Source organism: Rhinolophus hipposideros, assembly GCF_964194185.1.
Source record: "Rhinolophus hipposideros genome assembly, chromosome: 7".
NCBI classification, from domain to species: Eukaryota; Metazoa; Chordata; class Mammalia; order Chiroptera; family Rhinolophidae; genus Rhinolophus; species Rhinolophus hipposideros.
In genome coordinates, this window is record NC_138053.1 from 10,361,114 (window position 1) to 10,422,061 (window position 60,948).

Sequence of the window (60,948 nt, forward strand, 5' to 3'; positions counted from 1 at the left end):
GATGGTCCCCACTGCTGGGATAGCAATTAAAAATAAAATTATTCACTAGGGAAGGAATGAGCAGAAACCAAAAATCACAATTAAGGAGAACTCTCAGGAATCTGGCATTACATCTCTCCTGGAGACCTGAATTCTCCTGAATTCATGCCCTTTGCACTTGTGCTGGTGCAGAGTTCTCTCTGGTAGGACAAAGGTTTAGCTCCTTGACCACAAACTCACATGTAGGGGCACCCAAGTCATAGCAGCCCTACCATCCTCACATATTCATGCTGACACCATGGTCTGTGATTCTCCCAATGTCTCACATGTATTTTATATTTATTGATGTTCCTTCCGTCTATGATCCACTTCTTTGTGCCTAACAAACTTGAATAAGAAAAAACAGGAAATAATAAGTGTTGGTGAGAATGTGAAGAAATTGGAACCCTGTGCACTGTTGGTGGGAATGTAAAATGGTGCGTCTGCTATGGAGAACACTACGGTGGTTCCTCAAAAAACTAAAAATAGAGCAACCACAGGATCCAGAAATTCCACTTCTGGGTATATACCCAAAAGAATTGAAAGTGGGGACTTGAACAGATGTTTGTACACCCATATTCATAGCAGCATTGTTCACAATAGCCAAAGATGGGAGTAAGCCTAGCGTCTATCAACAGATGAATAAACAAAATGTGCTATACCTATGTAATGGAATATTCAGCCTTTAAAAGGGAAGGAAATCCTGGCATGTGCAGCAAAATTGATGGACCTTGAGGACATTATACTAAGCAAAAATAATCCAGTTACAAAAGGACAAATACTGTATAAATCTGCTTACATGCAGTAACTAAGAGGAGTCACATTCATAGAGACAGAAAGTAGAATGGTAGTTGTCAGGGGCTGAGGGAAATGAGGAAGGGGGACTTATTTAATAGGTACAGGGTTTCAGTTTGGGAAGATAAAAAGAGTTCTGGAGATTAGTTACACACAGTATGAATGTACGTAACTAAACTGTACACTTTAAAATGGTTAAGATGGAAAAAAAAAAATAAAAAAAAAAATAAAATGGTTAAGATGGTAAATTTGATGGTATGTGCATTTTATCACATTTTTTAAATGATTATCAAGATAAACATTGGAGTTCTGATCGATTGAATAAACAAGATAAATTCCCTGGAATGAAAATTAAAAGTAGGAAAATATTAAGATCTCCCCTGTAGACAAAAATAACAAATTAATCCACTGAAAGCAATAACTTTCCAGTAGGAAAACCCTAAGGAAATTATGTGTCTGTCTGGAGCCCTAGAGAATTGGACCCAGCCAGACCCAAGGCAATTACTGCATGTTTGTTTTTAATAATGCCCATTGGGTATTACTCCCTAGAGGCCAAGAGTGGCCCTGTGAATAATCGAAGTGCGAGGTCCACACACCTCTGCTTGGCCCACCAATCAGGGAATGGAGCCCTGCTCTCTCAGCTTTCTTGCTTACCCTGCCTTCCACCCACAGACTTGCTTCACATTTTACTTTCCATGGGGCCTGGGGTTGTGTCTCTGGCTCTAGGCTGCTTGTGAATCATATGCCTCCTCCTTAGCAAAAAGAAGCAACTCAGGAGGAGGCAGTTTCTTCGGGCAGGGTTGTCAGAAATCAGACCACCTGGACAGGTCAGTGCCAACGTGGGTGCAGGAGGAGACAGTCCTCTCTCGATAAGCCTAAAGACATCTCCTCCTCCTCCACTTCTCAAAGACAAACAGAGCCAGAGACGTGTAGGGGACCTTGGAAATCATGCAGGGATCCAACCCCATCACTTTACAGACGAGAAAGCAGAGTACACACACTTCCTAAAATCACACAGGATTCGATTCCTAAACAACCTCTGCCCTCATTCCTGGCTATGGAGGCCTAGTCAGTAATTTCAACCTTTTCTACTTCTTATTCTTGGCAGAGACATCTGAAAATATTTGCTGGTGCTAAGACAGGCTCGGAAGCAGAGCAGGTGAATGCCTACAATGGCCTAATTTTTACATTATATTGAATGTAAGCAATTTAAGGGGGGGGAACTAGTGAAATGAAACCTCAAACTGTTCCCATTAGCTTCCAAGTTAATATTTTTGTTAGCAGATGTACAACCATTTTGGCAGATGTGTTATCTGTATGCACACACTATCTTATGTTCTGCTTTTAAAGTCTATATCATAGACAGATATCCAGAAATTGAAATATTCTTTCATTTTTAATATCTGTATCGTATTCCATTGCATTGATATATCAGTTGCAAATCTATTATTTTTGGACATTTGGATGCTTTAAATCTTTTTTTTCTTTTTTTTATTAGTTTCAGGTGTACAAAGCAACATAATAGTTAGACATTTACATCCCTCACAAAGTGATAACCCCCCTCCCCAAGCTACTACCCCTCTGATATCTTGTATGGCTGTTACATTATCATTGACTATCTTCCTTATCCTATACTCCACCTCCCGTGACTATTTTTTTCCTTATAGTTGCCATACAATATTATTCTCCTTAAATCTTTTTCTTCAATTTAGAAATAATGTTTCAGTAAATATCTTTGAACAAATTATCTTCTTTTCCCATCGGATTTGTTTCCTGCTCTAGGGTCCCAAAAATAAAATTCCTACATTTATATATATTTACATAATCTCTATAAAGCTTTGTAAGTTAGATAACAGTACCTACCTATAGGGTTTTGAGTAGAATTTAAAAGCTAATATGTAAGTACTTAGTACAGTGCCCACTATAAAGTATATTCTTATTAATTTATTATAAATAATAGCATATCTATACACTTACTTGGAATGCATGATCATCTGAATACAGTTAAACCTTTCAATTAGAATCTATTTATATCTTACATATTCCTTTACTTTATACATTATACATTTCCAAGCTTAATTAAAATTCAAATATTTAATTTCATCATTAAGGGCAACGAAATCACCCTTTCCATTCCTTTTTTTTTGTTGATATATCAGTAAGCAATTTACTGATTTTTGTGTGATATGATAGCCTACAACCTTGCTCACCTAACTTTATTTTTAGCAATGATTTCATTTCTTTTAACAGCTTAGTCATAATATAAATATTTTACAAAATGTTTTTTTTATTTCGTATTTCTTTTTTCTTTTCAGGTAGCCATCACCAGCATTTCTAGTGAAATATTAAATAAGGAATGATAACAGAGAACACCCATATCTTGTTCTGCTTTGTAGGAATAAAGTTTAAATCATCAATAAACATGATGTTGACTGTTGTTTTTGAAAACACAGTTTATCATAGTAAGAAAAAACACTCCTAAAGTCTTCAGAGTTTAATTTATAATGTGGTGATAAATTTATCTGGATCTAATCACATTATTTTGATATTTTGTTTGTAATATAGTAGGTTAATAGATTCCTTTGATTTTAACAGCTAATTCTTTGAATGTGTTCTTTTCTTAGTTTGCAGGTATTTTATTTGGGGCATTTGCATCTATGTTTATAAATGAAATTGGTCTAAAAATTCCTTTTATTGTCTTTGTTTTGGGTTTCAAATCATATTTCCCTCCAAAAATGAATTGAATAATATTTACAGTAATAATCATAGTCTAGGTATCTGGATGCTTACTATGTACGATGCACTGTTCTACGTACGTGATGGGCATCTTCTCATTTAATCTGCACAACAACCCCTTTAAGCAGCTATTATTACTCTATCCATTTTACAGAGTATTAATATATCTTACTTTTCTATGTTTTTAAGTTTTTTATTACCGAATTAATTATTGGTTCTTGGAAAGTCAGATTTTCTTCATTGGTGTCAGATGCCCTTTTAGATGTCTTTCCCTATTAGCATTATATTCATATTCTCTGATTCTTTTTGCACCTTTGGGGGTATTTTATATATTCGTAAGTAGCCCTCTATTTTATTTGATAAAATATATTAGCTTATAATTGAAAATAATATTAAACTTAAATGTCAATCTCTTGTACTGGCTATTAAATGTATTTTCCAAATCCTGACTTCATTTTAATTTTCATTCTCATTTGTTTATCAAAATTAATATTGTTCATCAATTCTTTTTCAAAGAATCAATTATTAGATTTCTGCTTAAACTAATTATTTTTCTTTTCCTACATCATTTGTTCTATTTTTAGTTATATTATCTATATTTTAATTTGTTGTTTCCCCTTCTAAATTATTTAAACAGAGGTAATTATGACTCAATCGTTTATATAATAATACAGGAGAAAATTAAACATGAGGAGCCCAAAGTCAAAGACAAGCATTTTCTCCACCTCTTGGGCTTTTATGAAATAGGTCTAATGTTTAAGCCAACACAACCCCAGAGCTGTGGTGGTCATCAGAGAGAGATGCAGGACTGCCGTCACTGAAGCAGGAAAATAAGGTCAATCCGTATGCTGGCTGTCCAAGGATCAGGAACAGAATTCAGACCTAAACAAATGGGGGTCTGAGTCCAGGTATGTATGGGTTACGCAGCGTTTCCCATGGTGTGGAGCCTGTCTTACAGGAGTCTACAAGTTGGCTTTAGGTGCGTTACAGAGATGGAAGCAAACAGCATCAAATCTTGTGGTGAGAAAGTGATTCCCTTTTGAGTTCTCTCTCAACCCTCTGGACTACTTCAGAGAAATACTCAGGTTGGTGCTATTTCCCTCACTCCTCTCTACAACTTTACGTTCTCCTTCACCTGGTATTAGCCTAGTGTCTCCCACACATCCATCATATTTACTTATCACCAGGAATTGTTTCCTTAATACTGTTATTTAATTTACTAACTTTGTTCATTGAAATTCATGTATTAAAAAATTTTGTACACCACGATACATAAGAAAGCAGTATCACTTATTGAATTTTAGCTAGATACTGTTACCTGTAGAGAGTTCTGAGTCTGACACCTACTTTTTCTTGGTTCAAGGTCTCTCAGCTCGAGGAAACGATGAGGTATCCCAACAGGTAATGATCAGAAGAATGAGGATGAGCAAAGAACACTGAGAGTGAGCACCCAGTGAGGTAGGAGAGGTGCCAACATAAAACTGTGCTGTGAAACCGAGTGAAGAATGTATTTGAAGAGACAGGGAGTGCCCAACTGTGCCAACTCTGGCTCGTTGGTTTTTGTAAAATGGAGCCTGAGAATGAACGTCAAGTGTAGCCTTAAAAAGGGAAGTTTTATGACTTGGTGGGGAAGCCTTGTGGGGGGAGCTTCAAAAGAGAATGGGGAAAACGGGGCTGGAGAATGAGACCTGACCACATTCTGAGGACTTCTGTGGAAAGGGGAAGTAGAGAAATGAGCTGACAGCTAGAGGGGAATTTGGGTGAAGGGTAGAATTTTTAAACTGGGAGATATCTGCGTGCTGGCAGGAATGATCCAGAAGCTAGGGGGAATATCCTTTCGGTTTTAAGTTAGACTCTTTTAGCTTAAAATAGAAGGACTTGGGAAGAGTATTTTCCTAACAAGTGGGAAGTAATAATAAGAAAATTTTCTTCTCCCGCATCTCAGGGAGAGGATTGGAAGGAACAGAGAGGACGGAGTCACCCTGGTTTTAAAGGAATATAATCAAGGAAGGGACAGAGCTTTTGTCACCACACTCACTGCCGCTCTTGTTCACATGTTTTTGTCAGTCTAGGAATCTATGTGCAGCCACACAAACAAATCCTCTCTCCTCAGACAAGACGGTCCTCTTCCATCATGTCCCTGCTCCACCTACATTCCCTTTCTTCTCTTCAAACATTGGCCACTCTAGGAATCCCTGGTCCATTTACTCAGATGCCCCAGGTTCAAGTTTATCCAGATATACTTCTTCAGTCAAAACAGTGCTGCTTTGAAATCAGACTGGCCTGGAATCAAATCCTGATGTCTTCAGAGAAATTATGTAAACCCTCCCAGTCTCAGTCTACTCATCTATAAAATAAGAATAATAATGCCTATCATATGTAGGTTATTGTGAGGGTTAAATACATGCACTTGCCTAGCCCTGTATATGACACACAGTAGGTGCTCAATAAATGTCATCTGCCTAGTCTAAGGGCTGTTTCCTATGTGAAAGTTTTACATTTGATTAGAAACTTCTTGGGAATGAGAACAATGTCCTTTATTGTTTTCTTATCTTTCACATCACCCAGTAAAGAGCTCTTTTAATCAGAACTACTGATCAAATGAAGATCTCAGCCATATTAAATATGTTTCCCTTCATTTTTACTTCTCACCAAATAGATTTCCCTCCCGTTAGGCCCCTGCATTTCTATTTTATGGTTGTTTATTACCCAAATTTCTACCTCTGAATTGCCAAACGCTTGCTTGAATCCTTAAAAAAAATCAAATCAGTAAAACATTAAAGCAAAATAAGCCATTTACCTTCCATACTAAGGAATAGCCTTCAACACAGGCAAGGACCTCAACGGGGACCTGCTGAGTAGCCAAACTCTCCATCCTCCTATAACCCAAAGTTTCTTTGCTCCAAGCAGTCACTACCTCAGCACAGTGGTGTCATGGGCAAGGTCAGCCTTCCAAGGCAGTGTCCCCCTGTGGCTTCCTGCCCAGTTTTCAGGTGAGTTATCACCCCACCCCCATAGCTTTTCCAGGCTGATTTTGCCCATCAGCTATTCCCCCATCCCTAGTCAGCACACTAACTCCAGTTCTTTCTTTCTCTCCTCCCTCTTTGTGATTTATATTCTCCTAGGACCCAAACCTCAACTATGTCTTATGAAGCACAGGAAAATAATTAATATTATATCTAATGACACTTCAACTAAGCGTGCATTGAACTATTTTGAAATTCAATTTACTAGAGTCTCTGGGTTGCCCTCCTGCTGACTGTTACTTTGGGCAGTGTTAGACCTGTGGTTTCTCTCTGTTATCTGCAGGGGTAACTCTTACCCTCCAGAGGCGAGTCCCTCCCTGGGTAAGCCCAGACAGAAGGGCTGGCTGAGCCGTCCCAGTGCGTAGGAGACTCTTCTGTCCAGGTTTGCCCTGGCCTCTGCAACCCCAGTTTCAGCACCAAGGTGGCCCAGAGTCGCTGTGTGGCAGCCGGAGCCCCCAGAGCCCTGAGCTCTATGAGGTGGGGGAAAAAGGGGGAACAAAATATTCAAGGGGAAGTAGGGTAGATAAAAATAATGCCCTCTGGTTCTACCTATGTGCCACTGTGGTTTCAGAATTCTGTAGAGTAAGGGCCTTCAGGTGGCAATCTTATCAGGAGTAGAAACAAACTATATTACTATAGATCTTTACTTAATATTGAGACAACATCAATTGCTTATATCAAGGAATGAGAGTATGATGGAAATTTGGGGGGATTAAAACACCCTAAGTACTCCCCCATTGTTGCCTCCACTGAATCCCTGGCCATATGTCACAAGGATTCTCTTTGGAAGGATGCAAGATGGGGTTTTGTGGGGTTCAGGAGCAGCAGCATTTTGGTGGTGAAATAATTAAAACCCTGCCTTTGGGGTGTGTTGGAGCCATAGGACTTTCCTCTGATAGATTGAGAGCATCCTTTGGGATTTGTACACGGAGATGTGGCCAGATGTGATTGAAGGACCGCATGAGGGAAGGTGGGAGGCATGGACACCTCCACCCTCTCGATAGCCTGAGCCTGGTCTTGATCTCCCAACAGGACCAGTTGACCATGGAGAGAGGAAACCACACGAGCGCCTCTGAGTTCCTTCTTCTTGGACTCTCCAGCCAGCCCGAGAGGCAGGAACTGATCTTTGGGCTCTTCCTGGTCATGTACCTGACCGGGGCAGCAGGGAACTGGCTCATCATCCTGGCCGTGGGCTCAGACTCACACCTCCACGGGCCCATGTACTTCTTCCTCAGCAACCTCTCCCTGGTGGACTTCTGCTTCATCTCCGCCACAGTCCCGAAGATGCTTGTGAACATCCAGACGCAGACTCAGTCCATCTCCTACGGTGGCTGCCTAGCCCAGATATACTTCTGCATTTTGCTTGCCAACATGGACAACTTCCTCCTGACAGCAATGGCTTATGACAGATACGTGGCCATCTGCCACCCTCTGCACTACTCTACTACGATGAGTCTGCAAACCTGCGTCCTGGTGCTGGGGAGCTCCTGGCTCATCGCCAGCTCCCACTCCCTGCTACACACCCTCCTCATGGCACGGCTGGAGTTCTGTGCCAGCAACATGATCCCTTACTTCTTTTGTGACCTTGTCCCTCTGCTCCAGCTCTCCTGTTCCAACACCCAACTCAACCAGCTCATGATTCTGCTGGTGGGGGGCTTGATCGTCCTCGTCCCCTTCCTTGGCATTCTCGTCTCCTACATCCACATTGTATCTGCTGTACTCAAGGTCCCATCTGCCCGGGGCAAACAGAAGGCCTTTTCCACCTGTGGTTCCCACCTCACTGTGGTCATTCTCTTCTACGGGACCATCACAGGGGTCTACCTGAATCCTTCACCCTCCCACTCGGCTGACAAGGATTCGCTGGCTTCAGTGATGTATATGGTGGTCACCCCCACGCTGAACCCCTTCATCTACTGCCTGAGAAATAAGGATATGAAAGGAGCTCTAAGAAAACTCTTCGATATAAAAGCTTTATCCTGTGGGCTGTGACAGCAGAGTTGCCCCTCATGGCCTTTGTGCTGGGAAGAGGATGAACCCAGGGGCAGGTTGCACATACAGAGGGCAGGAGAGACACAGACCTCATTATCCTGGGTTGTCACTGTGGCCATGGCCCCATAAGTAATTTGAAAGTCCAAAATTTCTCAGCGCCTAAACAGACTGCCCAGATTACCGAGAGGGGGATAAATTCTCCTCTAAAGACACAACCACATTAACAGATGCAAATTAGCTTTATCTGCAGATTTCTGGAGAGGGTTGAAAAGGCTTTGAAAAAGGTGAACTTATAGAGTCTGTGACCTCTGCTGATCCCTTTGCCAAAGGGATGCCTTCTGAAAGCTCCTATTCACCTCCACGTTCCTCAAACACTGAATTAACCCTTCTCCTTCCCAATCTCCAAACTCCTCCAGTTCATCCCGTCTTCCTCAATCCCCATCTCCATATTTTGGGTTGAACCTAGCTCTGGGGACAGGTTGATCATCGTCCCTGGAGCTGTCCCACTCTTTGCCTTGGACCCTGCTGGGTGGCGTCCCAGAGCTCTAGACACTTGTATCAGGAATGTCTGTAGTGATTGTCTCATCAAGCCTGTAAGCAAACCCCACACTGTTCCACTTATGTGTTCTCTTTTTTCTTAGGGAAGAAAGGTCTGCCATCCGTATGGTAAAGAGAGAAGAAAGACTTAGGGTTGCTTCTCTGGGTAAGAAGACCATGAAGGGAATGGGCCATCATAATTCTTATGAATGTGTTTTTTTACAAGTTGACCCGGAGATGGAGACAAAGAGAAAAGGCCTCATAAAAATGAGTTTATGGCTAGAGAAGTTGTGTGTGGCTTCCTCTCCAACAGAGTAATATTCTGCAAGTGTAATAGAGCTGAAAAAGCATTACACAGAAAGTTGTAACAACTGGCTTCTAGTCCTAGTCCAATTACTAGCCATTTGACTCTAGGCCATTTGAAATTCACCATTCCACCCAACACACCATGCTTTTTTAGTCTCTATTCATGCTGTTCCAGCAGGCTCATCTTGCTTATCTCTATCAAAATTCTAGTTGTCCTTCAAGGCTCAGATAAAATAGCATGCTCTTCATAAAGCCACCTCAAGTCTTCCTAGCCAAAATAATTTCTCTCCTCTGGAACTCCATATAACTCAAATTCCATTACAACCCTTTTCATACTCTGCTTTGCATGATTCACGTTCATCCCAACCCTATGCCAAACAGAACTGCTGAGTCCATTTCAAAATTTTATAGAAGGTCCTGTTCATCTTAATGAACTCATCCTCAGAAGACCCCATCACAGTGCCTGGCTTAAAATGATGACTCAATAAAAATATCCTGCAATAGATCATGATAACAACAATGCAAACACTGGAGAAAGAACACGGATGGCCTTTCTCCCCATGATTTTGCCTCAACCAATACCTTTTATATCTAGAAAGAAGTTACAAAGTTGGTTGGTCAGAGCCCAAAAGGTTCACTGGCCCATGTCTTACAAAGGGCAGTGTGCCCTGAAGGGTCAGCATCCAGGGGCGAAGCTCCCTTCCTTCCAGCCTGGCCCTGATTAGTCCTCTTCTACTCGTGTCTGGTTGGAGTCCTCACTTGGTGTCCGGTCACCCCCACCTCCACACCATGCCTGGACACTCAGGTCCTCAATTCAGATCTAGGGCTGAGAGAGGGAAGTAAGATAGGCTTAGACTGTTTTCCAGCCCACTTTTTACCAGTGAGCTCATGATGTAGGTTATTGTGTGTAACTCAGACTAACAAAGTGGTACTTTGGCTCAGAGTTTGCTATTGTTCCTTGAGCACATGGTTTCCTGAGGAGCTCTCAGGATTTGGGATGATTGGCAAGGCAGGATTTAGGCTTCCCTTGGTCTCTGACATAAAACCATAATAAAAGGAACAAAATCTCACCCCAAACATGTAAAAATGATGTGAAGAAAAGATGAAAGCAATGTGGAGAAGAGGTCTTCCTTTAATATGCATTTGCTACAATGGTGAATAATACAATGGTTTCACTCCAAGGTAAAAAACAAAAACATTCAACAAGGAAAAAAAGGGGCAGCAATAAATAAATATGAAAGACCTTCAACTGACCTTGCTCATCAGTGGGTGTTGAGAAGGCTTTCTGGCTCTGAGGACTCTCCTCCAAGGAAGGGTATAGGGTAAGGAAATTCTTCTTGTATGGCAAACACCTTTACAGACTGGCTCTCATCCTGGCCTGGAAGCTATTTGCTGATGGGTAAATGAATAGAAATGTTTTCTTCCTCACCCTACAAATAGGTCAACTGTAAAAAGTTCAGAAGCTCAACCACCCTTACAGACTTGGCAATATAAACCCTTCCTTTTCCTTTAACAAATCAGCACATTCCTTTAGTCAAGCCCAAAAGAGTTACATCTTAAGCTATTTCACTAAGAAGCTACAGTCATATAAGAGAAAATAACACCTCATGTCAAAGCGAGCAAAAGGGAAGTTTTTTTCTTGAATAAAGATTCTGAACTTTCTAGAACACAGTCCAGTCTTCCGTTGAATCTGGCTTCTGGATTGGGACTGATTCTCAAAGAGTTTGTGCTCTTCCCCAAACTTTTATTTCAGTGGTCTCCCCATCCATGCCCTCAACACCCTCTGAGTCCCTCTCTATGGTCATACAGGACAAAGAGTTATCAGCTTACTTAAAAGAATATTGTTAAAGATAAATTTTACTGACACAGATGTCAGAACAACTTATAGACATGGGTCCATTAAAGAGCTCCTATTGAACCCTCTGCAACACTTGACTCTCCCAGTTCCATCAGGCCTGCTTTGCTGTGCTCTCCACACCCAGCTCAGCACCAAGTCATAAATAAGCGCAAATTCATCATATCAGAATTCAAGCATTTTCCATAGAGCTGCACTTCTGGGATGCCCAACGGAAAGTGCTTCATCTGCCTCCACCATAGGGGCACATGAAAGTGGAGTAGAGCACTGACAACCAGGAAAATTAGAGGGCATCAGACAGAGTGGGAGATATTAGGTAACTACTGTAAAAGGCACTGATTGAAGAACTCTTTATTAAGCTGGGCATTGCACTGAGTACTGAGACATAGCAGTGAATGGATTTCTGACCAGATAAAACCAAATCAAAGTCTTTTCCTAGTGAGAGATCGAGATGGAACTACCCTGTTTTGTTAAGTTCCTGTGTTACGGCTACCAGCTGAAAGTCATGAATAGCACTTTGCTGTGAAGATGGTGCCTTGCCAGTCATGTGTAGGGCCATCTCATATCTGCTGTGGGCTGGTGAGGGGAACTTCAGGATCTGTTCAAATGTTTGAATGAGTGCTCTGGGGAAGCCACAGTGTTCCACACAACAGAGCAATCATTCTCGAAATGTATGTGCGTTATTAGCACTTGAAGAGTTGGGTAAAAGGAAGATTCCTGGGTCCCGTAGAAAACTGCTCCAATCCCAAGTACATTTTAAACCAGTTCCTCAAGTGATTTTCATGTAAATGGTCCTCGGGTAACACTTTAAGAATCTCTGTTGAAAAGCATTGTTGTTAAAAGATTCAACTGAAGCATATTAGACAATGTTAAAAACTTATTTGAGCAAAAATTGATTCCAATCAGGCAGCACCAAACCAGAAATGGTTCACAGTGCTCCACTCACAGGAGGTAGGGGCAAGACATTTATAGAGAAGACATGGAAGCAAAGTGGGGAAATTATTTGATTAGCTATCGCTTAAGTTTACCTTATATAGGAAAGCTTACTTGGCTGTTTGTGACTGTTTGTCCTTAGGTTTCCATTTCTTACCCTTGAGGCATTTACAGGCTTAGGTTTTGGTTTGCCTATGTAGGCTGTGTAGGTATTAGAACCACCTCAAGCTAATGGCTTCCCTACTTAAATTAACTTAATAGTATGAAGGACAAAACCTTGATCTAAAATATCCTAAGGATAGTTTTTACTTGAGCATTAAGTGTGACAGGGACTCTACATTGAGTCCTTTGAGTCAGATGCCGTTATTCTATGAGAAAATGATCTTCTGGGGTGAAACCCCACACAATCTATTACAGTTACCTGCCCTGCTGCTCCTTTTGGTATCCTGAAGTATGAAGTACTTCAAAGTAGAGGTGTGATCAGAGCCAGGTGGGATTGACCAGAGGGATTTGTCCCATGTGGAGTAGGGGAGGGCAGAGAAGCTAAGAATGGTGAGGACATTGAAATGTTGTGGGTTTCTAGGTGTAACCGCTCATGCTGATCTAACAGTACATGAAAATATTACCATGTTTCCCCGAAAATAAGACCTAGCTAGACCATCAGCTCTAATGTGTCTTTTGGAGCAACAATTAATATAAGACCCGGTCTTATTTTAATATAACATAAGACAGCGTCTTATATAATATAGTATAAGACCAGGTCTTATATTAATTTTTGCTCCAAAAGATGCATTAGACCTGATAAATCCATCTAGGTCTTATTTTGGGGGAAACACGGTAGATGTGGGCTGGAACTGAGTTCCTGCAAGGTTTCTTAGGGCCTGGTGTTGGGGGAGCCTCCAGATGTACACCTGCAGTCCCTGGGCGGTACATAGCTCTATTGGTACTAGCGTGTCAAGCTGATGTTTTCTGGGTGCCTATTTCCCAGCATACCAGTTGAATTAAACATACACACAAAACTGGTCTTTCAACCCTAACCTGCCTTATGAAGCCCAATTCCCAACATCTAATAACACTTCTGTTATTTCATGTTCAACAATTTTAAAATTAAACTTTTCCCTTTTAACTCACTGCTGCTCAAACCAGTTACCCCTCCATATTTCATTTATTTAACCAATAGTTTTGCCCTGTTGTAGAGGTCTGTCTTGAGTGTCAAGTAAGTCACAAATTGTAAAATAAATCATTCTAGAGAACATTGTGAGATTGAAAGTCCACAGGGATATTTGCATACATGTATTAACCAGAACATAAATTAATTACCAAAGATGCTCACTGAAGCAATGGCCTACAACAAGCAGTTTTGGGGAAAATGGTGTCTAATTTGGGACAGGAGGCAGAACATGGCCAAAAGCACCCATAGAAGCCATGAAGCCTTAAGCAAACAACCTTTAGACTTAAAGCTTGGTGAGTTGAAAGGATTCAGTGAGGACACCAACACAAAACTAAGACCAGGGATAAAGAAAGACAATGAAAGGGGACTTTCCATAAAGAAAGGAAGTTATCGGCCAGAGGTCCTCCTTCAGTCACCATGTCAACCCCGCACATGGTGAAAACATCATGGGAATGAATCCGCAGCTCTTGTGCGAGATGAGATGTGATTAAACCATCTTATTAGTTACATGCTGCATCACTCTCCTGCTCCCACCTCAGTGCAATTATCACTGACAAGGGCTTGGAACACTTTTCCTCCCAGTGAAAAGATACTCAACTTCATATATTCATATATACCTTTATATGAATATAATTTCAACTTTGCAGAAAAGTTGCAATAAGAATAGTGCAAAATACCCATATATCCTTTACTCAGATTCATTTATCATTAATATTTTTACCCCATTTCTTCTCTTCCCTCCTTCTCTTCTTCCTCCTCCCCCTTCTCCCTTCTCTCTATAAGTAGGTAGATAAGTAGGTAGCTAAGTAAGTAGGTAGGTAGGTAGGTAGGTAGGTAGGTAGGTATACACATATGTATACACACACACACACACACACAAATGCTCCTTTATCCCTAAATACTTCAGTGTGTATTTCCTTAGGAATAATCTCTTACATAACCACAGCGTAGTCACCAATGTTTATACGTTTAACATTGATACAACAATTTTCGTAATCTAGATCCATATTTCAGTTTTGTCAACTGACTCAATTTTTTTTTTAAGCTGCATGATACTCCATTGAGTGGATGAATGTGCCATAGTTTTTCAATCAACTATCTTGGATATTTATGCAGTTTCCAATATTTTTGCACATAATGCTGTAATGAATAACTTTGTGCATGTATATTTTCACATTGTTAGAGGTATATTTTCAGAGTAAATTCATACATAATTTTGTTAGCTATTGCTAAATTCCCCTCCACATGAGGTTGTACCATTTCGTGTTCCATCAGCAATGAGTAAGAATTCCCATTTCCCCACAAACTCATCAACACCGTGTATTGTCAAACTTTTAAATTTGGGCCAATCTAATAAGTAAGAAATAATATCTCAATGTAGCTTTAACTGGCATTTATTTTCAATGAAGTTGAGTATCTTTTCATATGATTAAGAGCCATTTTTATATATTTTTTTATGAGTTCAAGTTTGTCCATTTTTCTGTGAGACTTGGGGTCTTTTATTTTGGCTCATTTTTTAAAGTTTTCGGTATATTAGGAGTAAATATTTTTCTCCTAATCTGTCATTTGTCTTTGCTAAATTATTTTGCCATTCATAACTTCCTAAGTTTTTAGAAAAGTTTTATGTAGGAATCATTTCTTTAACTGCATCTGGATTTTGAGTCATGGTTTAAAAGTTTTTCTCTAAACCCACGTTTAGAGGCATTCATTCACATTGTCTTCTAGTACTTGTGTAAGTTTCATTTTTTACATTGATTTTTTACATTGATTCATTTGGAGTTTATTCTCGAATATAGTGTGAGAAATTAATCTATTTTTAATTTTTCCAAATGGCTGTCAATTATCCCAATACCATTTTTTAAAAAGTCAATCTCTCCCAGTGACCTGAGACATTACCTTTATTATATACTAGATTTCTATATAGAGCCAGGTCTATTTCTGAATATTTTATTCTAGTCCATTGGTTTATGTACATGCTAGTACATAATACACTGTTTTAAATGTATTTTTTTCATCATTTAGTTTCCCTTCATTCCGTTAGCACCTTAGTCGAGGCAGCAGGAACCCTTATAATGGAGACTGGAAAAACCTCATGCAGACTATCAATAATAAACTACTTATTGCTCATTCTGCTTTCCCTGTTCATATGACATTCTGGGCCCTTCTGCAGGAGCCAATGAAATTTCTAGGATGATGTAAATTCTAGGTGAATTTTTCAGAGATGGAAATAGCATAATATTCAAATAGCTCCCAGGCGGGAGTCAAGAAGGCAAACGAACTTCTACAACCTTTCTTTTCTCAGTGTCTATCTGAAAGCTATTCTACCACCTCTAAAGTGACTGTAGTTTTTACTAGGAAAGGAAAAACATGTGAAGTGAGCTCTTGGATTTGTTGCCATTTTCTGGCCTCTGGCCACTTGGATGATGAAGCTATGACTAGTCCATGCGGCCATCACAGCAGCCCTTTTGCCGGAACCTAGCTGCTCTTCCAGAACACCACAACTGCTTCGCCTAAGTCCCTCTACGTGCCAAGGCACACCTGCACTACCCAATCCTTTCCATCCTCTCTCCTAGCAGTGTAAATTCCCAGTGACAAACACAAGGAATGTCGCCTCCTCTCCTCCCATCCTCATAAGCTTTTAGTGAAAATTTTTATTCAAACATGTCGATACTGGGGATGGGTTGAACACAATGAACCTCCAGAAGTATGTCCTGCACTGAGATAATAAAAAAAAACCCGGCAAGATAGGAATACAAAACTGTAGGAAGCCCAAGTGAATTTCTTTGGCTTATGGAATTTCTAAGTGACGTCAGTGTAACTGCAGCTGGTGGCACAACAGCTCGAGATGACTGCCAGACTGGGAGCCACTAGGGGGCAACTTACTGCGGTGTCCCTTCCTCCTGAGGCACCTGCATGAGTGCTGTCTAGCTATTAAAATGGCAGAAATCCCGGCCTTTCATTCATCTATTTACTGTCTACTGTGTACCTTGAAAACCGTATGATGGGGGGGAAAGACTGTAACTGGCTGCCCCGAGCTTAAGCGGCCCCTACTACACACATGCATGTACTGGGGAAGGCGAATCTAGGCACCAAGCAAAAGCTTTGTGATATAGAGACTCTGTGGCGGGTGTTCACCCAAAACCCAAAACGAGCCAGGTAGCCCGCATAGGAACCATTTAGGGTGTTACAGATTTCCAGGCCCCTATCCTGGGATTCTACTTTAATAGCTCTTGGCTCTCCTTGGCAATACTACATTTAAAACAAGTGATCTCTATATAAAACTCTGTTTTCTAGAAAATTAGGCTGGGGCATTAAGCTTAGCATGAAATTGCTCATCCTTGGTACGCCAGTCCTTTCTTTCAACAGAAAAGCATCTAATTTACTTTAGCTATTATCCTGAATGCTAAAAGCGGTAATTCTCAGCTGGGTCCATTTTGCCCTCTATGGGATGTTTGGCAATGTCTAGAAACCTCTTTAGTTGTAACAATTGGGGGGTGCTACTGGCATCTGGCAGGCTGAGGCCAGGGAAGCTGCTGAACATCCTACAATGCACAAAACAGCCAGGACTGCCTCCAAAACAAAGAACCATCTGGCCCAGAATGACAGCAGTGCCGAGGTTGAGAAACTCTGGAAATTTCAAAGAGCAAGTAGACACTAGAGAAACATGTTCTGCCAGTTACTTTCCCTGCCACAGACGTGGAGAAAGTCAACTTGTGTTGCACGTGGGGCTTGTGTTGGGCTGGGGTGGGTTGGGGTGGGGCTTGAAAACCAGCTTCTTTTTTTAAAAAACAAAGGTTCTACTTGTCCCTAGTTTGGGAAAACACAGGTCCTGAAAGTATTTAAGCATAATCAGCCTGCGGAAAACATTCATGGCATACATTTTGAGAAAGAAAAATGTTTCAATGCAACAGTTACCCAGGAGAGACTTCGGGCAGAAAGTTACCTGGTTCTGTCACCACCCAGGGGATAAAAAGAGGTTTCTCTTACAAAGGTCACACCCCCGGAAGTGCCCCCTTCCTCGGCATCAACGCACACGCAGGCAGGCCCCACAAGTGCACAGGCATCACTCCCAGGTGAGAGAACTGCAGACCCGATCGTCCACAGTGTAAGGTGACCAATGTCCATCGGCCCAGTTTACACCACTGTCCTGACATAAACAGCACTTCCCTTCACTGTTAAAAAGGCAGAAAATGTACAAGATGACCCTGTGACATCTTGTCCCACCAGAAAGCAAAGAAGCTATCAAAGATGATTAGAGGTGTGTCAAAAGGAATCAGGAGCCAAGCTGAAGAGGCTCCCACAAGGCAAAGGTGAAATGATTTAAGCATCACAAAGAATAATTGTAGTAGACTGGTTTAAATCCATGAAAACATTTTGATTTTTAAAAAGTGATTGATCACTTTTACAGGAAGCAAAGAAGCCAGATCGTTATCGTGAAAACAGGCAAATAAAGGGAAGAACCAAGCATTTCCTTTCCTCCATGAACTGTACCTAAGAGTAACCTAATAGTTAACGAGAGGAAATTTCTTACAGGAGCATTCCAGCTAATAAATAATCATTCACAGAATTAATGAAATAAATGGATAGGCTCCTAACATTATATAATGAGAAAAAACCACACTTGCCGCCATCTATATGTTCTTGCCAAAATGTGAAATATGAATCTGGTTACACGTCTAGACCTGTAACTTTTTAGTTAATACAGAGGGCAGAGAACCATATTAAATAATGCCATGGGTATGCAAAGCACAAAATTCAGAATATAAGAAACTCTACAGGATAATAATCCAGTTGTTTCAATGAATGAATTCCAAGGGAAAAAAAACATAGGCAGTATAGATTATTAGACTTAGAAGACAAAGCAACAAATTACAATTATTTATCTTACTTGAATCTTAAAGAAGCTTCTAAAAAGTATGTGGGTTTTTTAAAACATATTAATTGGGAATTAAGGAACAGTTCATTTTTTAGGTATAATAGTAGTGTGGTTATTTTTTTAGAGTTCTTACATTTCAGAGGTACACACTGAAATATTTATAAGTAACATTTGGGATTTGCTTCAAAATACTTCAGTGAGGGAGGAATATGGGGAGGACGAGGTAGAGATGAAGCAAGATTAGCTGAGTTTATAATGGTTCAAGTTGATTGAATACATGAGGATCCATTTACGTATGTTTTAACTTTTCTATTACAAAAAATCTCTAAATAGAAAAATACAGAAAATATTTGACACTTAACTAGACATAAAAAAAATAAGGCTACTCTAGTTCCATGGAAAAAATTCTCTTCTGAGGCATTGTGAGGTATCCTCCATCAGCTTCGGTCTCGAAGCAGGCAAGGGAGCCCAAGTGGGAAAGACAGCAAAACCCGGCTCCCACTAAAGCTTCTCTTAAGAGAGTCTAGCTAGCTGAAAACCCAGAGCCCTGTTTGGCTCAGCGTATAGTCAAAGAGAATCTCCAATTTCATTCAGGTAAACAGAAAAAATGAGCAACTCCCAGCCCTGGATGGCCCCACGCTCCCGCCCTGCTTTGTAACACAGATCTCTGAGAGAAAGCCAAACTCAGGCCAGGTCAGCCCCAGGCCCTCCAGACAAGAAGCCAGAGGGTTAGGAAAAGCCTTCCATTGGCTTTGGCTGCCAGGTGGCCATAAACTTTGCTGTACTTGTCTGGGAACTGGGAATAAAGGCTGATTTTATATCTAACCGCAATGTTGCTGAGAAGCAGCAGCAGCCCAGCACCTCAGCGAGTGGCCGTCTCAGACACGTCCTGGTTAGTGGTCAGTGCAGCCTCACGGGGACACCTGAGAGGCCAGGTCATGTGCTAAATCCAAATTAAATACCATGGCTATGTACCAATAATGGGTGGCAAAATAATGTGTTCCAACATGGACTGAGTAATGCAACTATTTGTGTTAAAGTCATTACCATTTATCTTATTTACAATAGAAAATGGGGGGGGGGGATCCAGTAAAGGAATACGTATTAAGAAGCATCATGAGACAAATCACATCTTGCAATTATAGTACACTGTCAAAAAATAAACTGATTGGGGCCGGCCCGGTGGCTCAGGCGGTTGGAGCTCTGTGCTCCTAACTCCGAAGGCTGCCGGTTTGATTCCCACATGGGCCAGTGGGCTCTCAACCACAAGGTTGCCGGTTTTGACTCCTGCAAAGGATGGTGGGCTGCGCCCCCTGCAACTAGCAACGGCAACTGGACCTGGAGCTGAGCTGCGCCCTCCACAACTAAGACTGAAAGGACAACTTGACTTGGAAAAAAGTCCTGGAAGTACACACTGTTCCCCAATAAAGTCCTGTTCCCCTTCCCCAATAAAATCTTTAACAACAAAAAAAATGATAATAAATAAATAAACTGATTTACAGTACACTGTCAAAAGACTCACTCACTCAGCAGCCGGCGTTCAGAGGCACAGCATTACAACCCTGCGGTGCAGTCCATGTGAGTTATGCAGGCTCCAGCTTTCAAACAGAAAGGAAACCCTTTCGTGACGTCAAAATAATATAAGAAAGCTTAAACAGTTACAAATACTGCATCTTCTCGTTTTAAAGAAATGCATTGTATTTAAATGCCTGCAAACACTTTATTTGGCACTCCTGCACAACAGACCACCACCTCGTCATCTCGTTGGCATTCAGGACCCCACACCTCTCAGATGACAAAGATCTGGATGCACTGAGGACGGAGATTCTTCAGTAACAAAAGGTAGGTGGCAAAGGCATCTCAGGGCAGGAAGCTGACAGGACCAAGGTCAGACTCGGGTCCCAGGTCCAGATGGTTCATGGGAGCATCCGGGGGTTCCACCTTGGGTGCTTCTGACGATCAAACACGTTCACTAAAATGTTAGCTGCACAAGGTCAGGGATTTTCTCCGTTTTATTCACTGACATCTCGAGCACCGAGAAGAGTTCCAGGCACATCGTTTGGCCTCAAGAAACATGTGGGGAATGAATCAAGTGAAAATACAGAGGAAAGCATTTTATATACTCTAAAGTGCCATCAACTATACAGTATTAATACTAGTTCACCCTTCAGATTCATTTAATTAGATCTTTATACAGAACTGAATGTTTTTAAAAAATAGTCTCATGTTTATTCAGTTGATCAATAACAAAATATTTCCCAATAGGTGTATGGACAGTTGTTACGGTACAAGGAATGGAATGGGGAAGCTTTACAGATGAGAGTAGAATGTTACAAAGGGGGGCTACAAATAAATGAGGCGCCCTGGGTGATCCCAAGTAGGAAGGGAAAGACCCAGCACGCGAGCAGGCAGGGCAGAATGAGTGGGCACGAGAACAGCCTCTCACAGCACTCACCACAAACGTAACCTAGAACGCGGTAACGAATGGCCCCATGTGTGCTTTCACACACATGGAAAGTCACAAGCTCGGGGAGCAAGAATACCACTGTCTTCCCAGAACCAGGCCTATAGCAGGTGTTCCAGAAATATTTGTTAAATGGAAAAGAGAGTGGGAAGGAAGAGAGACGGTCTGTATCCTTGCAGGCAGGACACAGACCTCAGAAAAATTAGGTTTAGCTGCCAACATTGACAAAATTTTGCCTTGACTATCAGACTTGCTCAGGAGGTGGATAGGAACCTCCCACTGAAGGAGAAAAACCTCAACCTGAACCAAAACTCAGGATATCATTTCCCCAAAAGATGGTAAGAAAAACTGTTAGCACCACTTGGCTAAGAGATGTGAGAAGCTATGCTCTCTGGGAACTCAACATAAACCAGGCCTTGCCCTTTTCCTTTTGAACAAGTGGAAAACAAATGGGTCAAAGTGCCTTTCTGTACCCCATCACCCCTCAAGGCTCCCTCCAAAGCCCTTCAGTGAGTAAACACAACATCCTCCAGTGAGGTCTCCCTCCACTTGATAGTGCTGGAAGGTCCCATTGTCTCCAGCATCTTCCATTAGCAAAAAGGATGCCTGTCCCCGGGGCAGGCTTACTGCACCTCGATCTCCTGGCGATGCTGAGTTTTCTGGTGCCGGTTGAGGATGGACCTCTGGTTGAAGCTCCTCCCACAGGCAGGGCAGTGGTACGGCTTCTCCCCGGTGTGGATCCTCTGGTGTCTGACCAGCCGCTCCCCTTTGCTGAACCGTTTGCCACAAACCTGGCACCCGTAGGGCTTCTCGCCAGTGTGGGCGCGCCGGTGCACAGCCAGGTTAGCGTTCCTGCTGAAGCTCTTGCCGCACTCGCAGGTGTAGGGCTTCTCCCCAGTGTGTGTCCTCCGATGTACCTGAAGATGCTGTCTCCGGCTGAAGCTTTTCCAGCAGTCCCCACACTTGTAGGGCTTCTCCCCCGTGTGGCTCCGCTGGTGGACCTCAAGGTGGTGCCTCTGACTGAAGGTTTTCCAGCACTCGCTGCACACATAAGGTCTCTTTCCCAGGTGGGTTCTCTGGTGCTTCATGAGGTACTCTCTCAGAGTGAACCCTTTCCCACACTCGACGCAGCCATAGGATTTCTCTTCTTCATGGGTTCGCTGGTGTCTGACGAGATTTGAGCTCCGACTGAAGCCTTTTCCACACTCGGGGCACTGAAAAGGCTTCCAGAAGGAGCTATGGGTCTTGAGGTCATCGGGCAGGGGAAGGACGCCATGCTGGGGAGGAAGCGGCCCTGGCATGTTTCCCACAGAGCTGCCGGACTCCTGCTCACAGCTTCTTCCAAGCTCAGGGCTCTGGAGAGCAGCTTCCCCAAACCTCTCTGATGTCCCCTGAGCAAGCGCCCCCTTGAGGTCTGTTGGCTGGGTTTTGGCCTCCTTTTCCTTGCTCCCAATGTCTACAAGACAAAGGAGACACAGATTGATTCTGCAGCAGCTATGACAGTAAATTTATGTTAGAACGTGGCTTCTAAGCATGTCCCATTAACAATTCCTTTTTTCCATTGACCAGAAACCTCTATATTTTACTTCCACTGACCCTACAGTCAGATTTTCCTTTACTTCTTTCCATCTCTGTCACGGACTGAATGTTTGTGTCCCCCACTCCCCCTCAAATTCATAGGTTAAAGCCCTAAACCCCAATGTAATGCTATTAGGAAGTGGAACTTTTGGCAAATAAGTAAGGCCACGAAGGCGACCGCTGCACCCATGCTGGGATCTGTGTCCTTATAAGAAAGACACAGATCTCTCCTCATCCCGCCTCTACCATGTGAGGATATGTCAAGAAGGTGGTAGTCTGCCAGTCAAGAAAAAGGCCCTCAGCAGACAACGGATCTGCTAGCACCTTGATCTTGGACTTCCCTGCCTCCAGAACTATGAGAAATAAAAGTCTCTTGTTTAAATCACTCAGTCCCAAGCTAAGACAAACTCCATGCCTTCTTATAGAACAGTCTGCCAAATTTTAATGTCTTCCCAATTAACTTTCCAATTCAGACTTGTGTATTTCCTTCAAAATCTGACTCACTGATTTCCTTTAAGAAACACATCCTGATTATCTTGTATTCTCGATCTCTTCAGCACATATGTATTCAATCAGCACTGTTTATTTTGCACTTATTTATATGTGACCTTGTTGTAAATGCTACTTTATATCCATCCAAATGTTTGCCTTCCTCAGTGATTATAAGCCTGTTCCAGGAATCAATTACTACCTGAAGTTCTCCACAGCCTCCATTAACCTGTTCAGCTTGCTGTCCCTGCTCATGCGGCTCCCTCTGCCCAGCCTTGTTTTATTTACTAATCTGCTTCTCCTGCGGGCCTGGCACAGGGGCTGACTCAGGGAAAATGCTTAATGACTGCTGGATGGACAAATGAACCCAGTCTGTCCGTGACGCCGTTCTTGTACAGGCCACCTCTACGTTACCATTTCTATTAGGATCGAAATGCCTGTGGATGTTACGGAAATGCCTTACCCCTTCTAGAAGCCCTTTCTTTGATCCCTCTTACACTCTAAGTTAACAGAACAATGGTTTATGGAAAAACAAAAGGAAGAGGGAGAGAAAGAAAGATAAGAAAATGTACTAGGAAGCAAAGAAGCCAAGAGAGAAATGGTAAGTGGTGCGTAAAGGGGAAAGGAGTCCTTTCAGGCAAGATCATTAAGAGAAAAAGAAAACAGACATTACATGTTTCCTGATCTGATCAAAACATAAAAGACACAGCTATCATCTCTGATACACTTTTTTATAAACTTCATGAAAGTGAAAGTGTACAAAACATAGACGTGGGCTCAAAGACTTTTCATAATGAACACAAGCATGTCGTCAGCATCCAGTTCAAAAGACACGACCAGCGCCCAGAAATCCCCTCCCATTCCCACCACTGACTGTATCCTGCCCTCAGGGTAACATGCTATCCAGAATTTCATCACCATAAAGTACTTTTGTCGGTTCTTGAATTTCATGTAATTGAAAAAAGCCACATTGTTTGTGGCTTTAATAGTATTACGCTTGTGACATTCACCGTATTGCGGTGTGTAGCTGTAGTTACACTACATTCTTTTTCACTGGTGTATAGTATTACACTGTAAGAATATATTCCATGCTATTTATTAATCTGACGTTCACTTGGGTAGTTTCCAGTTTTGAGGTATTATGAATACTAAAATTAAAATGATATGCAATGCATAAACCTTAAATGGATCCTGAAGAAATGCAAATATTTGCTACATATTACACATTACAGAATTTTATTTTCTCACACAGCTATCAATGCAAGAGCCAGCACAGGGCACTGCAGGGGCTTGGGGACTGCCAGAGTGAAGAGCAGTGCGGAAAGTCTCTGGGGCTGAATGGAGAGGAAAGTGGGGAGAGGAAACATGGTTGGGAATGGCCCTCTCCTTCGTTCCCTCAAATTCTCTTCTTTTCCTTTAATAACTTCTTTGTAAGTTATGTACTGACCACTTATATGTCCTGACCCTACGTGGCCTTTTTTCATCTTGAAATATGTTGAGGAAGGCTGAAGGTTGCGATGGCGAGCAGATGGTAGGCCTGGGAAACAGACCTTCACCTCACCCAACCTCAGCAGAAACGGAGAAGTGCTGCTGTTCTGAAACAAGCACTTAGGGAAGTGCTTTGGTTCTGAAACAATGAGTAAGACGACAATCATACAGCAGAGTCTCTAGAACAGTCAGAAATGGCCAGGAGGGTGCAAAAACCCTCTGGGAATGGGAGAGCAGAATCCTTCCCCCACAGAGTGTCACCATGGCAGAGGTACACCGCTGAGGGGCATTAAGACACTGCAACGATGGCACTTATGTCTAGGGCACACTGCACGAGCTTCTGTGCTGGGGGTTATCTCTGAGGGTTTCCACATCCTCCACCATCAGAGCAGTCTTACCTCTCTTTTTCATGGTGTGACAACCTCGTACCGGACCCAGGTCTCCTGAGCCCCCTCCACTCGCCCACTCCGTAATTACAGGCACTTGGGCTCTTCATCAGACTCTTAGGACTGTAGAGGCAAGTGCCTTTATTTTTAACTCTTCATAGTGACTAGCAGGGTGCTGGCCACATAGTAAATGCCAAATAAAAATTCTGGGGTGTATAACTGAATGAATACTGACTGACTCATAAAGGAATCACTTAATAATACTTACACAACTAATAAAAATATCTAGCACTGCCATGCTTGCCAAATGCTTAGATTTACTATCTCATTAAGTCCTCACCACTCCATGAGACAGTGTTCTATGAATATCCCATTTTACAACTAAGGAAACTCAGAGCTGAAAAGGTCAAGTAAGATGCCCAAGGTCACAGTTAGGAATTGGTGGAATCAGGATGGGTTCTCTCATGTCCTGAAGGAAGTACAATGACACTCTTACTCATCCCTCAACATATTTCAAGATGAAAAAAGGCCACGTGGGGTCAGGACATACAAGCAGTCAGTACATAACTTACAAAGAAGTTAATAAAAAAGAAAAGAATTTGAGGGAAGGAGGAGAGGGCCATTCCCAATCACGTGTATTTCCTCTTCCCGCTCACCTCCCCATTCAGCCCACAGAGACTTTCCACACTGCTCTTCACTCTGGCAGCCCCCAAACCCCTGCAGTGCCCTCTGCTGGTTTTCCCAGCAGGGCCTTCGCTCTGAACTTCCCTCCTTTCTCCTGCTGGTCCTCCTCCTCTGAGCTCCTTTCATGTGTGTGACGGCAAAGTCCTCCCAGCTCCCACCTCATGTGAGATAGGCCCAATGGAGGCTCTGCTTGTTCCGTGACACAGGCCCACACCGACCCTTCCTGTCTCTGAAATCCTACTGTGTGTTCTTGTGCCCTCTACACTCACTGCAGGCTCCAAAGGCTTTCACTACGTTAGTCCAGCCCCAACACAAAGTGACATGTGGAGCCTGCATACAGAGGGCACTCAGTAAACACCTGCTGAACGCGATCAGAAAATCAATCTTTTGCTGCTTTTCTCCTGCTCTCAAGCATGGTACCCTTCAATCACGGACACAGACTAGGTGCTCGGGAAGTCCTAATGACAGACCTGTCTCATCACAGCCAGAATAATTACCTCATGTCTTCTTGCCCCTTGTGCACTCCTCTCCTGACACAGGAATGCAAGCTCTCACCTCCTTGGTCCATGCTCTTGCCTTGGTCCCATTTACTCGTCTGCCATGAAGTCCCCTTCCTTTGTCAGTATAGCACCAGATTCTGAAATCTGGAGCAAGGGCAAGAACCCTAACTGTGGCTTCCACACACCTCAGCCTCTTACCTGTGGGATGGAAACAATCTTACCTGGAGGTGAGGCCCCACAGTCCTGTGGTTCCACGTACTCTCCAAAGCAGTCTATCTGAGCTGGGGTCACATGCCTCCACTCCTCTGGGAAGGCCAGAGCAATATCTTTAAATGGTCCCAAACCCTGAAACAACAGGAGAGGCTATGGATAAAGAAAGAATCCTGAAGTAGGAGCGGTTCAAAAGGAGAGAGACCACAGGGGATGACACTCTAGGGCAGAACAGAGTGAGACGGAAGGAACCAGGGTCCCAAGATGGCCTTGGGAGCAGAAATGCCTACCTCTCAACGGTGTAATGACAAAGAGTAATGGCCTTGTTTGAGCCACTTTATTTCTGAGTCTCTGCTGCACACTTAGCTTACCTAACAACCACAGCATCTAATTTCTACTTTTATTATAAATCACCTCCACTAAATCCTCAAGCTTGATCAAACCTGGAAGCTGCTATTTATGCCCTCATTTTGAACCGATTTTCCCTCAGAGATAAGTAAACATTTGTGTAAGCCCTGTTTTAACAATACCATGTTAAAATAAATGCATTTTTATTTACAAAACCATGAAGAACTATTATGAAGATCTGACCAAATTAAAACATGCTGTCATTTTGCATTTCCTCCAAACCCCATCCTAAGAAAACAGGAATAAGAAATGACGCAGGCATCAAATCTTGCCCAATTCTGCTTTAGCTAGATCAGACTTGACTCACTTCTTTTTTTCTGCCAAATGACATATTTTCTTCTACATGGAACTCTTCAGTTTAAGACTCATTATGCCCTTCAGAAAAGTGCCACACTGGAAATCGTCCCCCTCCCTGGTAACGCTCAGCATCTCATGGAAAAGACTTACACTGGGGCAAGAGTACCCCATCTGTGCTCTAGTTCCCCCACTCATGGCAGGCTAAGAAGTGCAAAGAAGGCCAAAACTCCGGGTGTGGCCAGAGTAGGGGCCAGAAAGCCACTCTTCTCAGTAGTCCTGGGAGCCCCAACTATAAGTCATTACCCTCCTGCAGATGTGGGGGGACAGGAGGTGCAGAGGAAGAGCAGCAGCAGAAGGACCCATAAAGACTATATACAAAGGATGACTGCTCTCCTAGCCAACACCATGCCTTAGACCACACCTCTGGGGTTTCTGTCAACAATATCCTCCTCCTGCTCACAATTAAGAAAGAAATACTGGGTTAATTTTAAAAAATCAAAAAGTAATACCAACGAGTGAGTAGAGCCTTAGCCTGGACCCTAAGGTATAAGCTCGACTCAAATTAACAACTGAGGAGGGTAAAGTGGAGAGAACAGGCTGTCATGTCCACTGGAACAAGAAAGGCAGACTAATTCAACTCTGTGGATGGAGCTCTGCTGTGAAGAGAAACCTTGGGAGAAGCAAACCTCACTCAAAGCCACATCATGATCACTGGAAGGACAGAGGCACCGCTCACCTGGGATCCAGCAGTAAGGAAGCCCGCTGCCGTCTCTTGGTCTCTGGTGTTCACTGGGGGAAGACCAGGACCAGCCTGAAGAACTGGCAGAGCTAAGCACGGGGAAAACAGCGTGAGCAGGATTAGTGCTGCCTTACAGTTAGTCCATTCAAAGCTATAAGCTATTCACTGCCTGACACTCAGAACCCCAGGAACCACAGGAGACTCCAGACAGATAGGGATTTGGACGTACCTTACCCTGTTCTCAGCTGGGAGATGGTCCCAACCCAATATGCCCTGTCCGTTCAGGGCTAATCATGCTCCCTACCCTGGGAATAACCCCCTCTGAGATTTACTAACACAATAAAGTCATACATTCCTTTTAGGGATATGGTCTGTCTGCCTAGTTAAAAAAATGTGTCAGCTGCGTATTTCCTGGTGGTTTCCAGAAAGGGGATGTGAGAGAAAGGAGAATAAATGACGAGCGAGCACAGTCCCAGCTATCCCCTGCAGAAATCAGAGAGTTGAGGTATAGAAAACAATTTCACTTCATCTATTTCCTACTAAAGTCAAGGAAGTAGCCAAGAAAGCTCAGAATTATACCTCGCAGATAACTTAAGGTATCGGTTGCTCGGTTTGTAAAGGAAAAGATGAGGGGAGGATACAAAGCACCATGTCCTGTGCCCTTAATTCCTTACTGTCCGCGTCTTACCCTGCTCCTGGAAGGCCTGCGTCCCAGCTCCCGGGTCCTGATTGGGCTGCTCCTCGGTGCCTTGGTCTAGGCCTTGGACTCCTTCCCCATGGGGCATCCCCCACTCAGGCTTGACTTCCACTGGCCCCAGGTGCACACCTGGTTCCCAAGGGCCTCTGCAAAGTGCCGTCTCCTCCTGCTCTGCCTGCATGTGGCATGGCACCTAAAAACAGTCCCCAACACCTATTAGAATGAGACCTGGAAAGACTGTTTTGAAGGGAGTTGAATTTAAACCTAGAAGGACAGACGAGAAAAGGACCATTCCAGCCGCAGGGGGTAGGAAGGACAAGCCGGCTCAGCTCCTCGCCAGGGCATCAGTGAGAAGGTTCAAGAGAAGCTGAACTCCCTTTCTCAGGCTCTGAGCAACTTTTACGAGTCCATGCCGTTTTACAAGATCCCTTCTGTCTGCCTCAATACAGATCAAATTCCACCACGAAAAATATCACAGAGAGCCTAAATATTGTCTGTCCTATTGAGAATTTTAGCCCAACACGCTCATGACGAGGAAAAATAATTCCCTAGTTACAGATGCTAAAAGTAAAAACACAAAGCCTCGATTCTTCAGCAAATTAGCCAGTGAGAAAAAGTTGTTCTCTTCGTTTCCAGCCAACATGCAGGTGACTGTGTCAGAAAGTGACAGAGATATGGCCAGAGTCTCAAGGAAGCATGCGAGGTGCAATGAGAATATTCTCCAAGTGAACTTTCCTGCATTCCCACATGCAGCTCTGCCCAAGGAGGAATGGGTCTAGGAGGGACCTTGAAATCCATCACAACTGCCTTATTTGGGCCTGCGGCCCACAAGAGAACTATGGCCAGGCCTCTGCCCTGATGACCAAAACAGAAACCCCGGGAATGGCTTTTCTTGCTGAAAACTCCACTGCCCCGCAAAGAAGTACCGCAGAGAGTCTAGGAGCTGAGGAGGGAGATTCTGCACCTCATCCACTCCCACTGCTTCCTCAAAACTTTCAATTCTTTAAGTCTCCCCTTCCCACAGCAACAAGTAAAACCTGAGACCCCTTCTCACCCACCGCCTTGGCCTCCAGTGCTCTCTCTGTGAAGTCCTCCACCATGGCCACCAGGGCCTTGCCACTCTCCAGGCCGTGCTCCCGAATCCAGGCATAGAATTCCCGGGGCAGGATGGTGAGGAACTGCTCCAGCACCAGCAGCTCCAGGATCTGCTCCTTGGTGTGGATCTCCGGCCTCAGCCACTGGCGACAGAGCTCCTGGAGTTCCCTGAGGGCTTCCTGGGGACCAGCTGCCTCCTGGTAGCGGAACTGCCGAAACCTCAGCCGAAAAGTCTCAGGACTAGGGTCCTCCCTTCCCCTGCCCCATGGCAACTCTTTCTCCAGTTTTACCACAGGAACACCCATCTGCTGCTGAGGATCTTCCGCCATCCCTGGCCGCTCTTTAAGCATCTTCACACTCCCACCCAGAAGACTGATAGTCTGTTGGGAAGACCAGACAATGAGCGTAAGTGAGACTGAGAGATCAGTCGATCCCAGTTGTCTCTACATCAAGGAATATTCTGCTGGAGAACGTGGTAATTATCTTCTATGAGACATTTTCAAAAGACTGAACTATGTCAATCCTTGAAAACTATGTCAATCAATTCAGTATTTGCTAACCACCTGATATGGGCAGAGAGTAAATACAAAAGGTATAGATTTTAGCTTAGACCCACAAATACCTTTAGGGAGACAGCACTAGGGAGATAACACTACAATGGGAGACTGTAAGATAGGTGATAATTTGGTCACCAGGGCACACTCTTGCAACACTAAAGGAAATATACATTGAACACACACATATTCCAGGCCCACAGAAACTAGAAATACAATAGAGAACAAGATAGACAAGGTATTGCCCTTTGAAACTCATATACTAGTACAGCAGACAGAAAAAAATACTGTAAGCAAATAAACTTATAAATGGGGATAAGTTCTAGAAAGGAAACAAGTAAGGTGCTCTGTTGAGGGGGGACAAACAACTTCAAGAAAGCTTTTCTGAAGAGATGACATTTAGGCTGAGACCCAAAGGATAAGAATGAGCCAGTCATTCAAAGAGCATTCCAGACAAAAGCTTTGAGGCTAGAGATTACTTTGCGTGTCGGATACCAAGCCAAAGTGCAGTGTGACTTCAGCAGAGTGAATGGACAGAGCTACACAAGAAGTGGTGGTACAGACAGGCAGAAACCAAATTATCCAGGGCCTGGACCACAGTAAGATTTATGGGCTTTGCGTTTACTTCTTATTTTCGTGGGGAGCTACATGTTTTACAAAGGTCACTTTGCATGCAGTATGTCAAGAACAGACTAGAGGGGAAAAGAACAGAAGGAGCAGTGATGGTGATCCAACCAGGAGATGATTAAGGCTTAGATCAGGATGGTGGCAAAGCAGCAGACAAAGCCAAGACATATTTTGGAGGTAAACCCAACAGATTTGCTAGTGGTTTGGATGTATGCGCAACCTAAAACAGACAGAGCAACGTATATACCATTATTATAACTGGTCAAAAGATTTCTAACTCGTGTAGGCTTTACCATTTAGAAAGCCTGTGAACACACATGCTCTCATTTAATACTTACAACAATTCTGTATGGTGAGCACTACTTCCCCTACTTTTCAGATGAAGAAGCTGAAGATGTAAGAGGTGAGATAGCGGGCCAAGGTCAGCCTACCAACATACATATATATGGTTTAGATGAGAAACGTGGGAAGCCAAAAAGGGAAAGGGAAATGCAGGTTCAAGTGCTCATGAGAAAAAAAGAGGCTTGTACTAGACTGGAGAATGAACACTATTTAATTCCCCGGGGGGTCGGGGGGGACAGGGAGGTGACCTAAGCTGGGGAGACACACGTGGAAGTCCAAAAAAGTGGGTAAGGAGCTCGGCTTTGGGGGGCAGGGAGATCACTCTAAACGGAGCAGAGAATGAGCAACTGGCAGAAGGCACCTCTGAAGCTTCTCTTAATATTCTATTAGGCGTCTGTGTATTTTATCTACCCTTCTTAAACCTATTTTACATTTTTAGTCTATTCGTTTTCTCTCGTGCATCAATTGAGATGGCTGTTTCACGACCTTCTAGCTATTACGTTTATCCCACTATAGTGCCAATGTTTACCAATCTGTCTCTGTCTACCAGAATCCCTGAACACAAGAAAGCTCCCCACTCGTCTTTTATCCCTGACATCTGATAAAGAGAAAGCCCCATTGCTACTAGTTAAATGAGTGTCCTAGGCTGGCTCTAAAATAACTACTTTGACTTTTCAAAGAGTTCCACTTTGGTTCAAGGTCTCGGGTTCGTGGACAGCTCTGCGTTAGGCTAACCCTGGCCGGGCGGGATCAGCCCCGCTCGCTCCCACCTGAGCCTCTCGCGGAAGCCCCGCCCCCCTATTCCCCGGGTCCGGGCGGCCAGGCCTCGGTGCCACCAGAGGCGGCTCCAAGGAGGCGCGCCGCCCGCAGCGTAAGTCCTGCCGCCGCCCGATGCCCGGAGCTGCACCACAGCCCAGCCCCGGCACCCCGACCACCGACACCCGCCGCCCCGCGCGGCCCCAACCCGGCTCTCACCCGCTGCCCCGCACCCGCGCCGGGGTCGCCACTGCGCTCGGTGGACCGGAAGTGGGCCGAGGACGCTGTCAGACAGGTGCGTAAGGAAAAGGCACCTTCCGTTTCCTCTCTAGGACTTTCGGAGGTCGGGGCGTCTCGGTGGTCGCTCGTCCCCGGGGACTGTTCCCAAGCGTGTGCGGGACCGCGAGAAGCTTTTCCCCCCGTCTACCTGCACCCCTGAGGCTCTCGGTTGGCAGGTTCCTTTGCACTTCCATGCCTTTGCACCTGTTTTCCCTCTGTGGAAGGACTCTCCAGACATATACCGGGCACGGCGCCTCTTTCAAGGGCCTTTAGAGACCAGTGGGTCAACACGTGTTCATTCCGCGCTCCTGGGTGCTCTTTGTAGGAGGCATAGGCGCATTGAATATTGTAGGTTCACAAAAGAGGGGCCTCGACCCGGTAGGGGGAGGTGGCGTGGGGAGGAGGAGTCAAAGAAGGCTTCCTGAAGGAGCCTGCCCCTGAGCTCAGATTTGAAGGGTGTAGCAAAAAATGAGGTAAGTGTCCCCAGCCAAGGGAGCAGGAGGAGCCCAGGGAGTGGGGAGGCAATAACAGCATTCCCGCACCATCAGAGCCACTGGAGCAGACAGTTAAATTAGGTATTTCAGAAGGTAACCTGAAAGCAAGGGAACGGTTTAAATGGTGGAAGAGAACAGATTTTAGAAAGATGCTGCTAGAACCCTGCGAGAAAAACTGAACAAGGGAGGGAAGGAGGTGGGAAGATAAGAAGACGGACTGTTGGAGTAAAATGTGGCCAAATAATGCAATTCAGGAGAATAACAGCAAGAGACTGAACTGGGACTGTCGTGCAGGACGGCCTGTGGGGTCTCCTGTCCCGCTCCCCACATAAGAACGCAGGATGTGGTGAGGCCAAAAAGGAACACCCACGGAGCCATAGGTAGGGGAGTCACACCACTGTGGTCTCACTGGAGGCTGGATTCACACGACGTGCGACCTGCTGTCCGCTTTGCTGCCAACCAACCGACTCTCCTCGACTCCCCAACGTAGCCACTGCAGTCATATTAGTGACCAATGGCTAACTAGCCACAGATGACGGCCAGCTACTACCTGAGCTAGCACCTTTCCATGTGAGGCCGAGAGCCTGGAAACTGCTCTCTGGGGCTGTCCCCACACTCCACCCCTACAGGGTCTCGCCTCATAATCTACATGACAAGTGTCTTCCGCGAGGGTCCTTGTGCCATATTAGCCTATTGACACCTATGGATGAAAAGAAACGGTAGTCTTAGGAACCAACAATGGCAAATCCCTTCCATCTGGGAGGATACACGCTAGCTTTTTGTCCTGGGAAAGGAGAGTCGCTGCCACTGGCACCTTTCCTGGTTTGTGGTACCAGACTTTTATGGCAGAGCTTGGGGTCCCTTGCATAGTTTCAACATGTAACAGAACAGGGGACCCTATAATAGGCCATAGTGAGAGCACATAGGTTCCCTGCAAAATCATCCGGGTGTCGGGACCTCGCAGTCACTTGAGGTAGCCACTCAGCCACCACCCCTGGCATCACGTGCAAATCATGAGTCAAACCAGCCCCCCATGGGGCTATCAGGCCCAACCATCGACAGTGAGGGCTTTTGACCTACCAGGGCCAAGTCCATTGCTGTCGTTCCCCTGCTTTCAAGCATTTGGGTGCTGGCAGCAAAATGTTTCCATTTCTGCCGTAGCCTGGCTTTAACAATCTCACACTGGTGGTGACTTGTAATTGAATGGGAGCTGCCATCTGATGTAGCAGAGCTTCTACTGGTGCGGGCCCTCCCTTCCGTGGTCTCTCATTCAGGACTCTCAGGACATCCCATAGACGCGAGGCCCAGTCACGCATTGTGGGAGGGTGTCTTGACACCGGGAGACCTTGCTTCAAAAGGCCATTGTAGCATTCAATCATGCCAGCTGCTTGTGGGTTATAGGGAGCATGAAACAACCATTACACGTCCATCCTGGCAGCCCAATGCTGCACTTCTTGCCCCATAAAATGGGTACCCCTGTCACTTTCAATGACTTGGGGGTGACCATAGAGGGCGCACAGCGGTGTAAGAGCGACCACTGTAGGCTGCTGATCCTCAGCCGGACATGGCCAAGCAAACATCAACCCCGTAGCAGTGTCCACTGCTGTAAATGCGTATATCGCATTGCGGGCCTTAGGCAGGGGTCCAATGTAATCCACTTGCCAGTGAGTGAGGGGCACCCTCCCTCACGTAATCTGCTGTGTTTCCCAGGGGAGCCTCCGCCTTTGGGGACTGTCCTGGGCACAAAGGGCACAGTCATAGCAGGCATCTGCTATCTCCTGCCATTTCAAACGCAGACCCCAGCGCTGCTCACCTGCCACATGGTTCGGCTTCCAGCATGCTGCAACTTCCTATACAGCCAATGGGCCACATCAGTGGCAGGAGCCCGTTCTAACCATCGGACCCGTGCTAGGGCATCTGCTTCATCATTACCCGGGGACACTAAGGGTGACCTGTGACATGCATTAGAGTCACCTCCTTTCTCTGCCCTAGGTCCCAGAGGTCCTGCCACATGGCTTGACCCCACAGTGGATGGTGTCCTACCTATATGTTTTGGTGTTTCCACATAGGGAGACACAATGTTAGGCCATGGAACACTACCCAGCTGTCAGTACAAATAACCAGGGGCACAAACTCGTGGCTGATTACCATCCACACAGCCGGTAATTCAGCCCACTGGCTACTCTGGCCCATCCCAGTATCAAACCAAATGGTGTCTGTTTGGGGCTGCACACCAATAGCCGTCCAAACAGCTGCAGCCCCTCGGCTAGAACCATCAGTAAACCAGGCATCCTCAGGTACTGGGGAGTGTCCTTTGTAGGGCGAGGGCTCCAAGTCCTCCCCTCTAGACAGAGCGCTTGGCTCAGCCTGGGCTACAAGCTCCACAGGCCCCAGGACCTGTTGCAGCTCTGTGCTCAAAGGGCTTGAACTAAGGGTGCTACATTGCTCCAAGTAGGCACCCCACTTTTGCAAAGGTGGTGGTCTGTGCCACCCCCGTTTTGGGTCCCTGGGTCCACGTACGGACCCACCCCTGGACAGGATAGGTTGTTTGAACCAACACCCATGCCGTTCCTGTGATGGCTTCTGTGGCTACTAGGGTTGCATACACAGTAGCCAGCTGTTTCTCTATTAGAGAGTAGCAGACCTCCGCTCCTTTCCATAATTGGGACCAAAATCCCACTGGCAACCGGAGACACTCCTGCCGTTGCCAGAGGCCCCATCCGTACCCCTCTTGTGTTACGTGAACATCAAGTTCAAATGGGCGGCCGGGGTCCACTACTTGCAGAGCCTGTGCCTGCTGCACTGCCCATTTCATGGCAACGAAGCCTTGCTCTACAGTTTCTGTCCAATCCCATGAGGCCCCCTTTATTATCACATTGTACAAGGTCCTTGCCATTTGTGCTAAATGGGGTACAAACGCCCACCAATATCCTAGCAGTCCCAAATACATCTGCAGTTGGGAGACCTTCGTCTGCCGGGGAAAGGCTTGTATCTTATCAATAATAGCCTCAGGTATAACCTTTGTCTTACCCGACCACACAACACCCAAAAACTTGACAGATAAGCCAGGGCCTTGGACCTTTTCCTAATACACCGCCCAGCCGCGTGACTTCAGGTGGTGGAGAAGAGAGGGAGCTACTTGCTCTAAATCAGAAAGAGAATCTGATGTTAATAGAACAGCATCAACATAATGAAACAAGGCCACAGAGGATGGGTGATCCCACTGTGCCAAATCCTGGGCCACGAGCCCGTGGCAGATAGTGGCGCTGTGCAAGTATCCTTGTGGAAGGACTAGAAAAGTCCACTGACACCCGTCCCAAGTAAAAGCAAACTGCTCTTGACACTCAGGTGCAATGTCAATGGAGAAAAAAGCATTGGCCAAGTCCACTACATAGTGATATGTCCCCAGGCTGACAGTCAGACGATCCATCAAATCGTGTATTGAAGGCACTGCAGCGTGCAAGGGTGGTGTCACCTTATTTAACTCCCTATAGTCCACAGTCATTCGCCGGGTCCCATCTGGCTTCTTGACAGGCCATACTGGGGAGTTAAAGGGACTGTGCGTTGGCCTCACAATATGTGCCTTCTCCAACTCCAATATTGTGCGACCAATCTCCTCCTGCCCTCCTGGCAGGCAGTACTGTCACACTGTAACCACGCGCCAGGGCTGTGGCAACACTTGAGGAGGGTGGTGAGCATGCCCGCCTGTCACCGCTTTCACCACCCGGATCCGGAGACCGAACTCTCCTTCCGACGTCTGTAAGCTGAGGCCATGTAGCACGTCCACCCCTAGAATATACTTTGGAATGGGGGAGACATAAACCTTGTAGGTACGAGGGGGAAGCCTTTCTATACCCAGTGGTAAGGAAACGGCTTTCACAGTCACAGTCTTTCCCCCCCCCCCCGCCCCCTGTAGCCATCAATGCAGATTGCTGCTCCAGGGAACAGTTCTGGGTTCCCATAAACGAGACTGCAGTCTGCGCCAGTGTCACCTAGGGCTCAAACCCTCTGCACTTTAGAAGGGGACCAATGTATGGACAGTTCCACGTGGGGCCTCTGGTCCCCGCTTGTCCCCTCTGACCGGGTACCTTGGCCCCACCCCTAATCAAGCTGAAAGGAGTCAGTCTCAAGTGGCTGCATGAAGTCCTGGAGGGACACGGATTGTGCTTTCCCAGACTTCTCCTTTAGGCTTCTCCAGAATTGTTCCAGACGCAACTATTTCCAAAGTTCCAGCAGGAGTGCATGGGGTTGTCGGTCTATTTTCTTCCGATCGACCCCTGCTGCCACGAGATCACGCCACATCTGTGCGAGTGTTACCCTCCGAGGCCAGCGACCTCGCCCCCTAACTTTTGATTTGGGCTTCCAGATCTCAACTGCGCAGACCTCCTATCTTAACTTCCTTTGCCTCCGGCTTTCAAGATCCCCTACGGTGGCCATGGCAGTTGTAACTTCATGGATCCGTCACCCTACATAAGGTGTAATAGCAACCAAGGATCCAAAAGCACTCGCAGGTGCAGTATCCAAAACCAGATCTCTCACGCTGGCTGTAAAAAGCTCGTCATCCGGCCCCTGCATGTTAAGGTTGAAAATAGCATGTCTCATACCCATTTCACGGATGATTTGCGTAAGTTCCGTATATGACTGACATTGACTCACAGTGTCTGGCAGTTCACCAGCCTGTCCCCATACTGTGGGTACCGCAGCAGTGAGCCACTCCATTAGAGAATGGTTGCCCTGGTCTTGGGCCAACTTATGGCAGTTTTGTAACCTTTGTCGCAGGGACAGATGCACTGTCACAAAGGCTAGCTTTTCCATCTCGCCTGGGGAGCAGAGATCGTTGTCTGCTCCCTCATCCCATAAACGTAATAGCCAAGCCGAGACTGGCTCTCCAGGGCACTGTCTGTACCGCCCCCCCAGCTCCTGCAACTCAGTGGGAGTGTATGGGGTGTGGGTTGCCTGCAGCAACGCCCCCAGGGCCCAAAGGTTGCTCACTTTTTACCCTTTGATTCAAGATTGGCCCGGATTGGGGGTTGGCAGCTACATTGTGTCCACTCGCTTCCTCCACCTCTGCCTCAGAGTCTCCAGTGTGGGGCCTCTTTTCTAACAGGCGGACCTGGGCTTCCAGTGCTTCCAACCGGGACACCTGGTCCGGCACCTGGGCCGTTTCATTAAGCGCATTTTCAGTGTTGAGACTCAAGGCCGTGAGGAACATCCAGCCCACGCGGCCGGCTGTAGCCTTCGCCTCCTCCAGCAACCACTCAGCCAGAGCCTGCAGGGCCCTCTCCACACTGCCCGGAGAGCCGTCTATGTCCTCCCACTCCTCCTTGGGGGTCCAACTCCTGAGAACAGTGGCCACCAGGCACCACACACTGTGTGGGGGCCACCTGTCCTCCTGCCCAGAGTCAGACTCCATTCCTACCTGGTCGGAATCCTGGTCGCCGTACCAGGTGTCTGAGTGGGTGGAGGCCTCCGCGGAAGGTGTCCACAACCCTCGGAGCCTAAGGCCGCAGCAGATCACCAAAATAAGGGCAACGCCTTCCATGGCCAAGAGGGAGGTGTGCCAGCTGGAGGCTTGAGTCTCCCAGGCAGACCGCGCCTCCCGTTCCCGGCGTCACTCCTCATGGGCCTCCCAAAGCTGGGCTCTCACACGCACAAATCGCTCCACCATGCTTCGGTAGGTTTTGGCCGGCACCGTACCCTGCTTAGGAACTGAGCCTTTATATGTATAAACTGCTCCGCCATCCCTCGGAGAGCTTTGGCCGGCCCTATACCCTGCTCACCGCGCCATTTTTCGTGTGGGACGACCTGGGGGTCTGTGTTCCCGCTCCCCACTTAAGAATGCAGGACATGGTGAGGCCAAAAAGGAACACCCACGGAGCCATAGGTAGGGGAGTCATACCACTATGGTCTCACTGGAGGCTGGATTCACACAACATGAGACCTGCTGTCTGCTTTGCTGCCAACCTACCGACTCTCCTCTACACTCCTTGGCTTCCCTCCGTAGCCACGGCAGGCAGTTATATTAGTGGCCAATGGCTCAATGGTTACAGCTGATGGCCAACTAGCCACAGCTGACCGCTATTTACTACCCAAGCCAGCACATTTCCACATGAGGCCGAGAGCCTGGAAACTGCTCTCTGGGGCTCTGTCCCCCCAGGGGCAGTTGGTGAAACTGGCGATTACAAGGAGGGTGTAGATATGAAACCTATTTGAGAAGTAAAATTGGCAAGGTTTGAGGGTTGATTGGATCTGGAGGATGAAAGAGAAGATGGAGTAATTTAGTAAATGACAAAGGCCACATTTCACACCAATAAGATAAGAATGAACTTTTTTAAAGGAGGTGTGGGGACAGAGTCCCAGAGAGCAGTTTCCAGGATCTGGGCCTCGCCTGGGGAGGTGCTGGCTCAGGTAGTGAATGACCATCAACTGTGATTGGTTGGCCATCAGCTATAATTGGTTAGCCAGTTGGCTACTGATGTAACTGTAGGGCTGCGTTGATTGGTTCGTTGGTTGGCAGGAAGTGTGTGGCTACTACTGCGTGTGTCTCCCCCAGCCGCCAGAGAGAATATAGTGGTATGACTCCGCTATCTAACGCTCCATGGGAGTTCCTTTTTGGCCTCACCATATCCTGCGTTCTTTTGTGGGGAGCAGGACCAGAGGCCCCGCAGGCCACCCATCACGACAGGAAGCAATTGGTAGGTCATCTGGAAAGAAATAACATTGGGTCCTTAACCTTATACCATGCGTCAGGGCCAAGTCCAGCTGGACTCACAGGATCTCAGATTCTTTTATATTACAAATGACATTAACAATCTGTCTTGGAAATAGTGTTGGATATCCTCCATTCACAAACATGCACTCACATCCAAAAGGGATGAGACTGGAACTTAAACCATCTAAGACCAAGAGAATCTGCCTGATTGGCTCAGACAATTTGGGAAAACTGCACTACATACTTAGCGATATAAAAAAAAAGCATTCTTCAGCTCGCTGTGGAGAAGACACAGGAAAGAGGACATTCTGGAAGAGGCAGAAGGAGATTGGATCAGATCACAGGTTTCTAGGTCAGCCTTGGAGAGGAGAAAGGGGTTACTCTGAATTGGGAAGGAAAGAAAAATGGGTGATGCTCTAGGTCAGAGCTCAGCAAACTTTTTCCATAAAGGGTCAGGTAGTAACTATCCTACGCTTCACAGGACACATAGTCTGTCTTCATTTTTCACAATCCTAAAATAATCATTTTTAGCTCACAGCTAGGGCTAGATTTGACGTAAGGATTTTAGTTTGCTGACTCCTAAAGCAGATTATTTTTAAAGTATTCTAGAGAGATGTTTCAGGAGTTCATTCTTGGCCTCTTCTCAGTGATGTTATCTGCTGAGAGGGCAAGGGACAGTGATAAGCTTGGAGCTTAAATGATGGAGCAAAAATTGGAATATTTGTTGTGAGGACTGATGTAAGAAAACAATTGGGTGAATGGAAAGATTGTCAAGCAACGCTGAACATCCACGTGAGATTGAAAAGAAAACAAAACAACAAGTGATGGAATCAATGCACACAATTGTTTGTATAATCTGGGGGCAGAGCTGCAGAAAACAGACAGCCAGATTAATCCAATATTGGGGTTTTGTCACAATGATTTATAGAGAATGCCAAGCCGGATGGAAGGAGGGCTCTGGCGGGAGAAGGTTGTACTGAGTGACCATGGAGTCCAGCTAAGCAGAGAGGAGGGATGGAAATCACCAAGAAAAACAAGAAGCTGAGGAATCGGGGATTAGGTTGAGGCTGTGAAGCAAGTTTCAGAAATTTTTCCAGAAATGATACAGACAAGCTAGGTGTAAAATGTATAAGCTTTCTGTTTCTCATAAACATAATCATGCTATATTCTGTTCTGCACTTTGCTTTTATTCGCTAAACCATATATCTTTCCAAATCTTCACATGTTGATATCTACCTCATTCTTTTTACCGGCTGCACAGTGTTTCTTTGCATGTATTTCCCCTGACTTAAGAAGCTTATTGGTGGACATTTAGGTTGTTTCCAGACTTAGGATTGAACCAGAAATCTGGAATGAACATTGTTATACATAATTCCTTGTGCACTTTGCAAATAAATCGAGGATGAATTCCTGTACATTGCTGGGTCTAAAAGTTATATGCATTTTGAATTTTATCAGCTATTGTTGCCAAATTATCCTGCAAAGAAGCTGCACCAGTTTCTACTCTTACAAATGCGGGGGATAACATTCGTTTCCCCACAATCTCATTAACACTGGACGTTGTCAAACTTTTTCATTTTTTGCCAATCTGATAAGGGAAATAAATATATTCCAATTTTTATTTGCATTTCTTAATTATGAGTGAAGTCAATCATTATTCTTAACTTGGTTAATTACTTGTATTTCTTTTTCTGTAAACTGCCTATTTTTTCCTTTCCTCTGTTTCTGTTATCTCTCATTGATATGAGTTTTGTTTTTTGTTTTTCTCACATTAAGGAAATTAGCCCTTTCTCAAATGTTTTGCGATTATTTTCCTATTCCTATTATTTTCCCAAAATGTATTTTGTCTTTCTTAATGGAAGTTCATGCATTGCAAGATTGTTTTATGAATTCAAATTGATCTTTCTTTTTTTAATCTTCTGTTTTGTGCCTTCTATACTCCAAGATGATTTTTTAAATCCCCCACGTGCCCTTCCAATAAATTTATGGTTTTATTGTTAAGTTGAAATCTTAGTTTTGTCTGAAATGCATCTGGCCAAAGAAAAAAAAATACAAATCTATCCTCTCCCTTTCCCCCCCCCCCAAATTCTAGCAAGCTTTCCTCAATACTATTGAAGGATCTATTTTTCCTTATTGATTTAAAAGGCCAGTTTTATCAAGTATTATATTCCTATGTCAAGTTGGCTCTATGTTTGGACTCTTGTTCTATTCTATAGTGTATCTATATCCTGTGTCAGGACCTGACACATTATTTTAATTACTGCAGTTTTATAATATCTTTTATGTTTGGAAGAGCTTTTCTACATCACTGGCTCTTCTTTTGCATGGTTTAAAGAGGAAATTTTTGAAATAAAATTAAAAACAGTCATCTGAAAACTGCAAAATAAACCAGCCACATTCTGACCTCATGCTCTTCTCCTGAGAGATAGGACTATAACCAAAGGAAATGGTGTCCTCCAAAAGGAGACAGATTTCAGGAAGGTGAGCAAATGAAGCCTTTTTTTCTCTAGTGAAGAATATGGTACTATGTGAATTGAGAGCATTGGGAAAAGAAGGGCCTGGGAAAGAAGAAGGGGGAAAGGGAAGAAGGGAACAAGAAAGGGACAGAGGGGCAGAAGGAGCAGGAAGAAAATTATCTGAGAAAAGCGATGAGGGTATTGAGTGAAATACAGAAATGGTAGAGAGGGGGAGTTGTTATTACCATGGAGAAGAAACAGAAGAGGCAGCAGAGTTTAGTTAAAAATAAAAATTTTTAAAAACCTTGTACTGAACATCGGAGGCCCTGGGGTGTCAGGCCTAGCGTTGGAGTAAATACTCGCCTCTTGGGTTCTTCATTAACTGTATGCGTAGACTTATACGAGGCCTATCTTTAGCAGGACAAAGTAAAATGGCCGATGTAAAAGTTGTTTTAGCATCAACTACAGAAATGAAGGGTAGAGATGTTGAAAGTGCTGGTGTGGACAGTTTTGAATATTTGACTAATATTACCTAACTTACCCTTTGAGATTTAATATGAATTTTTGAATAGGTACATTTATATGATTCGAGTCAAAATCATATAACAAGTTTCACAGAATTATTGCTCCTATCTCTATCTGCTCCACCCATCCCATTCCCTAATCTCCCCCATTTCTGAAGATTTATTAGTTTACTGTATGGCCTTCAAATGTTTATTTGCAAATACTAATATTCATATATTTCCCCTATCTTCTCTCCCTTTCTCACACAAAAGGAAGTACACTAGATACCTTGCTTTTTAACACGTAACATGTCCTCGAAATTATTCTAAATCAGTACATAGATATCTTTCTTTTTTTTTAAGTTGGTATGCATGTGACAATGTGACATGTCACCTGTTGGTGGACATTTGAGTTGCTGCTAATCATTTACTACTAATGCTGCAGCAGTTAATACCTTGCACCCACATCATTTTAAAATCTATGTGCAGGCATATTCTTAAATTGAAAATGTTGGGTTAAAGCATTAATGCTTCTTCAGTTTTGTAGGTATTACTAGATTCCCCTTAATACAGGTTATACCATTTTGCACTTCCATTTGCTGCATGACAGCTCCTGTTTCCCCACAGCTTAGCCAACAGAATGTATTGCATGAAATGGCATTTCAGTATAGTTGTCTCAATTTTTTGAACATTTTGCATTTCTTCTAAGTTTTTAACACAGTAATAGTTTAATAGTAGTAGTTATTGTAAAGTTTGTGTTTGCTAACCCCAATATTTGGGTCATCATTGCATCTGCTTCTATTGGTTTTTACCCCTTGTCAGTCACTTTTTTTCATGTCTAATAATTTTGCACTGTAAGCCAGTATTTGTGCGTAAAGGAAGTAGCAGCTCCAGGCCTTCCATGATGTGACAGGGCTGTGTTCCAGAGTATCTATTCCAGTAAAAAACAAAGCACTGCCCCATCATGGAAGGAGTTGACCATTTTGTATCAATTTTCCCATGAAAATGTTACACCTTTTCAATAGAAAGGAACTTTCAGTAAAATTTTCTTGAATTTTAGTTTTACATATTTGTTCTCTTCCTTTATTTCATTTTTCTTCCTTAGGGTCTCCAATTTTATGTATGTTGGATCTCTTTTATCTGTATTTTATAGCTTTTACTTTCTAATCCTTTTATTTCATTTTCTTCACTTTTACTCTTAATCCTTTATGTCTTACTTTTCTGGTATCCATTCTCCCTGGTGTTTTTCATAATTTAGTCTTCATTTCTGACTCTTTCCAGTTATTGCTAGAATTCTATCAGTTTCTGTTTCCCCATCATCTGGCCTTCACTCTGTTGTCAGGACATTTCTCTAAGTATCTATAATTCTGATTTGTGGTTGTTGTGCTTTTTTTTTTTCCTACCTGCAATTGCTTAAGTTTTTAAATTTATCTTGGAATGTTGAATTATAATTTTCCTCTACTTTGTGGCAACACTTTTCTGGTGAGTTTTTTTCACATCCAAACTTTTGGCTTCCCCTCTCTTCCTCTGCGCTGCCTACGGAGGTGGCGTTCATCTTCTACTCGGTATCATGGCTGCCCTCAGACCACTCGTGAAGCCCAAAATCGTCAAAAAGAGGACCAAGAAGTTTATCCGGCACCAGTCAGACCGATATGTCAAGATTAAGCGTAACTGGCGGAAACCCAGAGGCATTGACAACAGGGTGCGCAGAAGATTCAAGGGCCAGATCTTGATGCCCAACATTGGTTATGGGAGTAACAAGAAAACAAAGCACATGCTGCCCAGTGGCTTTCGGAAGTTCCTGGTCCACAACGTCAAGTGCTGCTGATGTGCAACAAATCTTACTGTGCTGAAATTGCTCACAACGTCTCCTCAAAGAACCGCAAAGCCATTGTGGAAAGAGCAGCCCAGCTGGCCATCAGAGTCACCAATCCCAATGCCCGGCTGCGCAGTGAAGAAAATGAATAGACAGCTTGTGTGCAAACTGTGTTTTAATAAAACCATAAAATTCTTCCAAAAAAAAAAAAAACAAACTTTTGGTTCTCTTTCTGCTTTTTCCTATAATACCCTTGTATTGATATCTGTTTTACTTTTTTATTTGAATGAGTTTGATATTCCTGGACCACCTAGTTGGAGAAGGATACTGTGGAAAAGGAGTCAGGTAAGCAGAGTGTTCCCAGTTTCTCAATGCAAGGGCTTTTTCTTCAACTGTTACATTGAGGAAAACTTTCTTTAACACATAGTTCCCGTGTAGCCAGGATTCCTCTGATTTTTCTATCCTAACAGTTCAGTAGGGCTTATATGACCAGTCACTTCCTTCTTCTCCTTCCTTCCATTCTCCACCAGTCATTGATATTAAGGGATACTGTCATCTGCCTTCCAAGGTGGTCTCCTCTGTTTTACAAGTGGTGTTTTCTTAAATCTTTCCCTTTAAAGACTCCCATGAACTTCCTGTGCCTTCTCTGCCTCCCCAACACACATGCTCATGTTTCTTCTCTATCCTATTCATAGCCATTCCCTCTCAGGGTGGGCCCTTCTCAGACATCTAAAGGTTAAGATTTGCTAATGATTTGGAGAATTTGCCACCACTAGAGTCCCTGTGTATTTTCTGACCCACCCCCACTGTGTCCACCGTGTCATTCTTCCAGTGTGGCTTCCCATACTGATTCTACTGGTTTAGGGTTGCTTGGGCCACAATTACATATTTTAGAGTTTATAGATTTTCTCTATTCCTAGCTTCACTGACAATCATAGTTCCCATATGGATTTTTTTAGGAGGAAAAGTGAGATGGTTGTCACCATATCCCTATAAGAAACTCCCAAGGTACCTTTTGGAGAGAAATGTAATAACAAACTAAAACTTATAATTAAAACACCTACTGGCTATCTTTCAGGTGTGTATGTCTTAGCTCCTCTGCTTGGGTGTGAGCCTCCGGAGAACAGGAATTGATTCTGATACCCCCCCATGGTGCAGTACACAAGGTCAACCTTTAATAAACACTAACAATCCCAACAGAGCCCACTTGACCTAGCAATGTCCATCATATCTCCTCTCCGGACAGATATACACAGCTCCCTGCATTTATTTTTGAAATTACACTAAGTTCTAAGAGCTTTTCCACATATGTGTTCTTTAGAGAGAGAGGTTGGGGAGGCACTGTTACTTGGTATTGTTGAGAGGAAGGGTCTTGAATCACCCACCGTTTGGCCTCCCCACTGCCCCGAAGCATTTGTACTTCCTAGCTACACCCATCCTAGCTGGAGGCTGAGTGCTCCCCAGTCTGTAAGCACCATCAGGAATGTTAAGGGGGCACATTAGAGGTGTACTCAGAAGGCTTCAGGCGCTAGTGGAAGGATGCAATGTCAATACACTCATTGGGTAATTTGCCTTATGTTTTCCTCAGAGGCATAGATTGATTAGGCTCAGACTTCCAGACCTGGGAACTCAATTTTGGAAATGTTTTCACCTTTAACCATCCCCAGCCCTTTCCCCCAACACATACTTAAGAAAAGTTTCCTGTACTGAGTCACACTTTTATATCGGGACATCACTTTTTCTTTTTAATGTGACTAACTCAAACACCTTCTTCTGTGGTTACATTCTGTTCAGTTTTTGTTTTATGGAGGTTCACTCAATCATTTTATAATATTCCTCCCTCCCCTATGGCCCTCCAGGCCAGCTTTTTGAGGTATGGATTAACAGACAGTAGTCTTTTTGTTGAAAACACCTGCCAGAAAATTAAAGAGAGAAAGAGAGAGAGAGAGAGAGAGAGAGAGAGAGAGAGAGAGAGAGGGAGAGATCACTCAGGAAGCCAAGAAGAATTCAAAAACCTTTGAACAAATTTCAAATATGAGCAAAATAGAGTCACTTTATAGGGAAGTGAAGGGTTAATCTGACACTCAGCTCATTAAACATAGTGGAGACGGCAGAGAAGGAGCCACCACACACACCTAACACATGCACTCACACAGCTGACGAGGCGTAGAGGACAGACTCTTCTGGACTAGATAATTGTCTCTTCCTTCAGCAGTGTCTCCTTTTGTATTGAGCTAAGTTCTCCTCCCAAACTCTCCAGATTCTCCAGGTGCGGGATCCCTTGGGTTTCCTCAGGACTCTGGGAAGTGGGCAACAAATGGCACCTAAGGCAGGCTGTTTCTTGGAAGAGGGAGATGACACCTAGGAAACAGCAAAAGTTTGGCTCAGGTTAGAGAGAGTGTGGTGCTTCATGCCGTGGAGATCAGGAACTCTCTCCTCTAATGTAACTCCTGGTCTGTACCTGCCCTCCCTAATACGCCCCTCCCACTTAGAGTAGAGGGGAAACAATGCATCAGAAGACAAAGCATACAAACAGGTGGATAAATTCATAGAACCATGGCCAGAGCTGGAAGGCATCTGAGCAATTGTCTAATCATTAACAGGTGAGAAAACAAGGTTTAAGAGAGGAGAGTCAAACACAAAACCCAGGCCTCTTGACACCCAACTCAAGACCTTTGGTAAAAAGCAAAAGAAAGTAAGAAGAAAATCAATGTTCATAAGAACAAATGGAGATACCTTAAGTGAAAGGTAAACGCTATATTAATGTTAACACTAAATAAGGACAACTTCTATTTTCAGCATTATAGATACTCTCCCACTAGAATTCTAAATAAAATATTTCTTCAAAAATTTATTTGTAAATGCATCACTAAGCTGGCATCAGAGTAACATATTCTTAGAAGCCAAAACCATAATGAAAACAGGAATCTAGAGAGTTAAGCAAGCAATTCAGTATGACAATTAAGTTCACGAATTTGTTGCAACAATGTTGCTAATCTTTTTTTGATATCAGAGGGATTCTTCATTATGAATTTGTACCAACTGGACAAACAGCTAACCAACTTTGCTATTTGGAAGTGCTGAAAAGGCTGCATGAAAAAGTTAGGACTTGAAGTTTTTGCCAACAATTCATGGCTCTGGCATCACGACAATGCACCAGCTCACACAGCACTGTCTGTGAGGGAGTTTTTAGCCAGTAAACAAATAACTGTATTGGAACACCCTCCCTACTCACCCGATCTGGCTCCCAATGACTTCTTTCTTCACCCAAAGATAAAGGAAATATTGAAAGAGAGACATTTTTATTACATTCAGGACATCAAGGGGAATACAATGACAGCTCTGATGGCCATTCCAGAAAAAGAGTTCCAAAATTGCTTTGAAGGGTAGACTAGGCACTGGCGTCAGTGCATAGCTTCCCAAGGGGAGTACTCCAAAGGTGACCATAGTGATATTCAGCAATGAGGTATGCAGCACTTTTTCTTTTTTTTTAGAAAGAATTTATTTATTTATTACCCCCCTTTCTTCTGCCTCTCCCACCCCACCCCACTCTGGTTCAAGCCGTTGTTTCTCAGTCTAGTTGTGTAGGACACAGCTCCCTGGTCCATGCTGGTATTATGAGCCTTGCGCTCCCCCTACCAATTTTTCTAGGATGAGTTTGCAAACTTAATTGTCCAACCTTGAATATTCAATGTATAATTAAATTGAGTTAAAATAGATTATGATTATGGGTCCAATAAGTATAACAAGGAGAGGATTAGGAGTAGGGACAAAAATTAGATAGGATTAAAAACTTAGAGGGTGATGGTATGTAAAGATAAAGTGGGTAGGTGAGGAATAAGATGGACTTCAGGATTAAGATAGAGGTAGGAATAAGGCTTACGAACAGGATGGCATAAGGAAGAGGGAAAATTTGGAAGTCTAATTCTCAAAACACTAAGGCTAAGAATGGGAAGGACTAGGGCGGGGGATAGGGTGAGAGCAGTGGTGTCCAGTAGAACTTTCTGCAGTGATGGGAATTTCTATATCTGTAGCCACCGGACATAATAATGTGGTTATTGAACATTTAGAATGTGTCTAATGTGACAGAGGCACTGAATTTTTAACTTTATTTCATTTTAATCAAAGTTAAATAGCCACACGTAGCTAGTGACTGCAGTTATGAAAAGCAAAGCTCCCTTACTTGTTTGTCTTGTTCTTTTGTTATTTTTGGTCTATATCCCACATATCAGTGAAATCATATGGTTCTCTGCTTTTTCTGTCTGACTTATTTCACTTAGCATTATACTCTCAAGATCCAACCATGTTGTCACAAATGGTCCTATTTCATCTTTTCTTACCGCCAAATAGTATTCCATTGTGTATATATACCACAACTTCTTTATCCATTCATCTATCGAAGGACATTTTGGGACGGGAGTGGTAGATGAGGGTAAAGGGATCAAATATATGGTGATGGAAGGAGAACTGACTCTGGGTGGTGAACATACAATGGGATTTATAGATGATATAATACAGAATTGTACCCCTGAAATCTATGTAACTTTACCAGCAATTGTCACCCCAATAAACTTCAATTAAAAAGAAAGAAAGAAAATCACAGCTCTAGAGTGTCCATGGCTCCTGAATCCAGACAGAGGCCAGGGAGAGGGGCCCCAGCGCTAGGACACTCACCAGTCACTACGAAGAGACAGGTGTCAAAGCCCAGGACGTAGTAAGGCCACTGCACAGAGAAGTGGGGGGCACTGGGCTTCATCCTCAGACGCTGGATCTCCAGGGCGTGCAGCACCAAGGCCAGGCACGCACAGGCCCCTGCAGGTCACAGACAGGCACACTTGCTCTCCTCCCGCGGTTCCTCCTTCACTCCAGCCTTCTTCAGACTTAATCAGACAGAGCCACGTGGCCTACAGCCTGTGTGGCGCCTGCAGGGAGGCTCCTTTCTCCTGCTGGCACCCCTTGCCCTCAGAGCCAATAGCTTTCATCCACATGCCTGTCTCACCCCCTTTCCCAACTTATCTCAAAGCCCTTGTGCCTCACCTCCCAGGGGCGCCCTACTCAGAAATCCGTTTCCTGGATACCCTCTGTGCCTGTGACCTCAACTGGCTCCAGGCGGGGCCCTGGGTGTGATGCTTTGAAGGAAACTCAACCTGATTTTCCCACTGTGAGCCTTCTACCTCCTCCACCTGATGGGAGCCTCCCAGGGGAGAGCCTTGGTCAGCCTTTTAAAGTGAAAGGTCCCAAAAAGCAGAGATGATCTGTTCCATTCATTCATCCAACAAACATTTATATTTCATTTATATCACATCTCTCGATTATATGAGAATTCTATGCCAGACTCTATGACAGTCGCTGCGATAATTCTGGTAAAAAGACCCCCAGACAAACGGCCCCAAGCCAACGAGGTAAGGGCTGTACCAGCTGGAAGTGCGGAGTGCTGAAAAGCCCCAAAGGAGAGGAGTCATAAATCCAGAGGGGGTGGGATACTTCATAGAGAAGGCAACATAGGAAAGAGGCCTTAAAATACTCCCCCCTGACATCACAGAGACCACCCAGGCCCTCCCCAAGGTGGGAACCTGCCTGAGGACAGGGCCTGCCTGCCTGGTCCACACCTGTGAAGAAGCTGATGAAGGCTGACACAAAACTGTACTTCTGCGTCCTCGGAAAGAGCTGAGATGCAAAGGACACCATGAGGAGGATGTTAAGGAAAGACAAGATGACCGCAGACAGCAGAAAGCCTTGGCCGAGGATGATGTAAGCTGCAGGGGAGAGAGAACAGGCTGGCGCTGGCATCCTGACCCCACAGGGCAGAGCCTGGGCAGGAATAGCCCCTAGGGCTGCACCATCCCATCATGGGGCCTGAGGCCGAGGTTCTCTCTGATCCTGTCACTTTGCCACCAAGAATGCTCTGGCCCCATCTTGGTCCACATAACATGGAAGTATACGGAAAAAATTAGACATATGGTGGTTTTAATAAACAACATAGAATAAAACCTTCATGACAGAATTTGTTGCACATGGAAACATGAAAAATCGCATCAGTGTTGGTTACACTGAAACATGTCATCATGGAAAAGCAGAATTTTGTGAGGTCAAGATGTTCTGAACTCTACGGGGAACCCCTATTTAATTATCCTGGTTAATAGAAATAATGAAACAGACCCGAAATAACAGCCAGAGTCTTGAGGACAGGGTGATTTATTCTCCTACTGTTGGCATGATTTGTACCCATGTTAAAATGAGTTGGCATGTCCTCCTGAGTGTGCAGAGATGGACAGCTGGGGGTGGTGTTGAAGACCCAGAATTCTAGAATCTACCCTTGGATTAAACCAGTGCTTCTCAACTGGAGGCAATTTTGCCCCCCATGGGGGATATTTGACAATGCCAGGTAATCATGGTTGTCACACTAAGGGAGGGAGGGTTCTTCTGGTATCTAGTGGGTAGAAAAGGGCAGAGCCACTACTAACCAACCTATAAGAAACAGGAGAGCCCCACAACAAAGATCATCCGACCCCAAATGTCAGTAGTGCCAAGGTGGAGGAACCCTGGATCAAAGAGCTCAGTCTGGCTCAGACTCCCCCAAAATGGCTCTCCTCTCCTATTAGCAGGAGATAAACCCTAGGTCTCCCGGGGTCAACTCCTTTCCATGACAGACGTCATGAATTTCCCAAGTTCCTTGTAAAACATGGTTTCAAGTGTCTCCTTGAAAATGTGGAACCCAGTCCTGAGCACATTATCTGCAGAGCTGCCACCCAGAGCCGTACAGGTGTGTGGCTAAGGGGACAAGTGGAGGCTGAAAACCAGCCTGCGCTCTGCTAACCAGGCTGCTCCCCAGCTGGGAGCTGTGTCCACCCAAAAGGGTGCTGTCTGGATGGGCTAACGATGGCCCTGAGAGGTGGGGAGCCTCACGGAGTAGGGCAGGATCCCCTTCTCCCTCTCAGGTGGAGCCACTCCTTCCCAGAAATAATCTTTGTTGCTGACACATTTGCTCCTGACTGGCAGTCAGCCTGACTTTATTAACCCCCTCCCAACCTCCTCCTTTCCTCTGACCCCAAGGGTGTGGAGACTCAGAGAACATACCCTTCTGGGCTTATTAAATTCTGTCCTCTGCCTGCACGCAACCAGTCCTCTGTTCTCCAGTCCTAGCACTAGCTCCATCTCCATCTCGCCTGTCCCCACCTCTGTCCCTCCTTACTGGATAAGGGTTGAGGCTTCCAGCACGTGATATGAAAGCAGTTCTGAAACAGGCCACTGAAAAACACTTCTCCGGACTCCTCGTTCACAAGGCGCACCCAGAAAGGAAAGACGGTGACGAGCACTATAAGCAGGTAGCCCAGGGAGGTAAGAGCTGGAACGATAGCCCACGTGAAGCCCTTCATGTCCTTGTCCTCGAAAGCCAGCCTCATCTGTGAAAGGGAAACGTGAGGGCAAGAGCTGGAGCACTAACTCCAAGTTCTCATGTGGCACCAGGAGATAAGGCCTCAGAAATGCCAGCACATACGTCAGTACGTGGTGATTCCTCTGCCTTGATAAACTTGACAGCCTCACAGACCTCTTCAGCGGACCTAAAAAACACACAAAACATTTTCTGCCACTAACTCCCTAGGTGATCCTGCGCATGCGGGGTCCCTTCTCTGAGCCCCAATTTCCACCTCTGTCAAATGAGGAGGTTGGACTAGGCCATTGCAACCTCTTCCAGCTCTAAAGCTCTAACCATTCAGTTGTTAACACCCACCCACTGACTACAGAAGAACCTCTCTGCCTCCCTCTTTTCAGTCTGCTATTTGCCGCTTGAGATTTCAGAATGAGGACCGGGGTCTGAAGTACCCTTTTTCATTGACTGGCCTTCTTGCCTCAGCACGTGGGGTTTAGATGGGGAGGGGTCCCCCTGGCCGGGAGGAGCCCTCTGCCGAAAAATGAGTAGATCATATGCCTACAGGAAGTTTTACAAATCACTTTAAAGTTTCATCGACCCTCCTGAAGCCTTAGGTACCCCTGTAGGCCTGGAGGTCAAAGCCATCAGTTAAGGATCACTCATGTCTTCTCCTTCACCACTGTCATTAAAGATGCCTTCTTTGAATGAGAACCTGCAATGTATTATAGAAGAGCTCGCTGGACTAAGCTTTAGCGGCCCTCGACTGTCATCCCATCTTTATCACTTGCTAGCTGTATAACCTTGGGGAACCTGCTAAAACTCTCAGGAGCTTGAGTCCCCCATTTGGAAAAGGGAGGAAATGCCACCTGCCCAGTGAGGTCACGGGGAGGACCCAATGAAATACTGCAAACCAAAGGGCCAGGCACACTGCTGGGACTCAAGTGCTTGATTAAAGTTGGGGCAGGAGGAGAGGTATGAGGGGATGGACTTCTAAAATTCAAATATCCCTGTGGGTGAAGGGGCTAGTGGCCTTTCACAACCTAAGAGCAAATGTATTCAACTTGCTTTCCTCTCTGCCTTTGCCAAGCTTGGCAGGGGGATGAGATTCCCCCAGGTGGAGAGGAACAAGCAGGGGAAGGAAAGGAGTTGGATGGGAGCCGGGGGCACTGCAGGGAGGCATAGGGATGGCAGTATGATGCCCCTGGCTACATGGTGGTACAGAAGAAAGGCATCAGGAGATGTCAGAGAGACATGACAAGGGAGGTGAGGGGCACCCCAAGACAACAGCCCTTCTTTCCAAGTCATGCCCAAAGCCAGACCTGGAGACCCCTGCATAAGTAGGACTATCCTTGGCAGCACCGAGGATTCAAGCTCTGCCTGGTGAGTGCAGAAGACAGGGCCCTCGGATTGGAGGCGCTGCTCTCCCCTCTCCGCACCCTGTGCAAACGCCCTTGCACATGCCCAGGCATTGAGGCCTCTCCACCGTCCTGATGCAGACCCCCCTCACTGCAGCTGGGGCAAGCAGTGTCTTTGAGGCTTTGAGAACTACTGATCACTATAGCAGAACAAGCCTAGTGGCAGAGGGCAGAGGTGTGGGTGCCCTCCTGCACGTCCCACCCAACTCTGCTGTTTATAAATGGGTAAACCACGGCTCCTCTTTGAATGCTGTCAGAGCGTTTTGGGAATGTTCTAATGGGCTTTTTCTTTCCGTCGTTCACCAGTTTCTCTTCCTTCCATCTGAAAAATTGGATCCTTCCCTCTCTCCAAAGCTCCCCTTTCCATCTCCTCTCCACAACTTCAGGCCTATTGATGAGTCACCTGAACTTCAGGACCTTGGTTTCCTTCACTCTAAAATGAAGAAGTCGGTAAGGTCCAGAGTGTTGAGTCCCAGTTCTAAAACTCTCCAGGTAGGAGTCATGGCTACCTCTAGACCCCTGTCCTCCGATGGGATGGATTACCCTGGACACTTTTATCTAATGGTCTGTGCTCCTTGCTGTCCACTCCCCAACCTCAACTTGCCTAAAACTGTCTGAGTGTCATCCCTCTTTCAGTCATTCTCTCCAAACTCCAGCCTAGAGCTCCTGCTGCCTTCTTCCTTTCTCCAGCTTATCAGCCTTCCTCATCTTGTTGGTTTTCCTTTCACAAAGTTCCCCAACCAACCACCCTTCCTACCCCTACACCCGCCATGTCTCCCTCTAGTCCTGGAAATCACAGTTGACCCCAAGCGCCTGCAGCTTCCATGGCTGGGTTCCTTCCCTTGGGGGTGCCCTCTCTGCGCCTCCAGACCTTTTAAATCCCACCTCTCCTGCAAAACTCAGCTTGGTCCTGTGTACTCCCCGCAGACCCCCCAGCCACCAGCCATTATCCATTCCCTCCCCAAAACTTAACTGTGTACTTACCGGATGTCCCAGGACCAGTGTAGGCCGATGGGGGCAATTCGGGGATGAAACAAACAGTAACTTGTAGGCTCTTGACAAGTACTGGGGAGAGAGACAAACACATCACATGCTACAGGGCTTCACTCTCCCCAGACCAAGGCCGCTGCGGGGGGGCCAGGCATATCCCAGTGCACCCCTCCTGTCTGCACCCCGCCCCCACCACCCTCCACGTTGCACCCAGCTCTGCAGTGAGGAGAACCTAGTCAGCCTTTCTCCAGGGATAGGCCAGGGTGCCATATAGAACAACCCTTAGTGCTGCGACTGGTTAACTGTGCCCCAGGGATACGCAGTTTGGGGGATGCACTTTTATAGGACTCAAAGGACCACAGACATTTTCATAGAAATGGGGATTCTGTATTACTAGATCCCCTAGTACTGAGGAAGAAACAGAGCGGAAGAGAGTGGGATCCTGCCCAGCATCCCACAGTCAGAGCAGACCAAGGGCCAGGAAGCCACATGACTCCTCCTCCCACCTTACCAGCCGCCACCCACCGGCAGTTCAGTTCGGTGATTCCCACATGTGGAATTTAGTGGAACCCATGAATTTTTTCTAATAGGTGTGTTCAAGTGCATGTGTGAGAAAGGGAGACAGAATGGAAGAATGTAGGATTGCCAGCTTTCTCTTTTTCCCCCAAGGACATTAAAAACAAAACAACAAAAAACTAATATCTATTGTTGACTGTTTTAATTATTATTTAAAAAGGACCTAGGACACTGGAAGGTAGAAGAGCTGCATACTCCTCTGTGGGGCCTGCACCAGCATCTGGGAACCCCCGGCGGCTCGGGTGGAGGGTCCTCAATCCGGGTTCCCTCTGGGAGAGTCTCCCTGAGCCATCCTGCCGCAGTTGAGTGCAGCCCTGTCACCTCTCCAGGCCCTGTGCACCCCGGGGACACCTGGGAACTGTATTGGGGGATGAAAGAGGTGGGCGACGTAAAGTACACCTGGGTTGGAATGGGGAAAAGGCCGGGAGAAAACCGTCTGGGCCGCGGGGGAGGGGGGGAAGGGGGCCGCCGGGGAGGAAGGCCGTTCCTCGGAGGATAACCTTTCTCTGCCCGGCCCTTCCGCGGCCCCAAAGTCACAGTGACATATTCCAGACCCTGCCCCACGGGTCCCCATAGCCCACTGGGTTTTGTTTTTCTGGGGTTGGGGGGGCTTCTCCACGCCCGCCCCCTCCTGAGCGCTGGAGCCACCTCCGCTTGCCCTCCACCGGGCTCCCCTCCCTCCGCGGGGGCACTGTCGGAGTCTCCGGGTCTGCTGCGCGGGGCTTCGCTCCGGGCGGCCCCACGGCAGCGGGGTGAGCCCCCGGCCCCTGGTCGGCCTCTTTAGCCGCGTCCAGGTTTCCGTTGGCCCCAGCGCAGGTCTGCTTGGTCTCGGGACGGAGTCCCCAGCCCTGGGGCCCCGCGGAGGAGGGCGGGGCTCACCTCTCCCGCGGGCAGCCCCTGCTGCTCACCTGGCCCTCAGGCTGGAGGAATCCGGCCTTAGAGGTTGTTAGGCCCTCCGGCCCTCGCTCAGCTGTGCGCGGGCCCGGATAGGGGTTGGAGCAACCTAGAGTCGGCTGCCTGAAGGGTGACCTTGGGGAGGTTATTTCTCTTTCCTGAGTGTCAGTTTTCTCATCTGTTAAAGGGGAATAATAATAGTAACTTCTGTTGGATGGCAGAAAGGATCCAATGAGAAGTGGCTGGAAAAGAGATCACTATCCACCCCACACAGAGAAAGCGCTGCACAAACAGCAGCCTCCACCTGGAGCTCCTGTAAGAAGCTCTGAATTATCTGACTCCACCAGTTCACTCCCCTCTCCAAGACCCTCCGCTCCCAGGCTCGCCCCGCCGCCCATGCCTTGCGCATGCTCCCTGATCTCCTTCAGGTCTCCCTGCCCCAGCTGTCTGCACCTCTTACCACTCCAGCCAGTTTTAAACTTTTCAAAGAGAGAGCACTCAATGGAGGTAGGACTGGCTTCCAGTCCTAGGGATCTGGGTGCGGGACTGGTTCTAGTGATAAGAACAGACACACTTGGAACAGGATAAGTTGCTCTGAGTCTGCACTCACCAGGGAAATGCATTTAAAACTCATTGAGATTTTTAAAATCCAGGACCATGTCTGCTACCCCTTCACACCTCTCCACTAGCCAGTACATATTCAAAGACAACAGGAAGGGGTGAGAGTTCATGGAGCGCTAATTTATGAATCATTTATCAAGGACAGGCCTTGTGCTATTCAGATTCTATAATATGTGTCATAAGGCTCCGAACCCAATTTACAAGGCTTCAGTCAAGAGAGGGCCTTCAATGACTTAGCTGGGGCAGGCAGAGGTACAGCTAGCAAGGGCTGGAGCCAGGCCAGGTAGACCCCTGCACAACTCTTCTCGGCCCTGATCTCAGAAAGACAGCTTTGATCTTTGCCACCTGACAGGTTTTTATTCTCCAGGTGGCAGGGGAAATAGTCAACTTCCAAGCTCACATCTTCACATTTATCCACCCTAGGGAAAAGGGATGTTTGCCTCTCCTTATTCCGACCGTTACTTGGTTCAAAATTTCCCAGGGAAGAAGCATTCAGATCAGCTCAGCTTGGGTCACATGTTCATACCTCTCTGGCCAAAGAAGATGAGTCAGGTGTGTCCCACAGTGGCCAGGCAGATAGGGTCATCTAAGAAGCCAGCAATTTTGACCACATATTTGGAGCGGGGTAGGCAGGACTTTCTTAAAAAGGGGGGATAGTGTTCTCGGAGGAAGGGAGAAATGATGGCAGACCATGACAGCATTTTCATATGCACTCTTATATGTTTGTCAGGGTGTCATGCAAGGTCTCCTGTCCCGTTCCCCACATAAGAACGCAAGATAGGGTGAGGCCAAAAAGGAACACTCACGGAGCCATAGATAGGGGAGTCATACCACTATATTCTCGCTGGCTGCTGGGTTGGAGACAGGAAGCAGGAGCCACACTGTCCACAACCTGCTGTCCTAACTGCAATCCACGCTTGCCAGCCACCATCTTCTTGCTAGCCCCCATTTTCTGCTAGTGTAGCCACGGCAGTTGTATTAGTGGCCAATGGCTCACTGGTTACAGCTGACGGCCAACTAGCCACAGCTGATGGCCATCCAGTCACAGTTGATGGCCATTTACTACCCGAGTGAGCACCTTTCCACATGAGCACGAGAGCCTGGAAGCTGCACTTCTGGCTCTGTCCTCACAACATTACTTTTTAAAAAATATTTTATTGGGGAATATTGGGGAACAGTGTGTTTCTCCAGGGCCCATCAGCTCCAAGTCATTGTCCTTCAATCTAGTTGTGGAGGGCGCAGCTCAGCTCTGAGTCCAGTCACCGTTTTCAATCATTAGTTTCAGGGGGCACAGCCCACCATCCCATGCGGGAATTGAACTGGCAACCTTGTTGTTGAGAGATCACGCTCTAACCAACAGCCATCTGGCCATCCCTCCAGCAGCTCAGCGGCAGCTGTAGCTTGTTGTCTTCAATCTAGTTGTGGAGGACACAGCTTACTGGCCCATGTGGGAATCGAACCTGCAACCCTCTTAAGTGCTCGCGCTCTAATCAACTGAGCCATCTGCTGCCCCTACACATTACATTTAAATGTCATTACACAGCAAATCCAAAAATGACAAGCATTATTATCACCATATTGCAGGTTAAAAAACTGAATCTTGGGTTAAGAACTTGCCCAAACAATCATGTATAGTTGCTAAAAGATCATGGATGATTGCTAAAAACATTAGGCTGTAGAGGAATAGATTCTTCACATGGTGCTGGAGTTTATCATCCTTGCAAATTGCTGATTGCAAAAGGAAAACATATCTTTACCTAGGAGAGATCTTAAACAAGTGAACAAACAGCACTACTTTGGATGGAATAATCTGACATCATAGGCCTCTGGAGGTGACACAGCATGAAGGAGACATCACCAGTAAGATATTCGTGCCAAAAATGTTTAACCAGTCCTCTAAACCTCATGTAAGTCTAGAGGAAATACAGGGGGTTGAGGAGGAAGTTAACCACCACCACAGGAAAACAGAAATCAATTTTGTGGAAAATTTTAAAGGATAACTGTTCTTGACTCCTCCAAAGGTCAATGTCATTTTTTTTTTAAGGTGGAAGAATATTCTAGATTAAAAGAAGAGATATAAAGCCAAATGCAATATGTGACCTTTGATTTTGACTTGAAATAACATAGTTATACCACACATTCTTGGGGCAACTGGGAAAAATCTAAATATGGGCTACATTTTAGATGGTGTCATGGCATTATACTCGTTTTCTTAGGTATGTTAATAGTATTGTACTTATGTAGAATAACCTTTCTGTTAGGAGAAGTATGCCATAGTATCTAGGGGTGAAAGTTATATCCAAGCTCACTTTCAAATAATTCAGAAAAAAGTGTGTAGATGGATCAAAGGCAAATGTGGAAAAATATTAATAATTGTTGTTCATCTAAGTGGAGGATGTAAAGGGTGTTCATTATACTAGTCTTTCAACTTTTCTGTATATTGAAATCTTTCAGATAAAAAGCTGGAAAAAATAAAGAGAACCAAGAACACACAGAACTGTAACCTAAACTCACGTTTACCATTCAGCCACTCAATATGAATGCGTTCTCTAATGACAGATACAATGTTAGGTGCATACGGCCCCGGCCCTCATGGAGCTTGCAATCTAGCACAGAAGACAGGCAAGTGAATAAACCATTTTTTTAAAAGTGTGATCAGTGCACACAGGAAAGTATAGCATGCTACGGGATATGCAGAGTGAGAACAATTCAATCCAAGGGAAGACCTGCCAAAGAGGCGCCATTTAGATGGAACCTTATTCCCCAAAGGGGAATGCATTGTGCAGAGGTTTTCACCTGCTGTCTGGTAAGAAATACTGTATATCACACGCACGTGCACCCCACACATAGAACAAAAGTCTCACTTACCTTTGTTACGTGCAATGCACGTGGATGTTTTCTATTCCATTGTAGTCCTGCCTGCTTTTTTCTTTTACACTTAGTGCTGGTCGCAACTCATTACAACAAACCAATTTTATGACCCACTATTGGCTTTTGACCTACAGTTGAAAAACACTGTGTTCAAAAACCCACAGAATTTCAAAATGACCGGGAGGGTGGCCACAAGAGGGCTAGAGAAGTCAGAGGTCAGGGCTGGAGAAGGGTCTTGTAGAACTTCATCCTGAGGGCCCTGAGGGCCCTTTGATGGGATTAAAGCAGTCACATTTGGGTGCCAGTGCTAAAATTCATCGCCTTCCTCCTATCTCCCCTTCGCCCAGACTCCTCTTTACCTCTAACCCAGGAGAGGGAAAGCGTGCAAGGCTATATACACAGTATGGCTAGAGACTGCCAGGCCAGCCTCTCCTTTGACTGGAAATTTTAGAATGTGTGCACCAGTTGAGGTTATATCCTCTTCTGAAAGCAAGTTCATGTTTTCACAGGTCTAGGGTAGAAGGACGTGCAAGGGAAGAGAGAATTAATTGCCTGTGGAAAAGGGGGTGGAGCAGTGCCCAGGAGCTGGGGTTGGAATCTCGAGTTCTGACTGCCCCCAGGCTCTGTGCTTCCTTGGTCCAGAGCTCCAAAGTTGCCTTGGTCCTTGGTTCCAGAGCTCCAAGTTGCCCAAACTGGAGTTTAATGGTGTAACAGAATGGGGAAATGAGCAGGCCCCTGCCCCCATGAGTAAGCTGGCTCTCCATAGCTGGTTTCATCCCCAGTGCGATGGTTCCCTCTCCCCGCTCCTTCAGTTTAGCCTGAGACATGCTTTCTTCTTTCACATACTCGTAGGCCTCTGATGCTGTCCATACATTAAATAAGGGTCACCTGGCAAGAGGTCAGCCCAGCCCTCTTGCTGGCCCTCAGTGACCAAGCCACCAGATCCTATGTGGTCTCTTTGTCCTCTCAGCACTGGTGAAGCATGGATATCCTCTATTGTATAGATTCTCAGTCTTGGTGGCACATTAGAATTATCTGGGGATTTACAAAATCCCAATATGTAGGCCATACCCCACAGCAAATGCATAGACTCTTTGAGGTCGAGACTGAGGCCTCACTACTGAAGCTTCCCCAGGTGGTTCCACCACACAACCGAAGTTGAGGATTCCTGCTCTGTTAGCGCTTGTTGTAGCCAGGAGCCATGAGGGGGCAGGGGATAGGGTCACTATAGTTTTGGGTGACCAAACATTCTGGTTTGCATAGGACTGAGCATTTTCAGGATGTGGGACTTTCAATGCTAAGACTGAGCAAGTTCTGGCAAACTGGAATGAGTTGGTCGCCCTCATCTTCACTTGACTGAGCTCTAAGAGTTTGGTGAACTAGTCTGTTCACTAGTGACACTTGTGTCCAAAGAACCAGAGCCCCACTGCTAGACAAACTGTTTTCTCCCCTTTCCTGTCTCCACAGACACCTCCGCCCTTGGAGCCTGGCACACCATCCTGCAGTCCTGATGACATTCCCTGCTATGCTTCTCTGCCCATTAGAACCCTGCCCAGCCTTCACACCCAAGTCTTCAAGCCTTGCTTCATTCCTGAAGCTTCTCAGAGCCCACAGAAGGAAAGGGCCCTTTCTGTGGTGTAAAGGGGTGGGGAGGGACTAGAGGAGGGTCACGTGCCAAGTGGAACCTCTGGGCACAGTAGCTCAGAGCTCAGATCTGATCTCACAGAGTATAAGCCCATCCTCAGGACATCCAGATAGTAAGAGTGTCCTTAGAACCAGGTGACCGTTATTTAATGTCAATAACCCCCTATAGGAATGGAGGAGGAAGGCAGAAGAGTACGGTGAAGAGAGTTGAGACAAGAAGACCTTACTTTCCAGTAAATAGATTCATTCTGCAGCCATCCACTGAACACCTACTATGTGCACAGCACCAGACCACGCATGGAGACTACAAGAGGCAACTTTCGATTTCAAGAGTCCACAATGTAAGTATAATTTTCACTGATTTTTTTTTTTTTAGATAATCCCTAATCCAGACTAACTGGAGGAAAAATAATCTGATGTTTTTAGATAAAAAACAAGCATTTACAACAAAGTTATTTCTCTCAGATACCTAGAATAAATCTAACAATGTATTATCTAGTAGAGGTATTTTTGGAACTTTTATTTTTTTAGTTATCTTTTTTTAACTTTCCTTTATTTAAGTGTTTTTTTTTTCAGGACCCATCAGCTCCAAGTCAAGTAATTGTTTCAATCCAGTTGTGGAGGGTGCAGCTCACAGTGGCCCATGTGGGGATCGAACCAGCAACCTTGTTGTTAAGAGCACCGCGCTCGAACCAACTGAGCTAATCAGCCGCTCCTGGAACTTCTTTTAATGATTAAAATATTCATGG

At 45.4% G+C, this 60,948-nt stretch overlaps 3 protein-coding genes and 1 pseudogene across 4 annotated transcripts; 2 read left to right on the forward strand and 2 right to left on the reverse strand.

Moving 5' to 3' along the window:
- Positions 1 to 7,535: 7,535 nt before the first annotated feature.
- On the forward strand, positions 7,536 to 8,564 carry LOC308500127 (olfactory receptor 1f45-like; the record flags this gene model as incomplete). The annotated part of the gene is made up of 1 exon (XM_081054332.1): positions 7,536 to 8,564. The coding sequence occupies one exon, from the start codon at positions 7,536 to 7,538 to the stop codon at positions 8,562 to 8,564; it is 1,029 nt and encodes a 342-aa protein (XP_080910458.1).
- Positions 8,565 to 19,284: 10,720 nt separating this feature from the next.
- ZSCAN25 (zinc finger and SCAN domain containing 25) lies at positions 19,285 to 31,827 on the reverse strand. The gene is made up of 6 exons (XM_081053699.1): positions 31,776 to 31,827; positions 29,241 to 29,657; positions 28,174 to 28,375; positions 27,483 to 27,574; positions 26,053 to 26,176; positions 19,285 to 22,162 (listed from the first exon to the last, which is right to left on the reverse strand). The coding sequence occupies exons 2-6, from the start codon at positions 29,625 to 29,627 to the stop codon at positions 21,330 to 21,332; spliced, it is 1,638 nt and encodes a 545-aa protein (XP_080909825.1). The 5' UTR covers positions 29,628 to 29,657; positions 31,776 to 31,827; the 3' UTR covers positions 19,285 to 21,329.
- Positions 31,828 to 43,522: 11,695 nt separating this feature from the next.
- LOC308499859 (large ribosomal subunit protein eL32-like) lies at positions 43,523 to 43,995 on the forward strand (annotated as a pseudogene). The gene has a single exon. The product of its transcript is annotated as a large ribosomal subunit protein eL32-like (transcript).
- Positions 43,996 to 45,988: 1,993 nt separating this feature from the next.
- On the reverse strand, positions 45,989 to 51,357 carry TMEM225B (transmembrane protein 225B). Its single transcript, XM_081053723.1, has 5 exons — positions 51,315 to 51,357; positions 51,009 to 51,219; positions 49,426 to 49,572; positions 48,491 to 48,628; positions 45,989 to 46,177 (listed from the first exon to the last, which is right to left on the reverse strand). The coding sequence occupies exons 2-5, from the start codon at positions 51,217 to 51,219 to the stop codon at positions 46,005 to 46,007; spliced, it is 669 nt and encodes a 222-aa protein (XP_080909849.1). The 5' UTR covers positions 51,315 to 51,357; the 3' UTR covers positions 45,989 to 46,004.
- Between the last annotated feature and the right edge of the window lie 9,591 nt (positions 51,358 to 60,948).

Bases quoted from the DNA above. Each gene is read 5' to 3' on its own strand.
- TMEM225B (XM_081053723.1), bottom strand. From the start codon at position 51,219: ATGAGGCTGGCTTTCGAGGACAAGGACATGAAGGGCTTCACGTGGGCT. The intron at 49,573-51,008 runs GTAAGGAGGGAC...TCTCCCCTGCAG, and splicing joins GAAGCCTCAACCCTTATCCA to CTTACATCATCCTCGGCCAA. The intron at 48,629-49,425 runs GTGTGGACCAGG...TGTGACCTGCAG, and splicing joins CTTCATCAGCTTCTTCACAG to GGGCCTGTGCGTGCCTGGCC.
- ZSCAN25 (XM_081053699.1), bottom strand. From the start codon at position 29,627: ATGCTTAAAGAGCGGCCAGGGATGGCGGAAGATCCTCAGCAGCAGATG. The intron at 28,376-29,240 runs GTGGGTGAGAAG...GACTGTTTTTAG, and splicing joins GAGCACTGGAGGCCAAGGCG to GTGCCATGCCACATGCAGGC. The intron at 26,177-27,482 runs GTGAGCGGTGCC...CTGTTGTTTCAG, and splicing joins TCCTTACTGCTGGATCCCAG to GGTTTGGGACCATTTAAAGA.